This window comes from Excalfactoria chinensis, chromosome 4 (genome assembly GCF_039878825.1).
Source record: "Excalfactoria chinensis isolate bCotChi1 chromosome 4, bCotChi1.hap2, whole genome shotgun sequence".
NCBI classification, from domain to species: domain Eukaryota; kingdom Metazoa; phylum Chordata; class Aves; order Galliformes; family Phasianidae; genus Excalfactoria; species Excalfactoria chinensis.
Genome location: NC_092828.1, coordinates 60,085,292 through 60,157,380, shown reverse-complemented (window position 1 = coordinate 60,157,380; position 72,089 = coordinate 60,085,292).

The window sequence follows — 72,089 nt, the reverse complement described above, 5'->3', positions numbered from 1 at the left end:
TGTAATTTGATGCCGATAGCCCACAGAGAGTATTTGATTTATGGTTGCCTTTGTACTTGAAAAAAACAAAACCTATGAAAATACTAAGACATGTTAAATGTGGTTCCTTCATTTGTCATTGCTACAAGAAAAAGTATAAATAAATCCCTTTTGAGATAGCATCCATAGATGCTGTTTATCTGTGTAAAAATGTACACAGCTCATATCAGTAATTTCTTCCACTGAACTGCATCTAATACAAATGTTCATTTGAACCGTCACAAGGGGTTACTTCAAAACTGCATAAAATTCCACGTGCTAAGAAACAAGCAGTATAGTGAAAGTAAATGAACTGTTAAAATGCACAAAAAATCATTGCTTCAGGCGAAAAGGGAGATCACTGGGTAGATACTTGCAGGAAAGCACACTTTACGGTTCCACACTAGACAAACACTTTGATAGTCAAATGTCGAAAGCTAGCAGTTTCTCAATCAGACTTAAACAAGAATCCAAAGTCTGCATTCACACAGGAGAACATGCTTTATACCTACATCCCATCTATGATTTCTGCAGGTGATGAACAAACTGACCAACCAGACAACATCTGACTTTGCTGTGAAGTGGAAAGCATAGAAACATCACTAAGGAGATAATACAGATATATTTTCTCATTCCACTTAAAAATATCAAGTAGAATGAATATAAGAATATATAATTATATAAGAATGAATATAATTCAAGTAGAGAATATAAACACTTTTAGCATCACTTGCTCATGCTCAGAATTGTAGGGGAAAAACTTTGATCCTTTACAAACACAAAATATAAATCAAATGAGAATACTTAAGCCAAGCTCAAGAATGCAAAATGTAACCAGAATACTACAAAATGCAGTTAATTTCTGAAATAATTAGCCTTCTGGCATGGTGAGTGATTAAGAAAGATTGTACATCAGTGGATGCTGCTTAAAAAAAACCACACACCTTTTTAAACTATCATTAATTTTTCTTCTCACTGGTGACAGGTGACAGGATGAGGGGAAATGGCCTCAGGTTGTGCCAAGGTAAGTTTAGGTTAGACGTTAGGAAACACTTCTTTACGGAAAGGGCAGTTAAACACTGGAATAGGCTCCCTAGGGAGGTGGGATTACTGTCCCTGGATGTGTTTAAGAGACGCTTGGATGTGGTGCTCAGAGATAGGATTTAGTAGAGTATTGTTAGAGTTAGGGTACTATAGTTAGGCTGCGGTTGGACTTGATGATCTTTGAGGTCTTTTCCAACCTGAGTAATTCTATGATTCGATGATTCTATGATATATATAAGCAGAACTTATTTTCTACATTAAAAACATATGTATCTTGAATGCTTACATCAGGAACATTTTGTATCAAAAATATTTTTTATGAAAAATTATAATGAAGGATACCCTCAATCCTAGAGACTCATTCACTACCTGTTCAGAACACTGCCTTCAACACAAATTTCTTCAATTTGGTTCTGAGCTCTTCTTTGATTTTTGCATTGGAACATCTGTCTAACAATATTTTCTATTGGAAGAGTAATTCTAAATCTCAATCATGAAAGATCAGTGTAATTGCAATACATTTCAAAATCTGCTTTGTTTGCATAAAGCCAGTACTTATAAATCTTTTGGAACACCATATGAAATTATTTTAGTTGTTTGGAGGGATTCTCATGGATGTTGGCAGAATTTTCCATTGATACAGAGTTAGAAACCAGGTGAAAAAAGACACTACCTCCATCCATTTCGTAGTTGGATTGATGGAGGTTGTATCTATGTATTTACTGTAACGTGACGTTTTGTGGGAATGGAAATGAAGCCTAACATTGAACAGAATGTTTCTAATCCTTAAGCCCTAGTGTCTTAGTGGCTTGTTTGTCTGTTTTTGATTTATACCACAATTATTTTCTTTTTTGCTGCAGAACATATGCAATATTACATAGGACAAATGGACTAAAAGTTCTTTTGTTCTAAAATGTACTTATGAAACAGACACTTGTAATAATTTTGAAGAGCTTTGAACTGTATTCCATGGAAGCAAGCATGGGCTGAGTGATCTGTAAGAGCCATAGGTTTTATTGGCTGACTTGGGGTCTATGTAGAAACAGAGAACATGCAAAGAATTGTTATCCTCTCTCCTCCTTTTCAGTTTTTTCGCTTAACTTTTGCTATGCTCAGTGATGGCGCAAGAAGGCTCTCTCACAATCCCAAATAAGCAAAGAGATGAAGGAGAGTGAAAAAGTCTCTTTGGCTTTGCAATGATACAAAACCAAGCAGACAACACTAAAGAGAAAACAAGGACTATTCACTCAAGCATTCTGGATTCTGCAATGTAGAAGGGGGATCTTATTGTTCAAAGAGCACCTGACATGGTATACTTTCATAGTATCATAGTATCGTGTGAGTTGGAAGGGACCTTAGAGATCATCCAGTCCAACTCCCGGGATTCGAGCCCTCTAGTGTAGCAGAGCAGCAGTTCAACCACTTGTGCCACAGGGGGGATTCGAACCCCAGCCTCCAGTGTTGCAAGAGGCGGTTCTAACACCGTGCGCCACCGGGGACACACAAAACTTTCCTGTACCTTACTTACTTTCCTGCACCACCTACAGTATGTAAAAGTTCTTAGTACCCTTGGTAAGCATTAGTAAGCAAGCACATGAGGAAAGGCCAGATCCCGCCAATGGAATATAGCATGGAAAATTACTGCTACTCTCGCAGTAATATTTGGCTTCTGGGAAAATATTTTCTTTCTTTCTTTTCTCAAGCAGGTGATCACAGCTCTTCAAAGACAAAAAATAGGTTGAGAGTATTGCCAACTGCTAGAATCCAGCAGTCAGTGGCAGCTCAGATTCCCCTGAGTCATCAACAATTCAGCTCCTCAAACAATGCATAGGAATGAGAACAAGCTTTAATAACTTGTTTGGGTATTTACATTAGGCAGGAAATATCTTTTTAGTTGCTGACTGCAGTTGCCTTCATTTAAGTCTGAACAAAGCAGTAGGAAAAGAAAGGAGAAATCAAAAGATGTTCCTCTCTAGACAAAAAGTGAACAGGAGAACGAGAGCAGAAGAGAAACAAAACATAAAGCTGCATGCACAGCCTAGCTCCAGCTTACTCTGTTAGCTCATGAGGTTGCTAAGTCATGAATCAAGATCATCTCCATGTTCTCCAAGAATTTAAGAAACATATGTTTCAGTTGGTATCTAACAAACATTCCTCTACTGTTTCTCATTAAGTAATATGAGACAGTGGTGTCTTAAGAAGGAAGGTTGTCCTCATAACAGGTACATTTTGCTAAAGTCTATTTTAGATTGCTATTTCATTATGCTTTTTTTGTAGTCTGTAGTTTTATTTAACTATAGGAGGAGGTCACCTGGCTTTCTGTCTTCATTACTGACAGTAATAGGTATTCACTTTGTCAAAGAGTAAAACAATGTATGTGATGAACAATGAGTTTGTGCTAAAAATGCAACTCTCACTTGCTGTTGCTATATTATTACTTTCCTAAACTGCAAACATCATCAGTCATTGAAGACAAACTGCTGTGCTATGACAGAATATATACGCTTGCCTTACAGTCATGCTTTTCCTCTTTTATAATGGACATTGTTCATAATGGAAATAGTAAATCTTAATGACTGGTTTCAGAAAATTTGGCATCAGAAAAGTTCATATTTTATGCATTATTTTAATAGTCATTTTTCATGAAAAAAGGCATAGTAAATCAGACCTCAAGAAAACGGTTCACTCATATAGAGTTAGAAGCCATTTAAGTTGATTATTTTTATCATAAAATTTGACATCATATGTACTATGAGGCTGGTGAATTTGTCCATCATGAAATTATAGATTTGAAGTAGTACATACCTAGAAGTGGTTAAAACAAACCATTGTTAAATTGGCTTTACTTTACTAGTCCTTTCTTTTAATGTTGAAGGAAGAGAAATTCAGTCATGGAAATTAATATTCATTTGTATGTTGGCATTCTAGCCTTGTCACAATTTTCCTTTTCCATTTACTAGACCATCACACCACCGTGACTTTTTTTTTTTTTTTAAATGAAAAACAAAAATAAACACAGAAGCCCATAGCTTTTCTTGACCAGCTGACATTGAATTTGGGCATAGAACTGAAATGGTGTGATCATTTCTTCTCATAATTACTTTCTATGTGTATATACAATATAACATATAATTATTTTAGCCATGAAGTCAAACAGGAAACTCATACCTTTAGTAAAAGAAACAGTGCACATATTGCATGTTTGGCACCAGGAATGAGGCTATCTCAGCCCATCCTCCTGAAGATATTTTACTTTGCATCAAGCTTTAGATGACTGGTCTTCCAGGATCAACCTTGTCAAGATCTGTAGTAGAGTGCTCATCAGAGAAGGTAGAATATTGTTCCCGTCAAAAAAGCAAAACAAACAAAAAAAACCCCATATAGTATGCTTATAAATAATTTTCACACAATAACACTGAACAAGTCTTTCTGAATATTAGCTTAATTAGTATTTCTAAGAATGAAGAAAGCAACATAAGTACTAACAGAATTGATCTGTACATTTGAATGTATAGTTCAAAGCAACTCCATCTTCTTCCTACCTTCATTTCTTGCTTTTGAAAGTATCTGTTGTACATTCCTGATAGCAATGTCAAATTAATAAATTTAACTCTATATGATTATTGTATGATTATGGGTATAGATTGGTTTTTATACTATTCTGTGTCAGCATGGAAAATTAATTAATTGCAGAAAAGCAAGTGCATTGTTCTACTTAAGGCTATACTTACATCCCAATATTTTCAGTGTTACTTACATGGCAATTCTCACTGAACAGTTGATTTCTCGTTTTCTATTAGTCAAGAGAAGTATCTAGAAGATAAAAATGATCAAGAATGAACATAATAATGTTTAAAAGAGAAATGGCATCCAAAATAAAGTTTCACTTTGACAGTTTCACTGAATGTTTATTCTTTGAGACATATGTGAATTTAGTATAATCCAATTCAGTTAGCTACAGAATTTTTTCATGAAGTTATATTTAAATTGCAGTTAAAAATCGAGTCTATTGAGATAGCTTGAAAAAATTTAGCTACTGGATGCAAAATCACAAGAGGTTGTACATAAATAGAAAATATTAGAGTTATTATTCACTTCTTGAGTCAAAACAAAAGTTGTAACTCATGTGAGCAGTGATTATAGCCATGCTGAAGTGAAATGTGTACAAGAATAACCACTAAAAATCAATTTTATTGTCAGTCTTGTATATTATCATTCTAGATATCTAACCCTCTGTAACCAATTTGTGAAAGCAATTCCAATAACATGAACATGGATGAGAGTTACAAAATGAGTACTAAAATGCCTGATAAAAAATATTGAACACTATTTTCAACTTAGAAATCATATAAATATTTGTAATTCCTTTACCTCTTTTTGCCAGGTAAAATTGCAGACAAATCATTTAGAACCTGGTCATGAGATGTGGCTTCCAAACACATTTTTTAAACATTCACATTATTAGATATTTGCTGGTTAATAATATAAATTTGGCTCACTTAGAAAATGAAATCTGTTCTGGGATGAAATATGTATATATGTTCATCACTTCACTCTCTGAAACTGTCAGTTCTAGACCATTTGTTTATACACTTCTGTAAAATTTCATTGACCAAATTCTTTCCTGCTCCACTTCAATAAACTCCTACTAGATGGAATTTCTTTAGCCAAAATGAGCAGAATATATTTCTCTATGTTTTTTGCTTTGATTTGGTTTTCTTTAATGTAAGCATGTCTTTTATGTAATTATAAGTCAGTTAGAAGTTTGGATGAACACTATATAATACTTCTTGTAATTGTATGAGATGTGCATATGCAGTGGTCAGTTTTTTGTTCAAAACGTTTATGATCTTTCTTCAATCACAATTTTAAGAGCAAATTTCATTTCAAATAAAAATATGTATCAAACTACTATCATCAAACAACAAACATAATCACTACAAAGTTTTTCTTCCTTTTTTTTTTTTTTTTCTGAAAACGACCATTTAAATGCATTGCTGGCTCTTATTAGTGAATTGCTAATGCTAAATATGAAATATAACAAAAAGATGAAAAACATCAAAGCTTGTGTAGAATGATTTGCATTTTCATCAATGTATATGTACCTCCTGACTGACTTCTTAATTATATGACCTTTATTATCTTAAATGTCCCACAATACTATACATGAGTGAAAAGCTCTAGAAAACAAAAAATAATTTGAAAGAGAGCTCATGCAGCCCCTCCCTTTAATCATTGAATAAAACAGCAAAATAAACAGCAGGCAACAAAATCACTCACCGTCTTTATCACCAGAAGTGCAGAGGAACCCTGAGGGATTACTGGTGATAACCTCAGGCTTGGCAGAACAGCAGGGAACTTCACCCAGTTTGTTGTTCAGCAGGAAAACTGTGTTTTGTAGTTTGGCAACTACCTTGCATACCTTAGAGCAAACTCTTCCACATCAAAATATCTGCAAGTGCTAGAAATCAAAGAGCAGAGGCAGCTCAGCGCTAACTACACACACAAAAATCCAAACAGTTGGGCACCATCATTTCTTCATTGTTGCTTTTTTTTCATATAAACATCACCTATGTATATGTGCACACAGATAGATGTAGGATCACAGAACAACATTTCAGAAAGCACTTGGGTGATGTCCAGTGACATGCCTTTTCTGTGTAGAAACTGACATGAAATATGATCTGCTGACATGCTGAAGTTGCCTTTTGAAAAAAGAGAAGAACATTCTAAGTCAATAACCCCTCAGCTGAGGAACCCAAATATTTCATTTCTTCTTTTTGAAGAACCACAGATTAAAAAAAAAAAAAAAAAAGCAGCATCCTACCTCCCTTCGTAGCTGTTACTTAAGAACTAATTTCATAAGCCTTTGTTATCATTTTACTTGTTCAAAATGAAAAGAATGGCTTAAAGGAATGATATATGCATTTCACTTTAGAGATTGTAAGCAAGTGAATGATGCAAAAATGTTTTGTCTCTTAATTAAATCCTCTAAATTCAGCTTTACTGAGATAAATTATTCAAGGTGGAAAATAGTCCTAATAATTTTTCATTGAGTGGATCTGAATGTAGAGAGGATGCTAATGCTGTACCCCCCATATTATGGAAGATTATATATATATTTTTATATAAAACAAAATGATAACAAAGGTTGTCATAAATATATTCTTTAGCACCTGAAGAGCATGCCATATTTCTTATACAAATCCCTACAGTGAATTTTTCACAGGATAAGTGAGAGAAGAAAGGAAAAGGTAACCACTGACAAGTGGTATTTAACCAATGTTTAAAGACTCATGAAGATTTGAGAAAGTTTGCGTTTGTACCGCTTGCATTGACTCTGATTCTCAAACAGAAATTACTTTACATTCAAGTGGTTAAAAAGCCATATTTAAAACCACGCTGAAAGAATTTAATTTTTAGGCACTGTTTATAAATAGAGGAAATAAAGGTCAAATCCAGGGAAAACAAACTTCTTAAAAGAGTTTTCCAAGAAATATGATTTGTAGGTTTAAAAATAAAATGGAATAATTAAATATAAAAAATATAAGACCTAATAATGTATGACAAAATGAAGAAAATAGAAATACAAAAATTAGTGTAGGCATTCTACCTTAATTTCCAGTTCTCTTGCCATCACTGGACATAATGTTACCTTTAATTTTTCATTTTCTCACTTTAAATGTTTTTTGTTACCACTTTATGATTTAAACATGGAATTTTATGTTAAATTATCGTTTCATCTAAAAATTTTCGCAGCAAATTCCAAGGTAATACAAACTTCCAGAAATTTATGACAGCATATTTAAACATACCAGCAGCATAGGCTATACAGCCCTCTCTCTAGAAGCCTCTGTTCCACCATGCTGTGTATCATAACGTGAAGCCAAAGCCCATAAACTTAATGGAGAGGAAAGATGATCATGTGCTAAGCCTTTCCCCTTTCTCGGTATGTAACTATCAGCAGTTCTCATGTAAGAAGGAACTGGAGTCCATGCTGTAAGGTAAGCTTAGTTATACTATTATATGACATAGTTCCGTGAATAATTTATGTATCAGACACAGATCTTGGAGATGTTAATCTTTCATGGAGCAACATCCAGAGCCCAGACAGAGTCTGCAATCATTATATCACAATCCATATGGCACAGCTATCTTCCTGAAACCACAGTAAGCTAGGGAAGGAGTTGGCATTGTTGCCAATATTTTCCTGGCAAGGGAAGGTGAAGAGGGCAGAGAGCTGTATTTAGGCAAATGTTTTCCCCAGTTTTGGCTTAAGATCTGTGCAATCTGCTTGCTTCCTGAAGGTCTTTGTTCACAGTACATTTTAGATGCTGTGTTACCTATTCTCTTCCATCGCAATGAACCAAGTAGGTACAATACATCATAGAAGGGTAGTTAACATCAGCTGTCAGCTTCACACTGAATCAACAGAACTACAAAAATTTGGCATTAATGCTTTGCCTGGCCATAACACTTATTCTAGCTTTCTTGGACTTTCATCTAAAATGGAAATCAGATCTACAGCATTTTAATGAATAAGTAACACTTAAAAATGATTACTCCTCATTTTTTATTCTTGTTTTTTCTTCTTCTTCAGGACAGTTTTCATCAGCTAATAATTTCCATAAATTGAAATAATTTTCAAGGCTTGAGGAACAGTGGAAAACACAATATATGTTGTTGCTCAGTAAGGGAAGGATTTTCAGGTAGCAAGTAATCTAAAAATCAGTCATATTAAATTAGTGATGCTATATAATTATTACGTGGATATTTAATCATCATGTGAGTCATCTTCCCAGAAAATATTTTCCATGGTTACATGCCATGCAGAAAAAAGCATGTAATTAGTATGCAGTAAGGGCATGATTCCAAGCTGCAATGCTTTAATACTGCAAGAAAATATTTAGGGCCACTAGACTTCTGGCCTTGAAAAAGAAAAGAGAACAAATAAATCTTCAGTTATTCTTAATCATTAATTTCCTGGTTAAGAGACAATACTGAGTGTTTTCATGATACAAGGAGATTATAGCTGTAATAATTTAAATTAAAAATAAAAAATTATGACAGAGGTATTCAAAATTACTAAAATTATGCTACATTCTTTACTGCAAAAAATATTATGCAGAAGCAAGGAAAAGGCTTATGAGCTTTTTAGTGAGGAAAAGAAGTTCAAATATGAAAATACTTTAAATGAATAGAGAAAATAGTTTAATAGGGTGACAGAATAAATGTTCTAGCTTAATGAAGTACAACAAACTCGTAATCATCTTCTCTTACTTGCAAGAGCACCTTGATTTATGCTATCAAAACAGTGTAGTATTTTTGTACTCCAGTTCAGAAGCAGTGTCACAGGAAAGTGACTTTTATAAAGCAGGAACAAGAAAGGGGGAACAAGACACTATCCTTTTATTTAAATATCACTGTTCTATTCTTTAAACTTAAAAAGAACAAAAAACAAACAAAAAAAACCTCATCCTTTTTTACAGAAACACACATGTAGAGGGATAGACCTTGAAAAATATGCTCAATTGGGCATTATGAGAAATGAAACTGGAAGCTGTGTAATTAACACATGCTTAAATCAGACACCTTAGTGAAATCTGAGGACATCTTCTGGAACAGACATCAGCTAATCCTTACAAAGAACAGGTTGGTACAAGAGATCTAAAAATAACACTGCATTCTTGGTGTCAGTGATTATTTGGAAAAGCTATTAGAAAAATGTTCTAAATCTTGCAATTACAATTAATGAAGGAATAAATTTATTACAGTTTGTACCATTAACAGGATTATTCATGTCAGTCTTACGGGTTACAAGTTTGTCAATAGAGCGTGTCAACTACCAGTTGGGTTGGAAGTAAGTATATTAGTGTTCAGAAGAGTCTAGCAAACCTCTACTATTAAGTGTACTACCCTACACATCGAGACAATTTGCAGAAGTAACTTGAAAATATTTTATTCTTATAGGAGAGAAACATGCATATTTTTACCTACAAATAAAACTATATGCTTAGCAATAACTGATAAAGCAATAACAAACTCTCTGACTTCATTTTGTGGCAGGTGCTGATTTTGACGTTGTTGTTGATTATACATATAACTTTCAAGGTAAAAATTTACATATTTTCATAGCTTCTCTAAATTCCCAATGTAAGAATTGTCATGAGGGTCTGAAGCATATTACAGCTATTTGTTACTTGTACTATTTTTATAAGAGAAAAACCAAACAAAACAAAAAAACAGCAACAACAACAAAAAAACTTGTGTTAAGACAGTCCTTTCATTTACATGTAAAAAAAGAAAAACAAACAAACCACAGGAAAAAGGAAGTCAGTCATTTGTTAATTATTCAGGGTAAGGTGTTTATTGCAATTGTTCGGAGTCACAATGTTAATTTCCTCCAAACTGTTTCTATATCCATCCACCAATGATTTGACCCTGAATACCTGCAATAGTTTAACATTTCAAACACCTTTTTATAGATTTGCATTAATTTCATTGGGTTTTAACATAGCTCCAAATGATGGTTCAATTTTCCCATCCTCCTTTGGTATCTTCAAAGACCTAGGATTTACATTTTTAATGAAAAATACAGGAACATAACAAAAATGAAGTTTTTATTTTTTTCCTTAACTGTCCCAAGAACTGATCTAAATATGTATCTCTAGTTATTCATTGAGCATCTTGGAAAAGACAAATAAGTCTATTAACTTATAGAAAATCAGATATTCTTCCCTTTCTATCTTCAGAATCACATCGTTGAAAAACATCTCAAAGTTAGATGTAGGCTAGTAAGACTATACATAGTTTGATTTTGTTCACAGTGAAGAGGAATAAACAAGCAAGTAAAAAGGCTACCAGAGAAATTCTTGTTTACAAGGAAAGGAAAAAAATGTTGAAGTTAAAGCAATAGTCGTTAAAGAGAGACCAACTAATTCAGTAGTAACAAAAGTTATGACTAGAAAAAGGAAAAAGAAACCACACATATACACAGAAAAGAAAGACACCCTTACTCTCAGGTACAACTACTCAAAGAGTGGGAATGCACTTTTAAAATATTTATTTTGTATCTGGGGAATACTGCATCAAACAAAAACTGGTTCAATAGGACATATTTCCTCTCTACGAGAAATACTACACTGCCTTTTTTTCTTTCCAATTTTGTTATTGATTCAGAGACGATAATATCAAAAATAAAATTAAGTCTCATGTACTGAGAGGAAATTTTATGTAAGTGGATTGTAAAACTGATTGATTAAATCACTCATGCAAAATGAGAAAGATTCTATGCTCACCTGAATACAGGCAGACATCATCTACAGATCTGCTTGTATTTATTTTTACAGAGCTGTTGATAAATTCTGCTAGAACAAACAAGTCACTGCATTTAGTTACAGAATTTTAAAGCAGATATACTAATTTCAGACATGTCTTATCATGAACTCCTTTTTTTTTTTTTTTTTTTTTTTTTTTTTTTTTAACTTTCTAGAGTTCCATTAATTTATTATGTAGAATGTGATTTAAAACAGTATTGAAATATTTTCCTTTTCTTCAGTAATGTCTACTAAATACTGTTATTATATCACTACCTTCAAATTTGTGCTGAATCCTTCTGGAAAGACAAAACAAAAAATACCACTTCATACATGTCACTTGTAGTCAATCTGTGCCCTTTTTTGTGATTTGTAAATTACACAGAACCATGTCATAGCAATGAGTGTTTCAGGGACCCACAAGGATCAGTGAGTCCAACTTTTGGTTGGACAAAACTACTAAAAACTCAAACCTTATTTCTGAAAGCATTGTCCAAAGACTTCTTGATCTCCAACAGCTCTCAGTGCCATGACCACTGCATACCACCATGACTATGAAGAAAGTATCCAGTGTGACCTTCCCTTAACATTCAAGAACTGAAGAAAATAAAACGTAAAATAACAGGACTGGAATTACTGTTCTCCAGATAGATACAATATTAAACGAAAGAAAAAGTAGCGAAGCATAATAGCGTTCAAAAATGAACATTTTAGAGGGTGAAAGGAGCAGAATGTAGTTCAGCACTACAGTAATGTCAGAACATTTCATATGTATTATCTGCAATTTGTTAATTATTTGTAAATGCCATACTTTTAAAGCATATAAAATGAGCATATGAAAAACATGAATTTGAACAGCAAAATATTACATTCATTAATATTAAATTAATCAAAAACATATCTGAAACAACACTATTTAAAGTAGCCCAGCAACACTGAGATTAAATATATGAATCTTTTATATAATGAAAATATTTAAGTTGTAGTGTCTCTGAAGTATTTTGAAAAAACACATATTTGTAAAATTGTAATTGTCTCACTCACAAAAAGAATCATTAAAAAACCTTGAAGGAATACTTGGTAAATGACCCTACTTTAATGTTTAATGTTATAAATGAAGGATTTTTAAACTTCCTCTGTAGGCAGAGAGGCAGAAAAGACTGTAGAATAGCAAACGAACATTATCTCCTACCTAGCTTGCAACGTACTAAACAATATGACAGAAAGAGCATTCCACTTGGACATGTAAAAGGAAAAAATTGATAACACAATGGAAGGATGACCAACCATGCTTTTGTGTAAAGTAAGAAACTTCAAATATGCTTTTCAGAACAACTGGTCATACTGATGAAGCTTCATTTATAGATATTTGTCCATCTTGTAATGGAAGATTTTAAACCTCTGAACATATATGAAGTAGAACAATCCTGCAGGTCTATGAATTCTGACAAGATATTTGCATGGAAACACACAAAAGAGAAGAATCAGTGAAGGACAGTGAAACAGAAGAATATACAGAATTTTAGCAGCATATTTGAACATATTTGATAGAGAAGCAAAAGCTATTAGGGATAGAAAGGCAATTTCATCTCTGAAGATGCAAAATGATCATGGTTTGGCTCTGAGTTTACAAGTGTGAGCAAAGAAGAATATATCATCTTGAAATAGCGGTGTGAAATAAATAAGCAAGATTTATACACACAGATAATAGCAGACCAGTCAAAGATAAAACTGATATATTAGTCTTGGGTGACTAGGAAATACCCATGACCTTTCAGAGGGAGGTGGGAAAGAGGAGAAAGCACAAGTGTAAAGCTCAGGTTCTCTACTCTGACACTAAGTTTTGATTGCTTGATTACTATTGTGCCAACATTTCTGAAGTACATAACTTCACAAACTCTGTTATTGCAACTTTCCATACAACTTAATTACAGAAGGAGAAATAGTAAATTAAGACAGACATGACAAAATCTACTGACAGTAGCAAAAAACAAGTATCTGAAAACTTATTCCCCCACTTTTTTTTAGCCACACAGTATCACAGAATAATATATGTTGGAAAGAACCTCTGGAAATCTCTATTCCTTGAATAAGAATTCACTGCTTCACAACACAGCCATATTTCAGTGACATCTGGTAAGCTAGATAAATAAGGAAAATGAATTTTCTGCTTATCAGTGACAAATCTCCCTCTTTGGACTTTACATTAATAGCATCACTCCTAAGTAACTGAGTACCTAGAAGTCTCACAGAGACAGATGAGAGTATTTCTTACTAACTCCTTAGAAACTATGAAGCAGAAATCAGTTCCTCCCAGTGCACAAACACTACCCTCGTGCTAAGTGCCAAAAATCAAATATATGGTGTGAAATTCACACACATTCAGAGTGCCAGTACTGAGTTAAATTTAAGTAAATCTTGCTTAATTATTCAAAATAAAAATTTAAACAAGATGTTTAAGTCATGCCTGCTCCAAGTGCTGGACTTTGCAAAGGATTAATGCATCACTAGTAATATTGAAAGTGCTTCTGCAGTACTGACTCAACAAGCTCACTAATGATGCAGAAAAGCTACACTTGCCAAAAATTATACTGAGTACCTATTTCAAGGCATCTAATATGGATATATATACCCTGGCAGGCAGACACAAGCGCATTCTGCTAGCGTTCTAAATAAACCAGATGCCAGCCTTCTCAAAATCAAAAACAATTAGTCTCAGTTAGCACGACGTTGAGCTAAAGAGCTGAAAGTTGAGGCTAGAAGCAACTTTTAAGCATCTTAGCAGGAAAGTTTTTTTTAACCTGTCCCTGTTGCCAATCTTCTTCCTCTCATCTTTTTTTTTTTTTTTTTTTTTTTTTCTTTTTTTTTTTTTTTTCCTCTCTCTCTCTCTCCAAGAAAAGAGTTTGGATCCAGATTTCTAAATTGAAGTGATGTCCCTGCTCATTAGATTACAGGAATTCAATGAAAATGACATAGTCGTGACAGTTTAAATAAATATTTAAGTTCTTCAAGAGAGAATCACAGCCTTTTCCTCTCTGTTTTGTATGTTTACTGAGATCTATAAACATATTGTCTGATAATTAATTTTTCAAAGTTGTCTCTGGGGCCAAACAATGCAACAGAATCCATGTTTCCTCTATTAATCAACACAGATTAACTTGGAAGGAGTTAAAGATTAATCATTCTTCAAAATTATACAGGTCGACCAAAACTTGGTCATATGGTTCCTAACTCATTCTGCAAAATGTGACGTATCTGTTTACCAACATATATAAGAGACAAATGAAATGCTCAGAAGACAGACAAAATACAGGCAAATCTGAGGATAGCAGAGGTATCCATCTATGTTGTTTTTTCTTCTAATAAAATAACAAATAGAGTAAATAGCCTGAGCTCCCTGGTGGTAGTTATTCTTAGATGACAAATTATTTTCACAGGGGCAATTATGCACCAAACACCTGTTGTTTCACCCATTATATTATGATTTACTTGAGAGAACATGAAAACAGCTTGTGTGCTTCAGTACACAAACCACCCCTACTTGAAAAGAGGAAGAAAAATATTGCCTTATTCCTCTGAAGATTTTCACATTTCAAATATCCATGTAAACAAGACAAAGTAACTACTGGAGATTTTTTTCCAGTAAACCATTTCAAACATAGAGAATATACTGTAATATATAGATATATATATTACATATATAGAGATATACTGTAATTATTTCACTTAATCTATTACAAATGTATTCTCAGAACATAGATCTTACTCAATATCCAGATATTACTCAATGTCCCTAGCCAATCGTTCTATAGGTATTTTTGTTTTGGTTCTGATTTTTTTTAATTGCCCAGCTAAGTGTGCCAAAGGAGAAGATTCCTTTTAGATTTAAGGAAGTAGAATCTGGCTATTTATCTGAGGCACATTATTAGATCAATGGTACCTACTGCATCAGAGGAAAGGAAAAATTCATTCAGGACGTCAGACTGTTTAAGCATGGCTGTGGTCTGCAGGAACTCTAAATGGTGCCAGATAAAGTATAGTGCTTTACAAGAACAATTCATTTCTGTATGTTTTTAGTAACTATATATTCACAAAAAATATCAACCTTAGGCTTTCAATCTTGCAAAGCTTGTTATTATTCTGATTATTTTAATTCGGTGGGCTATAAAGATAAGATCAATTCACTAATACTGCAATTAACTCCATATGTGCTTTATTTAAAAGACAGGTACTCCCTTGCATTCAAGGAAGTGTGTGAACATAATGAGCAAAATAAACATAAGTATGAATAAGATTGGATGAAAAGTATTTCTATAACACTTTTTTTTTTAAAACAGCAAATGTCGTGGGTTAACCTAAAATACAAAACAAAAGGGAAAAATGCAAAAACAAAATGCAAAAAATACAAAACAAAAGGGAAAAAAATTGCAGAAAAAAAAAATACCCTCAACAACAACATATTTTCATCTTTCATTGTATCACAGATCCAGCATAAACCAGATAAACCAGTTGGATCTGTCTTAAGGCTTTAGAAAGTAAAAAATAAAATAAAATAAATTTAAAAATCCATTGTTCTCATCTAACTTAATAACTTTTATTTTTTCCTGTTTCAATGACAATAATTTCAGCACATCTGAGTTTTTCTCCTTGACTAATTTTGATTCATATGGTAAATTCTTTGTTTTTCGCAAATACTTCTGCTGTTTTAGATATGAATTCCCTCCAGGGAAAGGACTACTCTCAGGTGATTGTCATTTGTTTTGTGAGTCATTCTGGATGTGATGTCCTTCAAACCAAAGTAGATTAAAGAACATAAATTGATTGGAGCTTATTAACATGCATGTTGCCACTTGTCATCTATTTTGTTATCATAACTGCTCTAAAGAGTCCCCGGTTGTGGATTTTTTCAATGGTAGGCTTTCTTCCAGTTTAGTTTTTATTCTTTCTCTAGCTCAAAAATCTCATTTTTCATAAATTATTATATATATTATATAGTATATTATACATATATTTGAAAAAAGCATTACATAATAAAATCTTATTACTTAAATTTCTTGAGATTCTTTTACTGAGTTTATGACAGTATTTGCATTTTACCTTTTAATATCAATGGGTCATTTTCAATTACTGTTCTTCATCTGTATTTATTTGCTCCTTAGTTATTACTACTAGTAATACAGATTAAATATTCTGAGTACTCTTTTCCTTCCTGCTATTTTCTCTTCTTCTTTTGTTTTTTTTTTTGTTTTGTTTTGTTTTGTTTTTTAAAGTTCTAATTTTTCCATGCAACTTAAATCTATAATGAAAAACACTTTGATTTAAAATGATACAAATCTTAATCAGGGAGATAGGGAGGGTGGACACTATTACAAATTAGAGTGATGGGGAAGGGAAGACAGGCAATAGAAAAGATAGGAAAAGAAGCAAGAAGAAGATAGGAAAAAAGCAAGAACTGCATAGAGCTGGGATAGTCACCATCAGAATCCAACAGCAGCCCCATTGCAAGATGTTCTGGCAGTCCAAGGCAAAAGCACAGGGGGAGAGCAGAAGCAGCAGAGCCAGTCTTAGGCAGCAAGAAGGTGCAGGTACAGGGCAGGTCCAGGAAGAAGTCGCAGGGTAAGCCCGGGAGGAAGCAGCAGGTCTTCAGTGATGTAAATGTATGAATGAAAAACAAAATCTAATAATGCCAGGAGAACAGCAGTACTATAAAATCAGTATTGGATAAAAATGTAACTCAGAATTGCTTCTCTTTCATTAGTTTTAGTCTTGCAACCACAAGTCTCTTTTCGAGCAACTAATATCTATTAGAACTGGAGCAGAATGGAAGACAACAGAGTGAAGTTAAAAACAGGGAGGTAGAGAAAAGTAGTAAAGAACAGAGAAGGTGAATATTTTATCTAATTTAAAAACTTTCTATGTGAACTTTTCTTCCTTTCTGCCTCTAGAAAAAGGTTTGTGCATTTTTACTTTTTTCTGTCAGTTTGACTGTAGGCTATTCAATGGTGATTAATAAAATGCCACTATGTTGATGAAATTGATGTGAAGTACATCTTAGTGGGAGTAAATGAGTGTAACAGAAACAGAGATTGTTTTCAACTCTATATGTATTAAGATAATGTGAATCTCTTAATGATAGCTAATTACTAACACTTCTTAGTTATTATTACCTGTATAAGAAATTGTCTACTAGATCTGACAAATTAACTAGACATCATATCTGCCAAGGAAAGCTTTTGCATGTGAGTTTTATTCCACACAATCCAATTTAACTTTATCACAAACTGAATTATCAGTCCAGCTTTATCATAAGTAGTTACTAAGAAGAGCACAAGAAAACAGCCCTGGAAGCTGTGAAATGAAAGCCCTTGTTCTTTTAAAGTAGTCAGGTGTTCTGTACCTAGAACAAACTAATGATATTTTCGAGCTTTATTTAAAGTACAAATAAATCTACTTTCCAGGCTTAGAAAAATACTTCAGATCTTGTTTAGATGATCTCTAGTAAATAACTTAAGTATTTTCAAGCTGCACTTCTCATTCCCAACCTGACTAATGTTACCAAGCAAGAAAAATGTTAACTATTAAAAAAAAAGAAACTGATTAAAAAAAAGCAACACAGAGATATCATCATGCAACTTGATCATCATGCACCTGCATCATTCATTTCAGATACTTTTAAAGCGACCGTATTCAACCTTGCAAGTGCATAACATGGCAGTTAAGCACCACCAAAGGAAGAAAACCATCACAAGAAATAGTTTCAGAAATAAATCCCATTCCGGAAGATAAGAAATTCATACACCTTGTGAACTATAAATAAATATCTCTAGTTACCACATAAACATTTTTTTCTACCAACCAGATTTTGTGTACAGATTTGTCTTTACTATTAGAATGCTAAGTGATTTAAGTAGCACCATCCACTTTCCACACTTGGTGATAAAAGATTATTATCACAATCACTAACAAGAATTTTTATGTAAAAATTGCTGAATCTTCTGGAGCAGCTTGAATCATTATTCTCCTAAACTCCAGATGGCTACCTTCCCATTACTATATTTTTCTTTATCACTCTATTATGCTACAGCATGTACTGTCAGATAATAACTATTTACCTTTTTTCTTTTATTTTATTCCAACTTAGATTTGTGTGATTTCAACGATTTGTCCTTATAAAAACCTATACAAATGTCACATGAAGGAATAGTTATTATTCTCTCTAATGTAATCTAATTAAAAATAAACGAAAAGACTAATCATTGAGACTTTTTCTTTAAGAGTATAAACAAGATATCTTTTTAATTATACTTTCTCCATGCAAACAATAGCATGCTCTTCTGACATCTGTTTTCTCTGACCCTACTATTAACACATTGCCAAATAAAATTGTTCAAGGGGTGAAAGTGTGCTGTATATCTTATCAGATTATGTATTTTTTGGTTCAGAAACAAAGGCAACCACAGAAAGCATGCAGACTATACTGTTTTAGAGGAAGATAACCACATCCACCAACACCCATCTCCCATAAAGACAATTTACTCCATCAGTTAATGAGCTGCTATAGTTTATCTCCATTGTAAGGAATGGGGGCTACAAAGCATTTCTTTGGAAAAATAAATAAATAAATAAATAAACAAACTATAGAGGAAAATCTTGCAGTACTATGTAATAGCACCACCTGGTGACTTCTGTCTTGATAATAGAGAAAATATCTACATTTTTACCTGCATAAATGTCACTTTCTCAAGTGTTCATCCCAACGATCTTTGTTTTAATGAAAGCAGCTAATCTTCATTTATATTTTGTTGCCAAATATAAATAAGAAATTCAGAATATTGTTAAAATAAGGCAAGTGTTCAAAACAAAGGGTATACTCATCTCAGAAATCTCTACAAGCATGTGCCTAGGGACAACAAGACCTTTAGGAATAATATAGATACTTATGCTTAATGCTATGACATTTTCTTCACTTGATCTTTAAAAGGAATTCAGCTGATTTATCTGACATAAATTAAGTGCACTAAACAGGAGATCAGTAAATATAAATATATCAAGGCAATCACCAGGCTTCTCCTTATTCCCCTGTGTTACTTCAAGTGCCTGGAACTCTGGGATATGTCCTTGCAATGACTTAACTTGCAAACTGCATGTAGAATTTTAAGAAGGTTCAAATGAGAGGAAGACTTGATTTAGTGCACAAGAGCTTGGCCTTATGTCTAAAGAAATGAGATGTTATAGGTTAAGTTCAGCAAGATGAGTAGATTTAAAATGTCATTATAACTTATTTGTATTGCAGTAGCACCTTCACAGACAAGCCAAAGACCAGGACATATTGTACTAGGCTAGCAAAAACTATTAGTAAGAGACAAACTGTGTCCAAATTACCTTATTATGTAGAGCTTTAATGTATTTAAAATCCAGTCACATATACTTCCTATCTCCTGCAGATACATAGTATCAAATGTATTTGTAGAGCAATGTTTCTGCTTCTTTAAAATAAAACATCAAAAATCAAATTTAGTATCCATCTTTACTAGACCGTAATGTTGAAAATAAATTTATGTCATTAGTAAGAGGGATTTTCACTAAGTTCTGTGATATGCAGAAAAGAGGAGCAGAATTTCTAAATGACCTTGAACCTTTAGCTGCCAAAATACACAAAATATGCTTTAAAGTACAAATAATATTTGAAAGTACAAAGTGATGTATGAATATAATATCAAGATCATATCTGATTCAAATAACAGATACATTTGTTTTTCTTTATGTTAAGGAAGATTTATATTGGACAGAACATATTTCCAATTAGGCAAACCTGAAAATTCACTTTTAAAGCTTTGATAGTTTTCAGAAGCGAGCTATGATCCAAGATAAATTCTCTTTAAAACCCTGGAAAAGGAGTGGAAAGGGGAAAAAACAAACAAACAAAAAAAAAAACACAACACAAACTCAGGACAAAAGTCTAAGTTAATATTTTTGTGGGCAGCTTTTCTTTCTTTTTCTTTTCTTTTTTTCTTTTCTTTCCTTTTTTTTTTTTTTTTTTTTTTTTCCCCTGCTAATGCAGCTCTACAGAATGATTGTGCTTACAGAAATAAAAACTGAGTAAATAAAATACTGAATAAAGAAATTATGCTCAAATACTACAGAATATTAATACTGTAGAACCACAGAAAGGCTTCTCATGGAAGGGACCTTAGATAATCTCATCTAATTAAACCCCCCCTGCTGTAGCTTCATACCTTCAGGCATCCTGGGCTCCATCCAACCTGGCCTTGAGCACCTGCAAGGATGGGGAACCCACAGTTTCTCTGGGCAGCTGTGCCACTGTCTCAGTGCCCTCTGAGTTAAAAAATAAATAAATAAATAAATAATAATAAAAAAAAATCCACCTAATATCTATAGTGCATCTCCTCTCTCTTAGATTAAAGACACTCCCCCTTGTTTTATCACTGTCTGCCCATGTCTAAAATCAGTCTCCCTCCATTATCCCCCCCAAGTACTGGAAGGCTGAAATGAGATCTCCCTGGAGCCTTTCTTCCAAGTTGAACAAGCCTAGATCCCTCAACCTATCATCATAAGAGAAATATTACAGCTCTGTTTCTGTACTTCTTCTTTGTGATGTTTCTTAATGATGTATCAGACAGAAAAGGAAACATATCTCTAAATAGATTAAATACACAAACCCTGCTCTGAAAATCATGGTTCCTATTTTGTTATGTTGGCCTGTGACAGCCTTCCACTGACTTGTCAAAGGCAGATCTTTCATTAGCAATAACTAAAAAAAAAAAAAAAAAAAAAAAAAAAGGATGTGACAGATTTTTGAGGTTTGTAGAAAATAAACACATTTTCTGAAAATATTTATTTTTTAGTTTCTATTTCTAGCTTCCTTTAATCATGATCATCCTATACACAGGTTGAAGAGATTTAAGTCTTGTGTAGTGTAGTGTTTTACTCCGGTGTTGTTTCTTTGCTTGGTTAGTTGTGCTTTATGTTTCTACTTTAAATAATGAGTCCTGGTGTGGTATATTTTTACCTTTTTTTGTTGTTTTGTTGGGGTTTTTTTGTTTGTTTTGTTTTTTTCTTTTGTGTTTTTTTGCATGAGATAGAGAGCTTATATAAATAGAGCAACTAGAAATATGTAAGTTACTTATACATTTTTTCAAATAGTTACATACACTGCAGATATTCTAAAATGTATTCTTCCACAGCTCTATGTGTCCTGCTATAAGAATGCAGGTTTCTTCTTAACCCTGTGAAATTCTGGGCATCTTGATATGGTTATCTTGAATGTTACTCACTACACACATAGGCATCTGAATCATACCTTAATAAGGAGATGCAATTGACTTAAGGAGAATTACTACCAAAATTATTGTAAGTTATAATTTCTGAGACTGAACAGAAGTAGAACCATGAGTGTATCAGCTGCAGTAGCATGTCATGTTTCCATTAATGGGAACAGATCACCAACTGAGTAAGCTGTCACTGCTCCAATGAATTCAGTGAAACTTCAACACCTACCACTAAAAATCTGCCAGGAATGTCTACCGACTTATTATTTACTCTCTACAGAAATAAGAATTAGTGGAAAAAAAATAGCAACTCTCAGCTTGCGTGATTCTAACATTTGAAAAAAAATGAACAATTTTTTGCCTGCTTTTAGGCACAGTCTCTTGGTATATTTCATAACAGAGCTTTGAGGTGCATAGGAAAAATCAGCCTAAAAACATCTGGGATGCTATGAGATGAACACTAACAGCAGGAACGGCTTGTCATGTCAAAACATTAACAATCTATAACAACTCTTGTCAGAGTGAAGAAAATGAGAAATTTAACATGACAACCTTGAAAACAGAGGAACCTACATTACCTGCACTCTTTCCACAAACATGAGAAGTAGTAGCTACCATGGATGCAAATATGTACTTTAATCATGTAATTAATACTCATATTTCCAACTTACACTTTATAAATCCCTACTGTGAAAAAGCAAGGGATAAACTATTTACAGAAAACAGTATTCTACATCATTAAGTTCCATACTGACCACAAAACATGATGGAACACAGACCTAACAATTCTCTGTTCTTAAGGCGTTATTAGCATTGGCGCACAGCTAGTTTGGTTTGGGAACAGATTTTTTTCCTAAACCTTTCCTGCATCACAGTTAAGAATGGTCTGGCTTGGAAGTCATCATCTCTGAAGCTCCTGATTCTGCAGATAAATAACAGAACCCCATAATTGAAGGGGCTGGGAGGGACCTCTGGAGATCATTGAGTCCAACCACCCTTCTAAAGCAGGTCCTAAAGGAAAGCATCCAGGTGGCTTTTGAATATCTCACAAATGGAGATTCCTCAACATCTCTGAGAATTATTTTGTTTTCCACACTTTGTACCTATAGATGTTGCTTTCTCATATCAGTACAGACATCAACCTATTTTAGGGAACCTGCTTCAGTAACAGATACAACACTACCATTTTTTGAAGCAGTAAATATCTGGCTAAGTCAGATTCTAAGTGTAAACTAGAAACTAACCAAAGGAATATATATTTACACATATCTACCAATAGTACAAAATGGAGCATCCCCAGCTACTACTGTAACTAGTTTTGTAATATCCTCAATGACAGTTCTGTTCTCTTTTTCATATCCATTATTAATAAAGTAGCAAATCTGTGTGGCACAAGATACAAAAGCAAATGCTTTGCAGTAACCTGGAAGCAGACTGCTCCTCAGAATTCAGCCCAACTGGAAGGAGCTCTACATCTGTTAGTATGATAAAATGCCTTTTTATTCCCACCTTATCATTTTATGCTACATGAACCAGCTCAAACTAACTCATGACCCTGCAGAAAACTATATTCTTGTTAAATTCTAATGAACCTTTAAGTCTGAGATTATGCTTTTTTTTGTACAGTCCACCAATGATTTTTAATCACATGCAGTCCTCTAACTCAGTGTCACCTGCTTTCCTGAAGGAATGAACAGTATGCACTAAAATTATGCTACACACAGTGTGCTAGGAGTATCCTGTGGAACACAGCTTAGATAGTCACTTCTATACGATCAAGAGAAAAGACTGGGAAAAAAAGTGTAGAAGAGTCTAAGTGACTTTCACGACTGTATACTTTTTTCCATTAGCTGAGAACATGCTATATCCTCACAGTTTCACTAAAATTCTATTTTTTCCAGGAGGTGGGAGCATGGACTAAAGGGAGAAGAGCAGAGAAGGATTCTCTTGCCAGCTGATTTTCTTTGATAAAGTTAAGACTTTTTCTGAATGGAGAAGTTACTGAGAACTAAGGTGAGATTTTGGATTCCATTAAGCCTTCCTCACAGTCTTCCTAGTAAAATATTCTCTTAAATCACACATGGTTAAAATTACACGAAACAGCATTCTCAAAGGAAAACAATAAAAAAAATTATGGGTAGTAATGAGTATTTACTCACTAGGACAAATCCCAAAGTTAGGAACCATCATAGAACAAGTATCTAGCAAAACAGATAGAACTGCCAAGCTCTGAGCATACAACTAATTTGATATCATAAACGTAAGTGTATTCACAATTGAAATTCCTCAGAAAATAAACAGTTCAGATACTATGAAAATATACAGGATAGAAATACAAATATACAACAGTACTTCCTGTAACGCCTGAGTTTGGAAGAGATAGGAAAGCAAGAAACGGACAACTAGTGGGCTACTTGCGATATGAAAGAAAAATAAACTAGTTTTTGGGGACATCTCTAAATTAATGAAGTAAGCTTTTGTAGTTCACTTGAAATAAATAAATAAATATTTAGTTTCTTCTTCAAAACCATCTGCCATGTAATCAGATTCTGTGGTCATCACACACAGACTTCATAAAATCAAACTACAGATGGTGGTTTATTATAAAATAACATCGGAGGCTTAGAATAGATGATACATTCGGTCATTTTTTCACATAAACTCCCTGATTAAGTATGAAAAATGTGAACATTTGTTTATCTTGGAAAAACTGTTATTACTTGTCAAGCATGACCAATTATGTATTTCTAAACTGTTATCCATATAATTAAGAAAAACAGCCATCTGTAAAGTCAGAAGTTTGCATCTGTTTTTTGTGGATTTTGTTTGAGAATCTACCCCCACCCCAATTCATATATAAATATGATTTCTCTAATCTGATTAATTCATAAAACAGTAACAGAAAAAAAAAAAAAAAAAAAAAAAACCACAACAATGCACACAAAAATAAAACAACGCAAAAACAAACAAAAAAACCACAGAATAAGCTGACTGCAACAGGTCTATTGGAATTCCCTTAATTTTGTCTTTCCTATCTGTTTTTGTTACTTTCTGTCTTTTTTCAATTTATTCTTTTATTATTTTATTTAAGGCAGATGTCAGGTAGTAACAGGGAAGGAAAATATAAAGACTTCTAAAAATAAATATTTTTATTTTTCATCCTCTGCTGCACCTAAGAGATGTGTAAGACCTAGATTACAACACAGTAAAAATGAAAGCCTTTCTTATTTTACAGTTGCTTGATTATTTGAAATTCAATTAAGAGAGGAAAAAAAAAAAAAACAACAAACCACAAAAAACATCTATTTCTAAATTCTGTATTTCTAAGGCAAAACTCTGCCACAGAAATATAAAAGCGGCAGTTTAAGTCAATGTAACAAGTACCTGTAAGAGGGGGGGAGGGAAATCAATAAAAGCACATTTCAGCATTTTTAATGCAGCATTAGAAATTAGGTCTGGGAAAGGGATGTTCTCTGGAGGTGGTTTCAGTGACTCTGAAATTTACTTACAAAACTTAGAAATGTATCAAAGATGAAACACTTGAATACTAGGAAATTTGTATCTGAATCCGTAATAAATATTGATATTGAACAAAATTTGAAACTAATTCTGAATAGTTCAATACCTACCCCTATAATCATTGGCATTCTTTTTTAATCAGGTTAGAGGAAAACTTTGATTAGAAGTCTCTAGAAAAGAGTGGTTCTAGAGCAGTTGAGTAGGTCTGTGTTACAGTCATAGAACCAAAGTCATCTTTTTGCTCCCAGGTTGCTCACAACTATATTAACTCAAGTTCTTAACAGCTCCAATGATGGCGGTTCAATGGTGTCTTAAGCAATCTGTTCATGTGTTTGACAACTGTCCTGGCAAAATCAGACAAACAAATGCAAATGCATCAATCACAGAAAACACAATCAGCTTTTGTATCTCTTCCTAAGCTCCTGTACTGCAAAGTATCTGCATCGTTTCCAGTCTACCTCTGCAGTAGACAAAACCAAAGTCAGCTCGTGGGCTCTATCTTCCCTAGGCTGTACAAGCCTTGCTCATCCAGTTTCTCTTCATAGGACTAGCTGTTTACCTTTACCATGTCTCTAATAACTAAGCCACCCATCCTACTGACCAACTAGCCTACATTTCCCTCCACCTTTCTTTTGCTTTTAAGTGTACTAAATAGAGGCTTCTGCATCACACAAGGAGGCTAATATATGACACAGTCTCATGCCATTGTTCACATCCTTCCCTAGTTTCATGACTAGCAGACTTAGATTTTCCTAACTGTCCTTGCATTTCCAGACAATGCCTGCGTAGTCCTTCAGGGTAACCCCTCTTTGTTTTCACCTCCTATATACTTTCTTTTTGTTCTTCTCCTGTTTCCCTAGACATATATGATTCAGGTTATAAAATCATTTTTACCAAGCTATTTTCATTTTCTAGACAGTTGAAGCTCAGCAAGGTAGAACAGTCTAATTTAGCTTATTTAGGCTCTTTAGAAGTTCCACAGTTACACCTGGAAAAGTAGTATTTGCAGACATAGGTACAACTGAGTATAACACATGTTCTTACTACCAGTGTTTAGGATTGGAAGATAGTGATTTATTGTAATCCACTTTACAGAAATCTCCAAAAGTCAGCTGCTGAGAAGTAAAAAGGTTGTTAGAAATAGCAGCATTAAGTGAACTAGATATCAAATAATATATACCTACATAAGAAATTTTTCTGCAGAATTCTGAACAAGTTATTTCTAGTGTTAGAAGATTAGAAAGAATGATAAAAATAAAATAATCACAGGCAAAAATCCTAGCATGTTCAGAAATGATTTTGGTTTTTTTCATCAGAATTATGCAGTAACCCAGTAGCTGCAAGTTTACATAACATACCTCCTTAGGAGAGAGAAATACATCCACACATTGAATAGCATTGGAGAATAGTAAATTTTTGTCATACACTGTCAGAATTATTTAAAATAGTACTATTCTCTCTAGGATCTTTGGTATAGATTTGTATAGCATAAAGAAAGTCTCAAAATCTTATACTTAATTTCACAGACACTTCCTACAATACTATAGAAGTTTGAAGGGTGATGTGCTTTTAAATATCCCTCCCTGCTTGCTCAAGTACTTACTATGTATTAAAAGAGTTCATTAAACAATCCAGAGTAATGGCTTCAAGTTTAGTTGGTAGCTATTAGCAATAGTGTCTGTGAAACAGCTGCTTGATTTAATTGGGAAATGCTAGTTCCTTTCCTTTATAGGCAGAATTGGAACCTCACTGCTTGCCAACAAGCTAAAGATTGTACCAATTTTAGACCAGATGCTATTTAACCTGCCTTATCATTAAGAAGAAAAATCCCACCTCAAAGACTGCTTAGCATATACTTATAAAAAACTGCTGACACTTTCAGTAAAGAGAAACCACCCTGGAAGAGTTTTCTAACTTTGATTCACTTCCCCCAAAATTCATTATTTAGCTATATAAATAATGAAAATTCAGTTGAGTCAACAGTTGAAGAGGACAGTTTAAACAAGGCGAATCAATTATGAAGTATTAAGTACCAGATGTAAGGGGCAACTGATGCAATTGTATTACATGGTAAGACATACAACCCAAACTTCTTGGCAAGTTTACTACTGGTCTTTCTTCCATCCTGATTTTAAATATTTCTATAAATAAGTGGTCTGTATTTCTGTTTGATTTTTGTTGTTGTTTTTCCCTTTTTAGTGGAATTTCTTCTCTTTGTCCCTGCAGGGGAGTCTGTTATCATAGTCACTAAGTAAACTCTAATAACTAAATAGAAGAAATTTTTGTAAGTCCTGAGATTAAACAAGTATACATTTAAACAACAACTGTGATTTCAGAACACCAAGGAGAGGAAAAATATTTACAGCTGCTTTAGAAATATTAGCTTGTCATCAGTGAATGGTGATGTGGATAATTTCAAAGAGACATTCTTTTGAGAAAGAAAAACACGAAGAGCTTTAAAGTCAATTTTCAGTTATTCTAGTTACTTACAAATGTATGCTGTTCCATACAGTTATCAACTCTGCCTCCCAAGAAACAAAAATTAAGGTATATACTCCTAACTTGGCAGTGCTGGTATAGAGTAAGAATACAAGAACAAGGAGTTATGATATTTCTCCAGGTAAAACTAACAACCACAATGTCATGCAGCTTAGGAACTTCCTGAGACAAGAATTTTTGTATTCTGTACTATTTGTACCCATTCACTCTTGTCATAAAAAAGACACATACATACAATTAAAACCAGAAAATAACATTCACATATTCAGTTCATTGTTGCCACATCACATCTTACCCCAAGTTACCTAATACCTTTGTTATTTCAGACACTGCATCATTACTATACGCTGAGATGTTAGTTTTATGCTGTCTTTTTATGCCTGTGTAGAAGGAAAGCAGCTTGACCTTCTCTAGAGCAAGTATAGAAACTGTAAAAACTTACACAAGTATACTCTTATTAAAAAAGGAAGGTTCTTTTTTTGTTTGTTTTTATCTCCACAAGTTACTACATTGTAAACATCCTTCTTGAATTAGATTTAATATCATGTCTGTAAAGTCTTTCATTCATTTTTGAGATCAGTATTATAAACTACTTTGTACTGATACAGCTTTCAGCTTAGTGTGCCAGGATCAGAGCAGATAAGAAACTGCATATTTAAAATTAAAAAATGAAATACAGTGTTTTCCTGAAAACAGAATTGTCATGTAATTGAAGAATCAAATTTAATCTGTGGTTTCTAATTTTTGTATGGTTCCCAGACTTCCTTCTGACAAAAGAGAGAGCTGAATCTCCCTGCAGAGCTGGCTAAAATCTGAATATGTCAAGAAGACAACCAGGGACCATTTCATCTTCTTTTAAGCATCATTACACTCAAATGTACACAGAGGCATCTGTCTGTTATTCCTTTCAATACCACTACAGGCCTTAGACTAGAACTTTCAAGAACAGTGCTGTCTCCCCTGAGAACTATTATGTATTTCAAAATCTACAAAGCAAGACCTATGTCAGGGAAACAATATTTTCTTTGACAATAAAAGCTTTCTTTTCCCTCTGACACTTTAGACTATTTAGATGACATGCTACATATGCAACATTTTGTTGACATCATTATTATTACAATTAGATTTCATTTCCTTTTAATGATATTCTCAAAAGCCATACCTCTTTCTGTAGGAGTTTCAAACTGTTAAATACTCATGTGGACATTTACCGTGCTCCACAATAAGTTACAGATAGACTTCAAAAGCAGTTGTGATAATGTTTACTGTTAATTATTAGTAATCTAACAGATTCTAAATCAAGTGTAATTATTTGTTTAAAAAAAGAGTTTCAAAATAAAAGTTGTTTCTAATATCACTGCATTGATGGATTACAGAGCAGTTGCACCTTGCATTTTACACTAGCTTTCAATTCTAAATTAAAGCCTGCAGGGATCCATGAAAAATTGCAAGGGTTTTAATTTAAACTGTAATTCTACTGGACAATAAGGTCAATTATAAATAATTAATAATATTAATTAATAATAATTAATACATATGAAGAAATAACACAGGAAATCTCGTGTTCAGGAGATAGAAGACCAACAGAACACAGTGTATACAGGCCTACCACAAAGCAAGAGGTGACTGGAAATATAGAAGATCTGCAGTAGTAGCTATGTTTCTTACATAATGTCATTTCTAATCAGCAAGTAGTGTAAAAACCCCAGAAAAATACCTATCTTCTTCCTGTAGTTGCTCTTCATAAAAGGTCACAAATTATGTCCAGCTTCTTCTTATAAACCTTACTAACTTAACTGAAAGAAGTCTGAACTCCCAATTTAAAATTTTCAAACAGTTTAAGCTGCAGCAACGTGGGCTTCCAAACCAGCGCCCCATGACAGCCAGTTAGTCTCTTTCAACTTACTTTTTAATAAACATAGGAAGTTACATGCAAAAAGTTGAAAGATCATTAAGCCTGCAAAGTCAAGCACCGAAAAATAAAGAAATGCTAGAATTAACACTGACTGTGCATTTTTAATTCCCTATACCCCTGTGTGTATGCATTTTGATATAATTTTTAATTACTTAATTACATTTTGTGTAGGACAGACGGTGCTCCAGGGATGAATTAGGGCTGCATGTTGAATGAGGCTGTCATCATTGGGACTTTTGCCTTAGCTGATATATAAATTGGAAGGTGGCAATGGAATACACATTCCGTCATATCATAGCAGCACAAGTTTGACTAGAAATTTAGTATTCAGCCAGGTTACAACCATTCCATGATGCCAGTCACTATACTGCCATTGAGACTGAGTGTATAGCAATCTCTCACTGCAGTCTCATCTTCTTAATAAAGTGTATAAATAAATGAGATAAATGGATTAAAATACAATTAAAATAAAATAGGGAAAGACAATAGGTTGTAGACACACATTAAGCTATAAGGAACAATCATCATAATCAGACATGAAGAAAGTGATGCTTTTATTTTGCTTGGTTTTGTTTTATCCAATTTTTACTTGCAAGAAAATAGAAATCCATTCTGCTAGCACTGCTTTGTTCAAGTTTTTCTTAGTTGTTAGAAGACAGTGGATATTTTAATTTATTTATTTACTTATTTTGGAGGAGAGAAAACATTTATTTATGTAAAACAAGTCTGTAACTTAGTAGAAGAGCACAGCAGTAACTCAAAGAGCAAATTCCAGTTACTGTAACTAGTATTCTTAAATCAGAATCTTTGCAAAGGTCCTGACAAAATATTACCAGCTGAATTAATCTTGATGTTAAGGGGGGACCTCAAAAAGTTTCAGCATAAAACAAAGCCTATGGACTTCATTTTGCAAAATGGACTGAAAATCTGGCAATAACATTATAAAACTTTCCTATATTTAGAGCCAACATCTACCAGTTTGACAGAATCTTCAATACCACGCATGCAGATTAAAGCCAAAATGAAAAGAACTAATTGCAACATCCCAGACTGCCAAGCAAAGCAATAGTTAAAGCTGGAAATAAATTGTGTAATCTTATCTTTGAGTTATAAACAACTAAGAGAAGGCAGTATTTCCCAGAGTATTCCTGCAACTCCTGTTACATAACAAATTTCACTTTGAAATATGGTAGTACCTATCTTAACTGCCAAACATTCTTTTCTTCACTGGGATGGCCTACACAACAAGGAGGGGGAGAGCTGAAAGTTGCAACTTGATTCTTGGCTAGTGTGAAAAGAGGCACAAGCCGCTCCCTTAAACAAATAATTATTGGAGGTAGGGATGTATTTGTAATTTCTAACTTCCTTATTTTATTATAGTATGAGATAGCATAAGTCAAATTTGAGCTACATAAAACTAAAAGGTGGAAGTTTGATACCAGTATGACATTCAGACAAACCTATAGCAGTATAACTTGCTCTATATTGTTACATTTCTCCCACAAATAACCTTCAGCAAATTGTGTGCAGCTTCTTTGACACTTTCCATTTTGTTCAATTTTAACACATTATATGTCAATATAATCTTCTAATAGTTTTAAAACAGGTTTCTTTATGATAAGAAGCAAAGATCTGTATCACTAGTACTTTTTTTTTTTTTTTTTGACATGAGTTCTCTCCTTTTTTAAAGGTTACAATACTCTAAGATTCTGGAGAAATGAGTCATCTGAGTATTGATCGTAGAGATTTTCACAAAAGTTATGGAAGAATGTTCTCAGGTAAATTATACTCTGAGCAAAGTTCTTCAGGGTCAAGCATCTGAAATGGGGCCAAGCCTATGAAATGCAAACTTCTCTTGCAGAACTAATATTTGGCAGAAGTTGTGAGGAGGCTAAGAATCATTTTGATCTTCTATAAAGGGAAAAATCTAATAGTATACTTTTTTTTTTTTTCTCCTTACAAGAGTCTAATAGTATACTTTTTTTTTTCCTTACAAGATATGGAGTGCTACACTCAGTTCAAAAGGGCAGTAATGATACATACATATATATATTTAAATATTACTCATCATATTTAGAAAAAATAAGCAATCATGAATCTCCTTGATTAGCCTCCTAATTATGTTTTTCTTTTCTCCTTGAATAACTTACACAATGTTATTTTTAAGTGCATTTATTATTCCACAGTATTTATTCTTTGCTAACATCTCCATCAAGAGACTCCCCTTCCTGATTAGTAATTAAGAACTATATTCTCTTAATATATAGGTCTAGTAGCTGTATTTTTTTACTCCCCTTCCAGGACAAATTTTAACTTGAAGTACAAATGAATATATCTCAGTCATAAACTGGAGAAATGCATCAGCTGTAATTTTTGAAGATTGTTTTTTGTGGACCACTAATTAGTATGGAGCAGTACAGTTTTCCTCCTTTAAAACAATTATTCAAATTCATATTGAAATAGAAGAATGCAGCCATTATTGTCAAAGATTGCCATTCTTCCTATGGCAGACAAATGCATTAAGTAGGACAAAAACAAAAGGAGTGACACAAAATACTACACATCTTTAGTGATCAGTAGCCTGGTCAATAATGCTGAGACACTTAATTATTATTTAAAAACTAACCTAACTTTGAAGGCATTTGATAAAAGCTACTATCTGAGGGGATGCATAAAAATACAAGGGCGATTTATCTAGGAATCTATTTTTAGAAATGACAGCTCTTGAATCACAGAACTGTAGGGGTTGGAAGGGACCTCTAGAGATCATCAAGTCAAGCACCCCTGCAAAGCAGTCCCCTTGCAGCAGGCTGTGCAGCTAGGTGTCCAGGCAGGTCTCGAATATTTCCAAAGGAGAATCCACAGCCTCTCTGAGCAGCCTGTTCCAGGGCTCCATCACCCTCACTGTGAGGAAGTTTCTATTGCATACTTCCTATGTTCCAGTTTATGGCCATTTCCCCTTTTATTGTTACTGAGTTGTTGTTTTTGTTTGTTTTTTGTTGTTGTTGTTTGTTTGTTTTAACCATGGAGTTAATACATAAACAAGTATTTTAGTATTTTAAAACTACAAAGAAGCTAAACCAAGAGGTTTTTTTTTTGTTTGTTTTTGTTTGTTTTTGTTTGTTTTTGTTTTTTGGTTTTTTTTGGTTCATTGTGAATTTAAAAGTTCCTATGGATTTTTTTTTTTTTTTTTTTTTTTCCAGTTTAGAATGTAAGACAATAAAGGAAGCGTATTTCTTTCATGGAAATAAATATCGTGTTCAGTTTTGATTTGCTCTTGCCTTGAGATTTCTCTTTAGCAGATGGCACCAATAAAGTACATCAAAGAATAAGGAATCTCAAATTAAAAAATAAAATAACAATTTCAAAATTTCAGAACAAGAGGTTTAGCAAAATTGACTGATTTTTCTTTTTCTTCTCAAAACAATGCAAACAACAATTATATTGAGATGCAGATTTCATTTTTGCAGCAAGAAAAATAGGATTATATTTATACTTCTGCTACTAGTGTTACCTTCAGAATATTTATCTCCCTCAAATTTGTCCTTTCCATGACTCCTGAAGCTGCTACAACAAGAAACTGAAATTTTATTTCTTGAATTTTCATTTTTGTTTCCCTATCAAAATTAGTTTCCAGAATGGATTAAGAAACCTGCAGAGAATTAATAACCAAACAAGAGGAAGAGACGTGAGCCTTCCCCACAGAAAGTGGCAGAATGTAGAGCCCTTATCTTCTATACATAGCACACATGCAGCACACTGACATTGCCAGTCTCATTTCAAAATCAATAGATATATGCCTATATCATCAAGGACATGCACTGGAACCTCTTCCCTCCCCATATTAGTCCTCATCAAGCTGCTTATGGCTGCAAAGATGCCAATCAGTTACTGAAAGGGAAATTCACTGTGCCCATAATAGCTTCACTGGCTGAGTATGTCAATCAATACAGACATCTAGACGTGCATTGCACTTGACTCTGTCAATTTATGCTGATGCCTGGATGAAGCTCCCTGACCTAGTCTACAGGAAGAAATAGGGTGCCAAATACTAAATGTTAATTTAGTTAAACAAAGAAGCAGGAACAGAAAAGAGAAAGAACTGAGAGGAAATGGGAAGAGAGAAAGAGAACAGCAACTACTTCTGGACAGATAGTCTCACTGTGGAGGGATCCTAACTTTCCTCTGAAAGTCGGACTGTAAGAGAAAACATTGTGAATCACATCTCCTTGACCTAAATCAATCCTGACTTTTCCCAGGCTCTAAACATTGAAAAGATTGAAGGTGCGCAAGGCAAACTTTGCTTTTTACAGGTCTCTACACATGAGTTATTATATATTTGCCAACCCAGAATAGCCTTCATTTGCCACATCTAGGTACAGAGGCTAGATTTGTGCAAGTCCGTTCTCTCAACAAAGTATTTTGTTGATACATTTGCTATCCTCTGAGAAACAGCTGCTTCAGCTTCTTTTACTGACACATGAGCAATAGGTCAAGGGGCATTACTTGGTTTCTCACTCTAAAAGCCAGTAATGCACAGTCCCCATCTACAGTGCATGAAAAAGCTGCTCCTGAAGATTGCTAATTGCCCCCGTAGAACTCACAGCACCGAACAGTGAATGGGGAAAAAGATGTGGGCAAGGAACTGATAATCTACAGTAAGGCTATGACCTGGAATATTTAATCAGGATTTGTTTGAAGGAGAGTGAACTCAAACAAATTGAGACAGATGGAGTTTCAATCTATTTCATAAAATAAATATGTTTGAAAAGAAAAGAGGAGATGAAATATGCACAATATTTGACTGGCTTTGAATTGTCTTGTCTGAAGAATTAGACAAGAAAGAGCTTATTAGCAAAAGTGAAGAACTAAAACAAGTTCACAGGATTTGATCCTCACTGACACTATTGATCCACTCTAACCTTGAACAAGTGATTGTACTGTTCTATGTTCTAAAAGATGGCTACTATTAGGGCTATTGAACTTCTATGACACATTATTTTTCTGTTCTATGATTCTCAGAAAAGACCTTTTTCTTTCATTAATGTTTAAATTTTTTTTTTTTAAATTCAGTTTTTAAAATTTCTAAGAACCCTTTCCACATCAACAATTCTATTCTTATTGTACCTAACATCTAAACTCATTCTACTAGTTAAAAAACAAACAAACAAGCATAATAATAATAATAATAATAATATTTATATCATAATGGTATTTTGGCTGAGTACACCTGGAAAAGTTTAAAAGCTACATCCAGCTAATGGCTGATCAATAGCAGATTTCCCTAGGGCTCCATTTTAGGGCCAGATCTTTTTAAGGTTTTCATATATGACACTGATGTAGGACTAGGTCTTTCAAGTTTGTTGATGATACTAAACTGGAAGAAGCTGCGTATACCATCATTCAATTCGGAAGCCTTACAGAGAGATCTAGACAAATTAGAGCTGGGCAATCACTAACTAAATTTAACAAGAGAAAACACTGATTCTGTGCCTGGGAAGGGACAACCTAGAATCTATGTACAGACTGGGGGGTGAAATGCTGGAAAGCAGCCTTGCTGAAATAGGTTTGGGGTTCTTGGCTGACAGCAAATTGAATCTGAGTCAACAGTATTCCCAGGAAGCCAGGAAGATCATGCTGGGTTGCAATAAGCATGGCGCTTCTAGCAGGTCAAGGGAACTGATTGTCCTACCCTTAAATGCCTCGCCTTAGGTACTGTGCACAGTTTTGGGTACTACAGTGCTAAAAGAAGATAAAACAATTAGTGTCCAAAGGAGGGCTACAGAGGCTGTGCAGGATCTGGAGGGGAAGACATGTGAGGAGTGGTGAAGTGACTTGCTTTTTTCAGCCTACAGAAGAGGAGACTGAAGGGAGAGCTCATCACAGCCTGTGGTCTCCTCATGAGAGGAAGCAGAGTCAGGCAGTGATCTACTCTCTCTGGTGACAGCGATGGATCCCCGGGGAATGGCATGAAACTGCAACAGGGGAAGATCAGGTTGAATATCAGGAAGATGTTCTTTACCAGAGGGTAGTTGGGCACTGGAACAGGTTGCCCAGGGCAGTGGCCACGGCAGTGAGCTTGACAGAGTTCAAAAACCATTTGGACAATGTTCTCAGACATATGGTCTGATTTTTGGATGGTTCTGTCTGGAGCATGAAGTTGGACTTGATGACCCTTATACATCCCATCCAACTTGGAATTTCCTATGATTACATCACAGCTTTAGGATTATTCATTATTGGTATTCCAAATCATAACATCATGTAGCGCACTGGGAGTTAAAGAGTTAATGCTCCAGTTCCAAGAACTACATTCCCCAGAAGACTCTGCTGTTCTGTTATCATTCCTGCTCAGGGGGAACACATATAAAACCTCAGTAGGTCACCTGATGTCCCTCTCTTCAATCAGGTTCTCTTGCTGCTGCTCATCCCAACTATACAACATTAGTGCAAGGCCTTCAGCTTTTTTGGACATTCTCTCTTATTATATTTGATTTATTAGCTTCAATTCTAAATATATTGTATTATAGTGTGTTATTTTGCATTCTGATATCTTGTTTAGTAAACTAATTTGTTTCTCCTCAGACTGTTGTCACTGTTTTTAATTATTCGGGCTGCCATTTTGCCTTTCCAGTGGCTTGGATCTGCAGATCCTCCACCCTGCTAGTCATGGAACTGGGCTGAACAAGCCCATAAACTGTCTACAGATTATTAAGATAGCAAGGGCTTCAAAGTGATCCACAAACCTCATCTGACCCATAGAGATAGAAAATACTGCCCAAAATAGCAAAAATGTATGGTTCATCTACTAAAAAACAAACAAAACCAACAGTCCTGTCAGTGAAACAATTTCAATTTAATGACATGTATGAATCACAGAGTAAGCTATTTCATGACAACTGTGTACTTGTGGAAGTGACTGCGTAGTTATGGAAGGAGAAGGGGCCACTCATCATTGTTCAGCCTGAGCCAGTCATTCTTCTGGTTGATTTTTCCAGATTTTTTTTTATTATTATTATTTTTTTTTTTAAACACATTCAGATCCTCCAGCAGAACAGATCCTAGCTACCTAGCTACCTTGTGCTTTCTGTTGCTACACAGTCCATAAGGGGTAAAATGATGCTTTAAATACAGCTATGTTTTCTACTTTACCCATCTACTCTAAGGGCAGAATTTTTGTTCTTTATGGCAGATTTCCAGAGCCTTGGTGGTAAGGAAAATGCTGTTTACAGATTTATATTAGTAACAGAAAATTTAATTGGCAGTCTTTTGGTATGGCTGGTACATCATCTTTGTCTTCTTCACATATAATCCCTAGGCCTGAGAGAGAAGGTAAACCAATCATTTTCTGAAATTGTTTCTTCCCTGAATTCTTATATAAATTCTACAAAACATATTTATACAATTAGAGCAATTTTCATGAACAAATCCTTAGCTTCCTCACAAGTGCAGTACCTTCTAATTGTGTATTTGTATTGCCCATGCAATTCTTAACTAATCAGATTTCAACTAGATTAATCTCTTTCATACTTGCTAAGCTCAATAATTGTTTTTGCAAAAATCAATATACATTAATAGCAAAATAATTGGCTTATTAAATTAGAGTTACTTTCCCCTGTTTTGCTGAGTGTTTATATTGAAATGCCATTTTTCATCTCCTACAGGAAGTTTAAATTTGGAGATAAGGAAGCTAAAATAGGCCATTTTCCAGGTTATATATTATAAAATTATAAAATTTATATATTATAAAATCAGCAGGAGTTATTCACGTGCAAGAAATTAGCAGTAGGCCAGGTTATAAAACATTTGATCACACTTCTCAGATGTAAATCAGTTTATCTTCAGATCAGGAGCTGAACTCAGTGATCCTAGTGGGTCCCATCCAACTCAGGATATTCCATGATTCATTATCAGTTCTGAAATCACTGTTGTATTTAAGTCTGTTTAAGAAAAATCTTAGCTTTCAAAAATCTGAGTTCCTATAGATGTAAGGAACAAAATAAAAGTATTTTATCTTATTTCTCCTCTAAAGGAGTTGACCAGCCAGGAGGAGAAACACTTATTTAAAAACAAAACAAAAAAAACCAAAACAACAACAACAGAAAACAAAGCAAAACAAATGAAACAAACAAACAAACAAACAAACAAATCACTTTAACTTGGCTTCAGCAGCATAATAAATATCAAAAGATTAGGTCATGAGGCAAAAATCCACAGGAACTCGGATTTCCCAGTTAATTTGTTTGTGGAAGTATTCTGTCACGGGGTAGGGCATTTATTTATTTATTTTAACTTCTGGATCAACTTTATTCTACAAATACTTGAATATTAACTTCATGAATTTTACTACTGAAATCACATATCACATATGCAGTAGATGTGTTACAGAAGGAGAATTGTTACAGGGACCTATGCAAGCCCCAGGGGTTACTGCAACATGATGTATTGATGCAAGGTGATGCAGACAGTCAAATTTATCTATGGATTTGAAATGTGCTCATATGTACTCACTCTTTTTCCACAATGGAAGCAGTCAGAAACAGAAACTAGAAAACAGTATGTAGTTTATATGCTTTCCCCAGACTGCTTTGTGGAGCTGGTAGGTACACCTATCCTATGCTAACCACTTTTTCTGGCAGGAATAAGGTCCTGATCAATGCTTGTAAGGTGAAATAATAGAAAAAGGCTGGCAATAGATATCCAAAAGGTTATCTATAGGAAAAACTCACCAATATGGATGCCTTCCGTCTGGCTGGAAAATGCTGAGGCCGGCTACCCGATCTCCACAAAGGAACAAACTCAAAGAGATGCTGCCTTAGTGGTGGTCAGCCCTCAAATGAAGTCCAGGAGAGGTGGAGTCAAGCTCCACCCCTTCCAGGAGCACAGCTAAATTACCCTCACCTGTGCTCCCACAGCTGACCTGACACTTGCCTCAGCTTATTAATCAGAGGTTCAGGTTGTGATTACCAGTTTCCCATGCAATGCTGAATATGGGAAATGTACAATAATGTTAGAAATGAAAATGTTTCCTTAATTCCCTACCCCAGTTTCAATCGTATCTTCTTTTTCTCCAATCTTTACACAGATTCAACATTCAATGCTATTTTCCCTTAGATTTTATATATAAAAAAATCATAAATATTTTTCAAATTTGTTGTTGTTTCCATTTTTTACTTTATAGGAAGAATAGATATTCCAATGGAAATACGTAATTTAATTTTTGAAGTCATTTGATGCTCCATGTAAGTAACAAAGTTATTACCATAGAACAACCATTGGTTGTTCTTCCTCCTCCATTGCCTGTCTTCAGAGAGAAGATAGGCAAAGCCTTCCTCATGCTCAGCTCTTAAGCCTCATTTTCTGTTTTGGGCTTTTCGACCACTCTGTCAAGGTCTCCAATGCTTCTTTCCTTCTCCAATTAATATTCAGCACTCTCTCTCATTATTTCCCTGAATCTTCAGTATTTAATTTATTTAGAATTGGTACATAGTAAAAGATTTCAGACTCATCTACTCCCTACTTTATGAGAACAAGATTTATACCTTGAAAGGGCATACTAATTTAAAAATTTATGGAAGAGATAATTTCAGTATTTCTTGCTACTTTAAACAATCAATTTAAAAAACAAATGATAGTGGAAATGTATTTTAAAGTTTTACTGAAGGTAACATAAATTACTTTTGACCTGGAACTCACTGATTTTCAAAAGCCAGTTTTCCAACTGAACATTCAGGAAAGAGGAAGATTTTGTTTTCTGCAGCAAACGATCTATGGAAATCTTTCTAAAATATATTTAGACCTCATGTCTTCTTGTTCTATTTTAGGATGCCATGGAAGCGATTAATTAACCATGTACATGAAAACAAGTTTTGAGTACTAAGATTCCTTAATATTAATGAAAATGGAGCTGCAGAAGGCTTATAGGGAGCCAAGTTCAACGTTATAGGTGTTTTAACTGCACTTAATTAGAAGCGTTTTACATTGCATAGAAAACAGTTATTGCAAAACCTAATTCTCTGATCAGTATCATTGGCTTTCTGCTACTACATCTCTGTGAAAACAGTTTCTTTAAATACAATGAAACAAGCTGTCTTCCTGCCTTGTCTATTATTTGCATAGAAATACTTGGAATGTTATACATTCTGCTAAGTTTTTCAGTTGCATTTTGTCGATGGTTAATGCACTGTTTAGGCCTGGTTCAGTGACTAACAGGGCAGGGGGACACATGGACCCACACTCCGGCAGTGGGAGAAGGCAGGATAGGGAAAAAGGTGGGGAAATGGGCCTAAAAACAAAACAGCAACAATCTCAGGAGAAACAAACTAATTTACTACAAAAGATATTGGAATGCAAGATAATACAGTATAATACAATATAATACAACATATCCATGGTCCACAGAACTGGAGCATTAACTCTTTAACTCCCAGTGCACTACATGATGTTATGATGTGGAATACTGACAAGAAAAATGATAAGACTATGACACAGTGTTTTTCATAGGAAAGAGAAGTGCTCACTTTTCCAAGAGTTGTCATGATTTGATCAAGAGACAGTTAAAATTCGCACATCAAGCCACATGACAGGAAATAAAATAAAATAAAATAAAATAAAATAAAAATAAAAATAAAAAGGAGGTGTGTGATTAGCACACACTTACTATCACTTACTATTGGATTGAAGATGCTGAGAATTCGTCTTGCCTGTCCCTTGGTCAGGGATGTCATGCACCAAATATGGTTATCAGCTTCCCAAGCATTTCTACTAGCACAGAGTATTTCATAAGAAGGTGAGGGGCTGTAAACAAGAGAGTGTCCTTTGATCTATAGCTATTGTGAACCATTTACCTGGGCAAAACTTTGATTGCACCCATATATCCATATTTATTCTTTAATTCATTTTAGAATCTAAATTTCTGTAGTTACTCTGCTTGCTGAGGTGTTGTTCTATATCTCCTAAATAACCTAGACTAATAAGAAAAATAATTTACCCCTAGAAACTTGTGGATATCTGCATTCTCAAATGAGAGATTAACTTTGGTTTTGTGTTCCCTACCACAAGTCATTCATTTTCATAGTGAGCTATACATTTTCAACCCAGGTTTCCTTCAAAGGATGGCTTTGGGGCTCCTGTAGATGCTGGATTTAATTCCTTCTGGTAGCAAAACTCAGAAACCAACATGAATCTGACTGTCCCAACAAAGCAAATAGGCCAAGAAGGCTCAGTCAAGGCAAAGCTCACAGGAAAAACAAAGTAAGAGAAAATTAAATGTTACATGTTTTATATCTTTGAAGAAAACTGCAGGTGGAACAGTGCTGGAAATAGCTTGTTTTCCCAACTAAGCTTATTCAGGATAACTAGGACTTTTATTTTAATTCTAAAAATTCCAGAAAAGTTAAAATATAATGTCTCTGACTACTGGATACAACTTGAGGACATCATCCTTTCTATATTTGCATGTTCTACCTTTATTTCTTCACATATATATATTTTATCTGAGTTGCTGATTTACCTAACACTTATTTGAAGCACCTTAATATGCTTTCATAACAACAAGCCTAAATTTACAATCATTCCATTTAAATTGTTGAATCGGTTAATTAAACACTTCATATTAACAACAGTGCACAGATAATGCTATTCAATGTAGTGGGATTATTAAACATTAACAATTATATACAGTATACTTTCTAGCAACTCACTACAATAAAATATTACGAACTAATATAAATTTCTGTTAAAAAATCTTGATTATTTCAGTGATTATTCCTTGAATTAATGTAACTTGCATCAATTTTTTTTCTTCGTATTCTTGGTTTTACCCTTCTGACTGGTGTTAACTACTTGTTCCTTCTGTAGTTCCTAAGATGCATGTATTCAGTATTATTCAACTGCAACAACAGTAGTGACCAACTCAAAAGAAAACTCACTTACTTAGCCTAAGATGTTTTAGGTTATGATCAGTTATTTGTATTGGAGAGCTCACATTCACAGAAATACCCTCAGTGACTACTTTGTATATCCTTCATTAGCTCATTATATTCTGTACAGTTTTAAAAGCTATCGGTCATTGTCACAAAGGAAACAAACTTAATCTCAGAGCTATATGTCCATTATTGAAAAATAAACTAAAAAAACAGTGACAACATTGTCTTCCTTTCTTCAGAATTCAGTGATATCCCTGTACATCAGATAGAATGTGTCAAATTGCATTCAGGAGCTTGATGATAGAACATTTTAATAATAAAGCCAATTTTCAGATGTTTAGATTTCAATAGTAGCATTGCCAACATTGTACTACATTCTTCCACATGCAGTGAAGTTTTAAAATGCTTGGATTTCAAGCAAGAAATCCAAGTAGACACATTCTAAAAATAGTTATTTAAATTTACAGATTCCATTACTGAATTTTTTAATTTTTTTATTTTTTTAAATGAAAGCTATAAAATCATTTTCACGTCTGATCTCTCTTGGGACAGATGCTACCAGCTGAAACTCCTGGCAGAGCCAGCCCTCAAAACAGAAAACTACTATAACATATTATATAATTGGACTTCATAAATATATTCCTTTCATCCTTGTTTTCTAGATTGTTTAATTAGTAGCTAAAGATCCACTGCCTCGCAGATGAAAAAAGACAGAATCATTTATACAATAAGTAAGCACAGCGCTGTGTTACTCTGGATGTTATTAAAAGTTGACCCTCTTGTAAATTGAACGGGATGAGAGAGGTATATGGGTAAAATTATTTTCTGTTTTATAGTTACGATTAACTTCAGTATTGATTTTACACCAACCCTTGATATGACCAAATGCTTTTAAAATAATACATTACAGTTCAACCATAAAAGTGCATTCTCTCAAACAAAATAACATTTCAGTTTGAACAGGTGGACAACGCTTTCTTTTTTTTTATGTGGAACAAAAGAGAAACTTCAATTAACATGTTCAGAATTGCAGGCATCATCATGTAAAAGGAAGATTAAAGCTGTTTAGTTTTATCCCAAAAGGTATTCATTCTTCAGCAGCTCAGTACTCACTGGTATTTCAGAAACAAATTGTCCCACCTCAGTTTCAATGGAATGGCACCTTTCTATTCATATAGGAAAAGCAATCACTTCTTCCTACTCCTAAGGGTTTAAAAAAGAATAATCCAATTATCCAGAGTTATAGGGTAAGATGGTCTAGACACTTCATTCAACGTGAAACAAACAAGCAAAAATGAAAAGCACACAACTTTAAAATAAATAAATAAATAGAAAGGGGAACATGAGCATGAATCTGCAGTCATGCACAAACTAAAATCAAAACTGATTTACCTTTCCTCAGGGGATAAGAGAAACAAATGATTTATGTCTTGGATATTTTTCATGCAGTTGTTTGGAATAATTTGAACCTGTGAAGGTAGATTCAAAATTGGATTTCAAAATCCAGTGTATATCATTGTTTTCAATGACAGTTGGTATCTACTTCAAACATTTGTATATTGGGGGGCACAAGAACAACAACAGAGAAGCTAATAGGAAGACTAATTAACCTAAGAACTTTGCTAAATTCTTCCTAAGATCACCTCAACAACAGGACCTCCTGGCAATGAGAGTTTCTGGAAGAATTACTACCAGAAAATGCAGCAGCAAGTCCACAATATCATCCCAGTCCAAAAATCAAGGCCAGGAGGAGAGAGGCAAGGGATTATATATTTGTTTATTTGTATACACATGACCTGATATTGGCTACCACTGCAAAGTACTCAGTAATTTCTCAGCAAAGTTTATGAACTTGTTTTAGGTGCTACACTTATACAGACAACTATTTTGGTTCAAAAGCCATTTCATGTTGGTCTGTTATGTATAATAAAAATATACTCTTTTTCCTTAAAGTTTAATTTGCATTTCCAAGTAATCATGGAAGAGCATGGACAACAAAGTTAGAATTACATTTCTTAGCAACATATTTATTTCTCTAACATTCTTTAAACACAAAGGATGATTCTAAACTTCCCTCCCCAGAAATTTCTTAAAAAATTCAGAGGAAGGAGGCAGAGTAGACTGTGAAAATATTTGACCATTTTTGAAGTGTTGACAGGTTATTTATTTATTTTAGTGAAAAACAGTTAAGTTCCTTCTTCACTGTCTAACAGGTGAAATTCATCAGAAAAGATTTTTCACTTGCTGGCATTTTGACAAATAGCAATTTCAAGACCATTTATTAAAAAATTAAATTGAAAAAAATATATATCTTTCATGGGAATAACCACATTTCATTATTTATGTAAAACCAGCATTTTATAAATATGAAATTGCAATGATACATCATGTCTCAAACTTTTTATTCATCTGAAATGTCACTAATTATTATTAGCATTAGCTTCGATCTGTTTTGTTCCTAACAGGAAACAAAGTAATCACTGCTAGAAACTCCCACAGATAAATTCCAGTGGGGTTGAAAGTCAAGGCAGTCAATTGAAGTACTGGTGACTGGACAAGAGGCAATCTTATGCCCATTTTTAAGAATGGGAGAAAGGACAACTCAGGAACTACCTTACTTCTGCCAGGGAAGATACTGGAACAGATCCTCTTAAGAGCTACACTAAGACACATAGAAAGAGGGGAGGTGATACAGGATAACCAGCATGGCTTCATCAAGAACAAGTCTTGCCTAACCAAACTAAGGGCCTTCTACGATGGCATAACTGCATTAATAGACAAACAACGAGCCAGCGATGTCATCAATTGGGACTTCATTAAGGCCTTTGCCATGGTCTCCTACAACATTCTCTCCAAACTGGAAATATACAGATGTGACGGATAGACTGATTGATGATTGAGGATCTGGTGGCAAGACTACGCAGAGCGGTGGTCAATGGCTCAGTGTCCAGATGGAGATCAGTGACAGATGGTGTCCCACCAGGGTCGGTACTGGCACCATTGCTCTTTAATATCTTCATCAATTATATTGTCAGTGGGATCAAATGAACTCTCAGCAAGTCTGTGGATAACACCAAGCTGTGTGGTGTGGTCAAAACACTTGGGAGACGTAAAGTTTATCAGGATTTGTTGTGATAAGACAAGGGAAATGATTTCAAGCTAATAGACTGGAGATTTAGGCTGGATATAAAGGGAAGGTTTATTACAATAAGGGTAGTGAAGCACTGGGACAAGCTGCCCAGAGATGTAGTAGAAGACCCATCCTTGTAGACAGTCAAGATCAGTCTGGACCAGGTTCTGAGCAACACATTTGAGCTTTAGATGTCCCTGTTCTTTGCAGGCGAGTTGGACTAAATGATAGTTAAATGTTCCTTCCAATTCAAATAATTCTATGATTTTATGATTTGCCACAGTGGCTAGAATTTTCAGCCTTAGATCACAAAATCAGCTGAAGCAGGGGTAATTAACACAAGTGAATGATGGGTTAGTTTCTTAGTCATTTTCCTCTTCCATTTTCCAAATGTTTCTATGCAGCCAAGACTGAAGCAACATTTCTCGTTAACACTTTGTTACACAAGCTGTCTTTGCCAACATACACACTGGTCTGGATTTGCTACCAAAGCATGTCCCAGAGTAAGATAGATGAGTTGCCTGAATGCTCTTTTTTATTGAAGATGAGATTTAGGAATCTGTAAGCCAACTTTTCTATGTCAAGAAATGCTCAGAAATGTTTCAGTTTGAACAATGCGACTAATGGCCATGAACTGCCTACTCTTCTACCTGTGCCACTTGCAGCTCTTGAGCCAGCCAGTATTCATAGCTGAAACAATATTCTTTGTAGGCAAGGGTTAAACAGCATCTCACCTGTAATCAATACATTTTCTTCATCAAGGAAATGCAAACGTTTGCTCACTCTTTCCATCTGCATTATGTACCAACCCCTTATAATGATATATACATGCAGGAATAAGATGACATAAATTGAATAGGTCATTTCTGCTGTGCCAGAAAAGTGACTGTATTAGTAGGACAGGTGGTTATCTTCATTTTATTTCAGTGAAAAGATTATGAACAGGTCAAATATTCAGAGAATAAAATAACAGTTCTGCTTCCTGGCTGTAAATTAATCAGCTTGTATGTTCCTGCAGTAAAGCAGCTGGATGTACCACCTGGCCTGGTGTCTACAGCCCAGCACTGAGTTGTGAAGTGTAATAGGTATGTACCTCTCTAGAAACAGCAGACCCCAAATTCCAGAGTTATGCTATAATATTTAGACAATTAAAAGTTAGTTATAAATTGACTCCCTCGGAAGACCTATCAGTGTATTTTGCTGTTCAGTTATGTTATTATAAAACACTACTTGAAAATTATTCTTACATAATAAATAGTAGTAAGAATATAAATACATATCCTGGTACACAAAAATACCCAGAACACAATGATTAGTAGATTAAGAAAATAAGAAAAATAATAGATATGTTACATAGAAAAATAAAAATAAATGAGAATATACATAATAGTATTTATCAATTTCAGATTTCTACTTTAGCTGTTTTATAGCTAAATCCCAGGGACAATAAATGACATATTTAGAACCACTCAAAAATCTCATCTTTATCTTTCCTGAAAGGACAGTCAAGTCTCACATTAATTTACTTTTATTATTTTTACTATTTTTTTAAAATCTATAGTCATTCACTGTCTAATCCTATGACACTTCATTTTGTGATTCTAAATCTGAAAAATCAGAGTTCTAGTAACTTGAGAAAAACAGAAAAACAAATATCAGGGAGCAAATTTCCTAATCTTCACATTAGTTGAAGATAAATAAAACATTTTTTGTAGAAGCATTAATAATTGGTTCCTTTGAAGATAATAGCTGAAGAAAGACTCTTCCCTCCTCCCCTTCCCCTCACACCCCCCCTTCTTCTCTTCCATTTTCATCTGCTGAAATGAAAACACATGCTTTTATCCAGATCCAAAATGAATCCCAGCTGCTGGGAAACTCGGAATAGTTCCAAATTTTGCTCAGCTTCCTTAATTAAACTTGTTCAACCTAGAGAAGTATCCCAGTGGAAAACAGTTGTGGCTTTACTCAAGGTTAACATTCTTTTAACCTCTTTCAGAGCCAGTTATCTTGTTCTACTGGCCTCCACATTTTCAGCAAGGTCTTACTAGCACTGATGGATTACTCCAGCAAAATCTCTTCTAGTTAAAAGGTTTTGAAAGACACCCAAGGGGAGAAATAGCATTAAAGTAGAGATTTATCTATTTATTGCCAGGCAGGGACTCCCTCAGAAAGAAGTATATCAAAGGTAGTTCACACATTCTTACACATGACACATCACAATTTTTTTTTCATGGCACTTGAATCAAGACAAACAGTAGTTTGAAAATGAAAATCATATTAGGTAATTTATAGGTGATTGTCACTTCAGGATGCTTGCAGAAGAATGAAAAAGTTGAAATGTATATATGTGCCTGTAGCTACCACTATCTCAGGCAAAGCCTTTCTTTAGACTCTATTCAAGAAAAGCCTTAAATATACCTGTGGGAAAACACCACATTCTAACGCAAAATAGTACTACTGTAGAATGAAAAACAAAATAAAAATAAACTCCATATTGCTGTTAATCAAGATATAGTAATAATATAATTTATTTTTCTTAGTCTTAATGAAAATGGTGATGACTTGACAATCTGAATTTCAGTACATGCACCTAAACAGAGAACTTTTATTACTGTATAATTATTGAGAATTTGTAACAAAATATAACACAATTGGTAGATTTCAATTGATCAACACAGCATTTCTTAATAAGACTTTTCGTATGTGAGTCAAACTCCATGTGAAACTATGAAGTGTTCCCACTCATTTCAGTAAGAGATTAAATGGGTCCTTTATTACGGCTTTATCCTCTTATAGGGCTGTGAGCCCATACTGTACTAAAATAATCCATAAAACAGCCAAAGAATTTCTATAATTCACTTATTTTCTGTAATACATAAAGGTAATGTTCTTGAATGAAAATATAAACATGAAATATTTCTCCCCTCAGAGTTAATAATAAGAACTCTCTCTTGAAACTGGGCTGGACAAACTCGAGACAGAAATCAAAGAGATAGGTCTCCCATAGTTTACAAAGATCGTTAAAAATAGCATGCTGCCTGTAGCCAGTGTCATACAACTAACTGCTTTCAGTTCAATGAGCAGGTCAGTGGATGACTCAGGGACAGAGTCTGGTTTCTGTAACGATTTAGCTTATCAGCTCTGTCCCAGCTTCTACAGATAGGTCTGCTAAGCCTCAGTAGCAGCACATAAACAGTTTCAAACTAACACTATTTTCATCCAGATGGAGACCTAAGTTTTCAAATACATACACTTATTAAATCAAAAGAAAAAAAGTTTTCTCCTTAAGAAGGATGGATATTTCCAAATGTAGTAAAAAGCCTTCCTCTAACTAACACATTCATTTCTACTCTTTCTTGATGTTTACAAAACAACCAACTAAAGAAAAAAAATGTAAAACCAGGATCAGTTTCACAGACCTGTACAGATCATCTTACTAGTCCTGTTGATAATTTGAAGAAAGTTTTCAAATACCTAGTGTATAGTGGCCAAAGTATTGTGTGAATTAGAAAGAATTACTAAGTGCCTACTATAATAACTCCAAGCTGTCATGGATACCAATTCCTTATTCACCTCAGGATCTTGCGGATGTCACAACAATCTCATCAAATTGACAGAAAAATTCTATTGAGACTATCTATGCATTTCATTGTCATGATACAATGAAACAACACTTGTGATGGTCTACAGAGACCTGCTCTTACTTTTTAAGAAAACTGCAACAAAAATACTACTCACTTTATCATCAAAACTAGTTTAAAATTGTAGAAAAATGTGGGAACCCACAAAACAAAAAACAACTCTACAGCTATTTGCTATAATTAAGATAAATTTTTAGCTCTTTGATTTGTCAAGATAAATTCCCATCTTGATAGTGATAGTAAATATTTTTTGCTGTTCAGTATAAATAGAAAATATTTTTGTCCATAATGAACTAATAGTACTCATATTTTTACAGTGCCTTTTTGCTCAGTTTCAAAACATGAGGATAGACAAATAAGCAATTTGACATTGCAATGAAATATCCTGATTTTTTAAAAACTTCCTGGTTCAGGACTTTTTCCTATGTTTTTATGAGATTTCCCAGGAGCCTTTCCCAGAAATGACAAAATAATTTGAAGTATGGTATCATAGGATGTTTCAATAGAATATCATGTCACCATCTGATCACATGGTAAAAAAAACAAAGGCAAAGATCTGAAAGAAGGAATGTCATCATTAATCAGCAAAAACATCACACTTCTCAAGCGAGTTTCTTGGAAATAATACGTATATCAATCTGTATGGAGAAAGCTTACCTATAGAAATGTCAAGCTCTCTAGTAGTAGAAATCCTGGTGGCACTTGGTTCAGGCCAATGAAGCTCTCCTGAAATCTGATGTAGCAGAATTGCTCACAGCTGAGAAAAAAGATCTACATTAGGTCTCACTAAAAATTATGATAAAAATAAATAAATAAATTCTTTACCTACTATCTTCAGGAAAAGCAAGTCAACAGGGCTCCCACAACTGTTCCAGAAACTGTCAGATGTAAGAAAGAAGCAGATACTGCAGTTCCAGGAAGAATTAATAGTTAAATTCTGCAGTTGCTGAATTTTCCTTCATCTTGTCTGTCTTCATCTGTGCCCAGAACAAAAGGATTACTCAAAATGGCAAGTGTAAACAGTTTTTCCTTTATTTATGTTCACAGCAACATCACCTGAAAAGACCACAGGAAGAGAGAAACTGCAAACTGAAATATAGGAACAATGACCTTAATGCCAGAAAATTTTCTAGGAATTAGTGCCAGAGAGCCACTTCTAATAAAGTTAAAGCAAGTCCCAGTCCAATTAACTGTAATTTTTAGAGTTTAATGTAAATTTTTTGCATATATTTCAGCAATTTATTCTGTTTCTCCTGCATATAAATTCTTCAGACATTATCAGAATCAAAAATCTCAATGGTCCAATGCTCATGTGCCTTTTTACAAAGTAATTTAAAGGAACAGAACTTAAAGCCCACTACACTGAAATTAATGTAATTTAATCTCCTTCTCTGGAGATATTCAAGACCTGTCTTTATGTTTTCCTCTGCAGTCTACTACAGACAATTGGACTAGGTGATCCCTAGAGGTCCCTTCCAACCCTCATGATTCTGTGATTCTGTAATGCAAGAGAAAGACTTTTCATAAAAGCTCTTCTTGTGAGTGTGTGCCCATGTTTACATTTGGTTTGGGGATCAGTCTCAGTGGTCACAAAGCATTAAAAATATGCACATTTTCCCAATAAATAAATGTTTCCATCATGAAAGCAAAAGTATTCATAGAATTTGTATTTGCAATATTAGCAGGCTTATGTACTTATTTTAAAAATGATTGTTTTACTTAACACAACATTATGCCTGATGTCTGAGTGGATTTTTTTCCTCCAGCATTTAGAATGCATTAAATATTCAATAATAGACATATTAACAAAGACACAAGTTTACTAAAAAAGGTCAGAATCATAGAATCCTTAGAGTTGGATGAGACCTCTGAAGGCCATCTAGTACAACTCCCCTGCAATAAACAGGGACATTCCCAGATAGGTCAGGCTGCCCAAGACCGTATCCAAACTTGCCTTGAGATAGCATAGGAATAACATGAAAATCTAACAACAGATGATTTATCAAGATAACAGACTGTTGTTGCAAGAAAGTTTATCTATGGATAGTTCTGACAACCTGCTAATACTGTATCACTTAGTTTAATCAGAAAATTTGAAAAACAACTGCAACAAAATACATATATATAGTTAAATTCATCTTCTTTCTTTCTCTCATAAGGCAGATATTCTGTTCTTATTTCCTTTCTTTTTTAATTTCTGTCAAAACAAAAAAAGTGACCTAGGCACATCATTCTCATTGAAAATCTGCAAGAGATTTAATGCGACAAGTTTTCTGAGCTTCAAGGAAGAAATAGTTTTCAGAAATTCCTAACAATAGGACACAGTCCCTTCTGGAAGACCAGATAACTCAGTTCTTACCCTGAACAATATCAATATTCAGTGTTGCTAGTTTCTCAGTAAGTCTTTCAGCAGTTACTCAGATAGCTAAACACTGTGAGCCAGTGAGAAAAGGGCTACATTCATAAATTCAGAGGTGAGGTAATCCACTTAGACTGTCGAAGATTCCCTGTCTGGACTAACTATAGTCTGGCAGAATAAAGAATTGTCATTTGATTCTTCTGCATCATAGGAGACTGCTAAGACTAACAGGAAAACAATCTAAAGTGTGTCTGTTTTCTTCCTTTGAATGATTTCAGCATGGGAATATTTCAAGCTTTCAGAATCCAAAACATTTTATGGAGTAGAAAAATGTAAGTGCTTGTAAATTCGATGTGCCTTCACTTCATCCCCATTATTTATTTTAATTTCACCAATGGTGAGCAGATATATAGCATCAAAAACTGAGTTCTCAGCTACAAGTGCATATGAAGATTAATAACATGCATTTAACTTGTATGTTTGCTAGCAAAAAAACAGCATTTTTAAAATCCATACTGGAAACAAGAAAGGGGGAAGGAAAATACGATTGGTTTCATAATAAAATGGATTTAAGTTAAACTCATAAAAGCCTCATTTCTACTGACAATTTTTTGTACCATTTCAGAGATTATGGCTGAATGCAAGTTTTTATGCAGGATTATTTGTAAAGCTGACAATCTCACAAAACTAGTCTACTCAGAACTGTTAGCATTAAAAATAAGTACTCCACAAATACATCCAAATAAATATAAGTCAATCTTGTGGCAGAAAAGAAAAAAAAAAAGAAAATAAAAGAAAGAAAAAAAAAAGAGAGAAAGAAGAGAAAGAAAGAAAGAAAGAAAGAAAGAAAGAAAGAAAGAAAGAAAGAAAGAAAGAAAGAAAGAAGAAAAAAAAAAAAAAAAAAAAAAAAAAAAAAGAACTCCAAAATACAACAAGAAAGAAAATAGCAGGAAATTGCTTATATGGAAAGGGAAACAACCACTAAAGCCCACACAGTTCCCAGCCACACTTTCATATACAGTTTTGCACACCATAACCATAGAGTGGCTTGAGTTGGAAGGGATCTCGAGGATTAACATGCTCATCATCATCAACCCTCCTGCCACAGGTAGTCTTGCCAGCCACTAGATCAAGTACTAGATTAGATTGCCCAGGTCCCATTCAACCTGGCCTTAAACACCTCCAGGGACCGACCATCAAATCATCACCTCCATGCCCACTACACCATGACCCTCAGTGCTACATCTACCCTTTTCATGAACAGCATCAGGGACAGTGACTTCACCACTTCCATAAGCAGCATGTTCCAGTGCCTTGTCACTCATTCTGAGAAGAAATTTTTGTAATATTTAGTCTGAAACTCCCTTGGTGCAACTCATGTCCATGAGTCCAATGGACTCATGTCCATTACCTCTCCTATTAATAGTTATCATATCATAGTATCATAGTATCGTGCGAGTTGGAAGGGACCTTAGAGATCATCAAGTCCAACTCCCGGGTTTCGAGCCCCCTGTGTAGCGAAGCGGCACTTCTACCCCTGCGCCACAGGGTGAAGAGGCCAATGCTCATCTCACCACTAACCTCCTTCTAGGTAGTTGTAGAGAATGGCAAGATCTTCTCTGAGCCTCATCTTCTCCAGACTAAACAATCCAAGTACCTTCAGCTGCTCCTTGTATGACTTGTGTTCCAGACACTTCACCATCTTCCTTACCCTTTCCTGCACACACTCCAGGGCCTTATATATAGATAATGCTCTCAGTAATGCAAACAAAGTCAGGAAAGTGTTTTGGTCACCTTTTGGGGTTGATTTTAAACAATGACACATTGCATGTTTATTACAATCACGATACCATGAATTATCACAAAAAGGATCCATTCAAGGATCCACTTCGATCGGATTCATCAGTATCTTGATTCTGAATCTTTCATTTTATTAAGTAAATGGGAATTTATTTTACTGATTTCTAAAAACAGCATAGAAGGTCACTGGAAAAATAAACAAACAAACAAACAAATAAATAAAAGCCAATCTAAAAGGAAAATCCTGCTTCATATTCTATTAACAAAGAAAAAAAACAACTGATGCTTCCAGGAATAGGACAGTGCTTCAATAAGAGCTCCATTATTTTCACTAGCATGTAGCTTCAAGTCAGGCAACACCAAATCATCAACTGTCATGCTAAATCAACAGGTATAGATTAGATTCTTATTATACTACTGTTCTTTAGTTATTAGCACAATGATAGAATATATGTTAGTTGAAAAATATTTTGCCAGTTAAGTGTGTAGTTTTGTTTTTATGCTAATTGTATTGATGACCAAAAAAAGAGAGTAATAGCTTTTCAAAGGAGAAACAGGGGGTTGTTTCATAGCTAATGGTAATTAGAACTTTAGGAAATACTACTTTTTATTTCTACAATGTGATCCCATTTTTAGTTTTAAATGTATAACATAAATATATGCGGTATGTTTCGGCTATTTATATTCATTTTCTTTCAGTGGATGTGGTTGAATTACAGCATTTTTGGAAAATCACATTGTTTTGGTGTACTACTCATAGTTAAATATCAAAATTAGAAAATGAACTTTAGACACTGAGTATTGAAAATAACAATTTATTGACCTTAGTGCAAATGTACCAAGAGAGTAGTTTAATAACCCTCTGGCCATTAAACATGCAGGAAGTCAAACCACATGGATGACTGCTCAGACCTTTAAGTAAACAAAATATCTGAAAAATCCTGAAATGTTAAGAACTTGCCTGTTATATATTTTCTTTTGAATTTACAAGTTCCTGGAGGTATCAAGATGTATCACCTTTCCTCAAATGAGTCTATATGTCACTGGAAGAACTTTGGGAACCCTGCAACTTTAGTATAACCATTTTAAGATAAGAGTCAAGGGAGTCTACTACCTGTTATCAGTAGTAACTTGTGAATAGATTTATGGCATTGGCCTTATGAGAAATAATTGCACACTGGCAAATCAGTGATATGATTTTGCAAGGTGCTAAAGCTGTTGGCCCGAGACCAAAAATGCACTTCATTAGGTTCAGAGCTTAAAGCTGAAGGTATTTTGTTAGGCAAGCAGTTACTTAAAAGCTAGATTTTCCTAAAGATTTCTTGGCTTGATTCAAAGGTATTCAACTCCCAATTAGATATCAAAAGAAGATCATGTATTTAAAAAGCTGAGCAGCAGATCTACTAATAAATTCTCTTGAGGAAATTAAGTCTTGAAAAGGCCAGATCATTGAAACAAAGGCAGGATTTATAAAAACAAACAAAACAAAACAAAAACAAAAACAACAACAACAAACAACAAAACAAAACAAAAGGTTGTGAGATGACAAACAAAAATCATAAAAACTTCATAAACAAGGATCCATACACTTAGGTGTTTCTCTCCAAATTAAGGAGAGATAGAGGAAAAGAAAAGAAGGGCTTCTTGGAAAGCATCTTCTGTTACTTTCCAGAGTAACAGAATCCTGAAATCAGTATGCTTGTATAGTGTAGATCTGTATATCTAACTTCCTTTTTCAAACCGAGTATGTATTTCTAATATGGATATATCTTATTGATATATCTGAACATTTTTTTTCCTCTTTAACAGAATTAACTTTGATAGGCCAAGTAAATATATGAATAAAAAGTAATTATATCTCAAATTAAAAGAAAAAGCAAAAATGATGCTTTTATCATCAGCTGTGAGCAAAATTCAGCAAGACTGTTTTGCTACTCTAAACACTTGTACAGAATGTCTGAATAGACAGGAAAGCTCCCATAATTTCTCAGACTTTTTATGGTTCAGTATGTTCCAATAGTACTGTTCTAGTTGTTTAAAGAAGTAAACCGTGATTACATATGCTGTAATATTTAATCCCAAATTACGTCTACTTACAAATGAACCAAAGTTAATACATTTAGTGTTTTACATGAGCCAAAGCAGTGTCAAATCAATTTTGTCCCTTCTGATTTCTGCTTTTGACTGCAGAATTATTACAAACTGCCTTGAGGCATACCTTTCCTTTTAATAACATGCAGAAAATACAAACTTTCAAATGTAGTTATTGTTCAGTACTACATAGTGAAAAAGAAGAAATGTGTAGTTATTAAAATGTCAGACATTAAAGCATGCACAAATCATAAGAAAGCTCATAAATTCTGTGCATCACCCAAAGTTTACAAATTCAGGATGAGTTCCAAGAGACAGAACATCCAAATGTCAAGGACCTAACTGACAACCATCTGCATGTATAAACATGCACAAAACCAACAATAACAAAGGAAATCAAGGATGTCATCTAAAATAAAGTGCTATTCCAGGCATATCTCACAGCAGAAGCTCAGAATAGAAAAGAATATTAACTGTGGATATGGTACAAAAAGTAGTTCATTTGCCTGATAAGATTAAACAATTAAAATGGCTTAACTCTTCTAAAAGGAACATATTCGGCAAAGCTATTTGAACAGTATACTGATTAATAATAACATAAGGAATTTCTTACCTAAAGCAGAACATTTGAGCAGTACAGACATAAACACCCATACATTACCACATATAATGTGTGAAGGAATTAGCATTTAAGCAATCCTTTAAGTCAGCCTGAATAGTTTTGAATGAATTATCACTATTCAAAAATAAATAAAACTGACGGATTCTGACTCAAGGGCAGTGACAGAAAGAATATTTGTCATAAGGAAAACGAAACACAGTAATCAGTTTATGGGCTAAAAATTCACATCTACATATAAGAACTAACCCAGTTGGTTTACACTATCCCCAAAGATAATATTTATACATGAACTTTGAACAAAGTGATATCCCATAACATACATCTTTATATTTAGGTTTCAGCTGTCTGAACCAACATACACCATTTATTATTTCCAGTAGACATATAAAATTCATTATTTTGTGGAGGCAGCCACATATTCATACCTTATTTATATGCTTATAATCAGGATACAGAATAGTGAACACTCAAGTGGTTTTTAGTTTTCTCCACTTCTTCTGTATTTTAGATCAATACCAGTGCACTGTACAGGACCCACAGATACCAGTAAAGTACTCTTACATATGTTTAAAATATTTACGACTGTGGGGGACAATCTAATAAATAAATAAGAACAGCAAATTTTCACAATTTACCTTTACACATTCACTTATTTTAATGCAGGATTTATAGCGTAGACTCTATTAAAAACATTGCATTTTGAAAAACAATACAGATAAATGCTGGCCTAATGACAGGGCTGAAGAAAAATGTATGAAATACAGTGATGATGAAAAACCAGCATTCTTGGCTCACCTGGTTACTGATGTGCTTATTATTAGTAAATTATATAGGAGAGAAAAAAAAAATATATTGTTTCCACAATTTTATTTTCTAAAAAATGCTTTAGTTATAATTGGGTAGAAAGGAACTGGATGTGACAGTTGATGTAAAACTGAGCCCTATTCCCAGTATCTGAGCAAGAAGCAAGGAAAAAAAAAAAGGATATTGTTCAAATACTGCACAAGTCTTCATTATTTTGATGATAAACTTCATCAATAATTTTCTTTTTCTATGTATATTGTGAGATTTCCCCAAACATCATTCTAAACTGAATAGTAAACTTCCTTTTTCTTTTCTTTTAAAGCATTGCAGAAATTTCTTTTTCTCAGTTTTTCAACGGTTAATAAACTGCATGGTAAAGTCAAGATTCTTTTTTCTTTTTTTTTTCTAGTTTTTTTCAAGCTGAATAATTATGTGTTTATAACCATATGGAATTTAAAAATGCACATGTGGTTAGACTTCCACTCTTAATAAAGTTGTCAGCCTGTCTTGCAAAGGTCACATAGCCAATAAGAAACACCAGACAGCAGAGAAAGTCATTGCACACATCAGCCACGTCATCGAAATAATGATAAAAATCACAAAATGTTATATATATGCATATATGTATATATATATGTGTCTGTGTTATAACTATTATTCCGTTATTATTATTGAATGTTTTTAAGTTCAGCTGGTCTCCGTCTTGTTTTCTTCCTTACTACATTTTCATAGATGCAACTGAGTAAAAGCAAACCTTTATCTCTGTAATATTTTTCTGCTTCTTAGCAGAGAGATCAGATGTTATGCACAATATGCCCATAAAACATAAAAATAACAGCATAAAGTAGATTCAGAGTTTCAGTGACTGCCCATGGCATCTATTGGCAAACAATGCATATTTTCCAATTACCATGTTACATCTCTTTTTTTTTTTTTCTTTTTTTTCTGAATATACACTCATCAAAATCCCACAAAAATGATGTGCAGTTTGTTATTCAAAGAGATGACTTTCTGCATGACTTATATGGAGGAATATGTAAAAAAATCTGTCTAAATACAACTGAACACTGTGCAGAGTTTAAAAAAACAAAAAAACAAATAAATAAATAAATAAAATTAAAACCTTGCACTTTACCTTTTCAGTTTTATTTTAATACTACTTTTCATGCAGATAATGAAGGACATTAAAAGCTGTATTACATCTAATTACTGTAACATTCTGTTACCCTTGGAACTGTCATATTAAACTGAAAGCTTATACAAGAAAACTCAATTAAAATGGTTTGTCAGTTTAGTAAAGCAATCCCAATGACTTTTTTCCATGTCTGACACAAAAGTCTTGCCCCTTATGTATCTCTGTCAGCAGTGACAAACTTGTGAAAATACAGAGGCTGCAAAACCTTGACAGACAGTCCACTCCTCTAATTTAGGTACAACCTGGCATGCACTTTTCTATCCTTTCTACTATTTCATCCTTAAATAGGAGTATCTATAAGAGTATTAATTCACGAAGAAAGGCTGTAGAGGTAAACTGAAGAAAGATAATGGCAATCTTCAGTTAGAAAGGACAGAAGTCATATTATTCAGAGTAAATGAGCAGAAGAGAAAGAAGTAAAAATAACAAAGTGCAAATTTAGGCTGTACTTCACAAGCATCTTTTCCCAAACTAAGACATATTGAAATTTCTAATATCAACTCAGTTTATAATTTAATGTTGCTTTATTTCTCTGTGAGATAAGAACATAAATAAGTTAAATGAAGTGTTTCTGAATTATTTTTATTAACACTGAGTACAATGATTACCTGAAGCTTTCACACCCCTCTCCACACATATGTAGGTTAGCATACACATACAAAGATACAGTTAAGTAAAGTCTAAATGGATAACTGTAATTTTGTTTTTAATTACAGAAGACACAATGCTTCCATCAGTTTCTAATGGCTTTAGATAACCAGAATTCTTAAGAGTCAACCAGACTGAAAATTGTCAAAGGGACATACTGGGCAAGCTATATCACTTATTTTCTCTAATATGTATTTTCCCACAAAATACTAAATAATACAAAGACAAAAGCTTCTTTGTGTTCCCTATATTTTGTGTCTGATTTCCTTTCCACCATCTCTCCAACACTGTATTGGAATTCCTTCTTCTGCTTCTCCTTAACTTTCAGCTGTTATCAAAATGTTATTATCCTTCACTGATCCAGAAAATGAAGTTTGCATTAAATGAACTCTCATTTACCCCAACATTTCTTTGCTGAGAAGTTTCAAAACACAAAAGCGATTAATAAGAAGACATTTCTACATAACCTGCATGAGTATTGACTTGTCCTGACATCTCAGCATCCCCCTGGTGGGTAATCTTTAAATAAAATAATAATAAATTACAGTTTCCATAGACTTATTTCGCCCCTTAAAAGAATTTAAAAAAAAATTTAAAAAATCCTTATTCAGTTCTAAGCAGTACAGTAATTTGATAGTATCTGGTTTGTGACTATGTAACTTGGCCAACAGACTAAATGTGTATTTCCAAGTAGTTTTATCTCCAGAAAAAATGTAAATTAAAAATTAAATGTAAATTAAAACTCCTTACTTTGTACATTCACTTGAAATTGTGAAAAGCTGACTTGTAAGTGAAAGATGCCAGAATCAGTGCAAGAAGAATAAGTAAAATAACAGTTTCCACACAACAGCAACTGTTTGCAACACCCAGTGAGAATTAGACAGTATTCATTTGTCTTTTCTAACAACACAATTTCCTTAATTGGGCCAATATTTCTACCATTAGCATCCTAAACCATTCACAGGTTGAAGTATTTAGAGATGTTCACTTTGCTGAAAAAGAAAATGAGCTTTATTAGCTCACAGAACAAATAAACAAAACACAAAAACAATTCTATAAGGAGTTACAAACTCCGTATAAGTCTGTAAGCTTACAAGTGAATGCTATCATAGATACTAATCATACAAAGGAATGAGAGAAGAAATTTATCTTTTTTTTTTTTTTTTTTCCAATGATAGCTAGTGACAGTGCGGAGAGGGAAAAAAGAGATGTTAAGAGATACAAAAACATAAATGGAATAAAATAGGTGAAAAAATTTGAAGATCTTCAATAATAATGACGCACTAAGAGGGCTGCTCTGAAAGTAATGGCACACACCTTATTAAACTGGAAGCATGGCAGTGGAGGATGAATACTCCAGCCAGTATTCTATTATATTTTGTTGCTGTGCAACAGATGGCAGTTGAAAGACACTTTGACAAAATGGTGTCTGACATGGAAGTGAAATGAAACAAAGATGTGATATTGAATTCCTCCATGCGTAGAAAATGACACTCACTGACATTCATTCATGCTTCCTGAATGTTTATGGTTTAGATGTGGAAGTGAGTACAGTGAGATGGTAGGTGATGCATTTCAGCAGTGGCAACAGTAATGTGAAAGATAAGCCACATTTCAGGTGGACATGTATAGCTGTCACACCATGAAATAAAGTGTCTCAATCAGCCCATCCGCATCAATCAGCTAATGCTGGTGACCATGCTGAAAAATAATATTTTTTACTTTGAAATTATCATGCAATAATGCTCTAGGAAGAAATTGACTAAGACCAGAGAGAAATTATAATGTTTATTTCTCATTAATCTGACAGAGAAGTGGGATTATATATTACTTTAAAGTGTTATACAACATTTAGGTCTCCACAGACTTTAGCAGTAAGTACTGTATTAAGGAATGTGGGAGAATGCCATAATTAGAGTGAATACCTTGGGGTAGAGGCCATGCTTATGTAAACAGTTGAAGACATTCACAATGGCTCTAGTTTTGGACAGATATAATTAGGTCAGTATAGAACTGATGGAAACTATACTTAATTATGGCATTCGCATAAAATCTCCCTCAAGCAAGAATTGATTTAGGAGGAATTGCCTCTGTTCTGTCAGTCACTAAAAAGAGTTCAATCAATATTTAATTACATGATGTGGATTCAGATGAAACTTCATTCAGTATGTATCCTATCTACTAATATTTCATAATTAAAACACAAGCAACCAGCATTTATTCTATTCACAAATACTGTCCAATTCTACTGAATACTCAAATTTTGCTGAACCAACTGGCCCTCTTAAGAGTCTATAGCAGGAAATACAACATCAAATTATGATGACCACATGGGTAAATGATTTTTTAGAAAAAGACTATGCTAGAGATGTAATAAAGGGTGCTCCCAAAGTAATGCCTCCTATGTATTCCCATGTATACTACAACAGATGCAAAGAAAACTATAACACTATTTTCAAGAGCAAATTCTCATCTATAAATACCTTTTCAACATAGTCATCATCATTAGCTATGCAGTTTTGCAGCAATGAACAAGAGCTTGATGCAGCCCTTGTAAAAATCTGCACCTGCAGAGGTAAATCACTGCTGCTGTCACCACTGCTGAAACACACTCCCGTCACCTCACTGTGCTCACACCCACTGTTTGGCCTCCATAAATATTCAGTAATTTGCAGTGAATGTCAATGGCTTCAAGGTCTTCCAAATGGAAGAATTCAACAACACACCGTTGCTTCAGATACAGTTCCATGTTACATGCCAATTAGTCAGATTGCCTCTCTTCTACCATCTGTTTCATGGCAACAAAATGTAATGGAATATTAGTGGGAAGGTTCTATCTCTACTGCTATACAACCAACATCTGCCTTTGATGTTTTGGGCCAACATAACAAAATAGGAGGCATCTCTTTTGGAGCAGTCCTCAACTATTCAATTATTTAATAAAGTATCTCATGAATGAGATAGGAATTTTTAAAAGGCTGTGAAAATAAGAATAACACATTTTTCAACTTTAGTGCCTCTATCACATTGAGGAGTGCCCTCTAAGTTCTGACTTATTTGAAATAGTTCATCTAAATGTCAGACAGGTCATATATATATATATATATATATATATATATATATATATATATATATATATGTTCAAAACCATTATCATGCACTTAGTTGTTTCTAAGATCTTAACACTGATCATTGATGAAAATGCTTAATGGAAACTTTATTAAAGAACAATTCCAAGAGGCATCATTCCTGTACCAGTAATGAATTGCTCTTTAAAAAAATCACCAGGAAAAATGGTACAAATATTGACAATTCAGGTTTTGTATAACAGATAATGAAAACAAGTAAAACAAAAAAGCTAAAAGGACAATTACATGAAATGCACAAGACTTCCCTTGAAAAGTATTTTGAATATTAGGGCGGTATAAACTTTCCAAGGGAGACTTATATCAGGAGTAGGTACACTAATAAAAGTAAACAGTATCTACTGCACTCCATTTATCCACAGAGTGACTTATATCACAAGAAGTCAATTGTGCTCATAAAGCACTGCTTGCACTTGCTAAATTCACACTTCTAGTGGTAGGTGTTTGAGATTTTCAATGCAAAAATGGAGTGGAGGAAGCTATAGACTCTTTCTGTGGCTCTCTGCTATGTCCATATGATAATGTTTCATGTCTTGCTTCATGGTCAACATAGCATAACACGGACTATCAGGTTAGGCTTGTCTTCCAGAATGCTTCAAAAATTTTTCAAAGTATGACAACAAACTCAATGAAATCTGATGTTAAATAGAAATTTTAAGCATCTGTTGGACAATAGATTATTAGATTCAGACAAACAAAATAGAGAAAACAAAGATTCACAAAGCTGCCTCATAACCTATTTAAAATGTGAATTAGACTTGAATTTATTATAATCATGCAAAAGCCTCTTCACCTCAGCACTTCCACTCTCTACCTATTTCAACTAAGTGTCTATATACTACCATTCAAATAAAAATGAGAATTTTCATGCAAATGGATTATTATCTCATACAAGTAGAATAGAGTTTATCATATATCTTCTAACAGCATCTAAGTTTTACATTTTATTAAGTGAAATGCATTTGCTTTATGAAAAATGAATTTATGTATCTGTAGAAGGTTTGAAGTAACAACTTTTTTAATGGCAGTAAATCACTTAAATGAGATGAATATGTTTAATGAACTGCACTCATTTTCTGTTACAGTGTCTACTTAGCAGTTTTTTTGCTTTACTATCTTTAGCAGCTGAAACATAGAGCCAATTAATGAATGAAAAAGAACAGAATAAAAGCCCACTCACAGGTTTGCTAGAAATAAAATAAAAATCTACACTAGCTAATAGAATTTTCTTAATGGATCAGTTGCCTCTCATATTTATTTTCAGTTCTCAGGGATATTCCAGAATTCTCTGATTTGGTTATCAACCCAATAACCTTTTGAATTTAACTGAAAAACAAAACAAAACAAAACACATTTTTTGTACCTTCAGTTCTGTGATTGGATTAGCAATACAGTGGACATATGCTGCAAGATGAACAATAAAAAAGTGGATATTTTCTATTACATGTCCTATTACATTACTAAAAACATTATGTATAAATTCTGTATGTATTTATATAAATACATATCTTAAAGACAGATCTTAATCAACAAACATATCATAGAAGGAATCCTTTCAAATTTCAAACTAAGAAGCAGAAGATCTATCTTAAATTAATCTGTAAAACCAATGTAAATTAATTCAAGCTAGAAGGGCAATTCTGAACATCAAAACTGTCTTTTTACACTACCGCATCACAGGATAATTCGGGGTTGTTGGGCAATGATTAAGTGACAGAATTTTTCAGTTAATTAATTGTGTTGTTTTAAAAGGTTCACAAGGGCAGGAGAGATTAATTGATTTATTATTCAACAATGTTGCTATTGCTAATTAAATCTTTCATTAACATCCTATGAGAATTAGAGATATCCAACCCTTCTTCCTTTTATCTCCTATACTCATTGATAAAATAGTAGTATAAATTTATGTTTAAATTCCCCAGTTTCTAAGAGCTATAAGACCCTGACAGAATCTTTCTACTCTCTTTTTATTGTATAAAAACATGAAGATTATGAACACAATGGAACCAGTTACAGAAAGGTTACTCTTTCCTTGAAAGGAAAATAAATTTATATTTATGCAGGCATTTCCACTGACTTAACTGAGAGTTCTGAGATTTCTGGCAGGTGAATTCTCTTTAGTACTGATTTTTTGTACTGATATTCTCTTCTGCTCCCTGATTACTGTTGTCATCTGTTTCAGCTCACTAACTTAGTACACTGAATGTGAAAAACCATCTAAAGTTTGAAGAAATACAAGAAGTAAAGCAAATAATTCTGTTTGGAGACTATCAATAGGTTTGTATAGATCGATACTTTTAAAATTGATTTGAAAAGTAGTTTTTATTTATTATTATTATTATAATTATTTAACCAATTAATTAATTAATTAATTAATTACAAAAGCTCAGAGTCATTTAATTTGTTAACAATGCAGAAAAAATTTTACCTACATTTATTGAAGCTGACTGGCCATCTTCACACCAGAGGGTGGAACGAGAACATTTGGTCGCTTCTGTTTAGGATCCCAAGTTGTGTTGGGAATAGGTTTAGAGGAAACTTCTGGCTCACAGTGGTTCTGTAGATATTAGTAAGACTGAAGAAGCACCTTAAAAATAATATTATGTCCTTATTATTTGCTGCAGACAATCAAATCAGAAAATCTTAACTTTTACAAAATAAAATTCATATTTAAAATAAAGTTGTTGGTGGTGATGGTTGGTTTTTTGTTTTGTTTTTTTGGAGCTTCCACAAGTGCAGTGACTGTGGAAGAACAAGGGCTGGAAGGGCTGGTATGACATGCACAGAGGCCCATGGACTAAGACACTGATCCCCCTGAAATATATTCTTCATATTGGCTAGAAAGAACACAAGAAAACACATTTGAAAGGAAAAATAAAACTAAAAACTCCCAAACTGAGTAATTATGCAAACTTTGAACACCTCTTTTGATACATCTAAAAGTCAAAATATTTACTTTCCCCTAGTCCTTCTGCCATTATTCATAACACATTAACTTTAAGCAGACTCTTTCCTAAGTGATGTATCAGTACAATTGATTAATGTCATCTATTTCTTGTCCTCTAAGTTCTGCCTTCTTTTAATGTTTCTGTATCAGAGTATTAAAAAAAATAAAAAAATAAAAAAATAAAAAATTACATAGTCATTTTGAATAATTAAAGCAGTAATAATCATAACTAACATGATTTATCCTTACTTCTCATGTCTCTATTCTCTACATGCATCTTGGAAAGTATGAAATATTTTCATACTTATAGGAGAATGAAATCTCCTGGTAGGACCATTGAACAAGATAGAGCTACCCATCCCTTTTAGTACTGAAAAAGTCTGTGAGTGATAAGTAACTTCAAAAATAAGTAAAATACTGATTTCATTAGCTATATATGTGACTTTTTTCTTAATAGATTTAGAAAGACTATTTTATCAAGCTCAAAATAAGATGTTAGGAGACAGCTCATTAAAGCATTTTAAGTTCTAAACATAATGTTTCTTTTGGAAGGCTACTTACATATATTCCTTTCCCTATTCAATTCTAATGGAAGTACAATTTTAAGTGGAAAATATTCAGAATTTGTCTGACAAACACCAATATTGTTGTGGCTCAGTGTTAGAATTCAGAGGAACTCTTTTGTTTTCTTTCTCTCAAATGTCAGAGTCTTACTTGATTCTTGATTGTCTTCAAGCAGTAAATTAGTTTTGTCACTCAACTGTCACAAATTGGATTACTAACTTTTTTTTTTATTTTTAATTCTAAATCTCAGAACCTTCTGACTAAAATGGTGGAGAAAAGACAGAGTAACATCTTGGGGTTAGCTTTGGGCACAGAAATACAGTAAAACTGGAACTCTGAAATGATTTCCAGGGTTTCATTTAATATGCGTATCTGAACAATATTAAAGGATCAAAGCTCTGTCTATCATTCTGTTTTTAATATCTTTTTACCCCATTAAAGATTAAATACTTCATCATTCTCTGAATATATGAGCCACAATGAACTTTCTCATTAGCTGTATTAATAAAAGTCTTCTGAACTACTTGTTGAGCTACTTGATAAAACATATAAATTTCTTCAGAAAGCTACATGAAATTGATAAAAATATATAAAATATCCAAGTGAACATTAACACATTCAATTGTTATTAATTTTGAAAAGGTATCAGTTTAATTACTATTGTGTTACATTTGTTGCCAACCAAATCCTTTTTAAAAATATTTTTAAGTGATTTTCAGTCAGCTTCACTTCTTTCATATCTTCAAAAGGAAACAAAAGCAGCCCAGCTTAGCATATCTGTTGAGTACCATATACCTAAATTAATATATTATGAAAAATTTTCAGTTGTATGAATTTCATAACTCATATAAAATTCTGTAATAAGCAATCACTGTTTTGAAAGCTGACATTCTTTTTCCTAGAAGCTTAATGATACTTTTTATCAATTACATTCACATTTTTTGTTAATGTTAAAAGCAAATGAAGAGAAAACAGAGACAAACAAACAAACAAACAAAATACATATATACTGATTAAAAAAAATACTGATAGAAAAACCTGGTGGATGCTTACCCTTTATGATTACTTAGAAATGTGTAAAATTTCACAGGATACGAGTTTATCAAATCATAGAAACAAAATGCTGACTACTGTTACATTTTTTTAAATTATTATTATTTATTCACCTTAAGTAAGAAGTATGAATGGTTTTGTTCATTTCCTCCACCTACAAGTATACAGGCTTCGCTATTTCCCTAGGGCATATATATATATATGGGGGGAGGAGGGGCAGTTATGTAAGTATGTAATATTTAAGCTTTTGAATGAAAAAAGAAACAATTTAAAAAAGAAAAAGAAAAAAGAAATCAAGGAAGAGAGGGAAAACAGATGAAGGCCTCTTTCATAAACTCTTAGCATCCATGGCTCTGTTTAAATCTTCTTTTCTTCAGATTTCAAAAGTTTCTAACTAATTTGAAGGGGAACAGCCCCTTTGAATGCTTCAGTAGGGACCACATGGCAAGTAATTTGGAATTACTTAACTGGCAAATGACACAAGCATTAAAACCAGTAACCTGAGAGAGCTCCTAGTTATACTAGAACAAAACTTTATTGTGATTTCTGTTAATAACCTAGAATATTCTACTCTGAGTGTTACAAAAGTGGTTTATCCTTTTTGTTTACTGACAGGTTTATCACTTCCAAATGTGTACTCTCTCAGAGTAGTTACTATCTTAATTTTCTAAATTTAAAATAAATTGTGTTCTCTGATCAAGTATTTTCTTTTTGTTAAAGCTAGGAAATGCATAAGCATAGGAAGCAATGAGTTCACATTAAAAAAAAAAAAAAAAAAAAAAAAAAACAACTCTTAAATGTGCTGCTATTGATCTTTTGTATAGCTTACAAGAATAAATTATCTTTCAGGAACAAGAATGTCAGTTTGCAATAAAATACTCAAAAGAGGAGAAAAATCTTCCTAATCTTCCACGCAAAATCTGAATCTATTCTATTTATATCATTGGCACAATTGTCTTAAAAAGTATACAAAACAATTTCAATTCCTTACAGGGCACTCAGAAGAACTTCATGAATTTAGGCTGAACCAATTGCTATACATCTTTGGCTTCACCAACATAAACAAAAAATTTGACTGAAATGCTCTCCAGCATTTCAAAGTGCAGATATTCAGAGGAAAGTCATCAAGATCATTGGTTTTCACAGTATAAAATAGTCTGAATCTTATTCAATTAAATATTGGCTGTACCTCTGCAGTATATGACTTCCAACAGTTGACAACGTGGAACATGACTTTTGGATCTGAAAGAGCCCCTCACAGCATCAGAGGGAGACAGGTCACCCTATTCACGGAAAGAGTTCTCACCTGCTGAGCAATTGGTCATGAACTGCTTTCTGGAAAATTCACTTAAAGGCATCTGTAGTCATGAATAACTGCAAATTATGACACTTTAAGCTTCAAAATAGGCATTTGTTTTTGTCTAATTGCCACCTACCTGCCATGTGAAGAAATCACTGAGGTAACTGAGATCTATATCCTCCTAAAACTGCAGAATGGTTGTCAACGTTTGATGGGCTGGTTCAGTCTGGTTCCATCACGAGTGGAGCAGAGGGATTTTGCACACCTCCAGAAATGGGAAATAGGGGACCCCAAAATAATTAAAAACAGAGGCAACGATCTGAGGAGAAACAAGCTAATTTACTAAATATGGTATCAGAATGCAAGATAGCACACTATAATACACTATAATTAGAATTGAAGCTAATAAACCAAATACAATAAGAGAGTATCTGAAGGCTGTAGGCCTTAGAGCAATACTGAAGTGATGCGCGCAGTCAGGACTGGGAGCAGTGAGGAGAGGTAAAGAGCACCGAGGAGAAAAGCCCTATCAGGTGACCTTGCCAGGAGGTATATCTTCTCTCTGACTGCAAGCCCCCTGGGGAATGTAGTTCTTCTTCTCTTCTGGACAGGTACCTGGAACTGGAGCATTAACACTTTAAATCCCAGTGCCCTACATGTTTTTATGATGTGGAATACCAGCAATCAAAAATCATAAAAACATGAAAATGGTTGAGAATAAATGTGTCTTATGGAGGTGACCGGATGCAGCTCTTCAACCCCATACTCAAGCTGGGTTGCCCTGAACCAAAATAATTTTTCAAATATTAAAATATTTTTGACAAAATTGTCTACTCTGCCTCAGATTTTACATACACTTTTATAATTGCAGCACAACAGAAGAAGGGAAATAAGGTTTGAGGGTTTTTTGTTGTAGTTTTTGTTTTTAATTTTTTTCACTTAAGGGGAGCAAGAGGGGGAAATCAATGGCTTCTGTCTATCTTTTAACCTCAGTTTATTCAGGAATAGAGAAGAATCAAGTTCAAAACTAAAAGCTGTCTCTCACAAGTTCTGATTCCCTGACTTTTCACACTGTAAAACTTTCTCTCCAACATCCTTAGTTTCATGTTTGGAAGAGTTTTGGCAGAACAAATGTGAATACAAGTTTGGTTTTGGTAAAATTACTCAGGGTTCTTCTCACTTAACTATTCCCACTTGAAATTCACATGCAGATTTCTACTTCGGCACATTCTGTTGCTAATTTTAGCAATGTCACTAGCATTCAGCCTGAAGAAATTCAGGTAGAAAAGATATAACTTGTCATCTAAGCTTCTTTCTCTTTTATTTGTATAAAATCAGGTTCTTTTTTATTTAAAAAAAATAAAATCATTAAATCATGTAAAATCTTTTTGTTCATTTTAATATATATATATTTTAACAGAGTACATCATCTTTAAACATTAAAACTGTGCCACATAAGGCACATCTATAATTATCTCACTTTTGTCATGTACTATGTCTAGTAACATCCAGAAACCTTGTAACCTGCAGTACATCACATATTTAAAATGTGTGGAGACAAGAGCTGACATGAATTCAAAACGTAATTCAAAACTCTGCTTCCTATTATCCCTGTTCCATGCAGCAGTCTTAAAATAAATAAATAAATAAATAAATAAAACTGTTCATGAGACCAGCGCAGCAAGAACTTAAGTGATGACATCACAACCTTCATAGTTTTTATAAAAGTCTCCTTTACAACACTGCTTGCTTTAAGAAGCAAGTTTTTGATTCATATTTTCTGATTGTATTTTCTACATACTTTCATACAGGAGAAGCAGATAAACTGAAAGATGATTGTGACAATAAGTGCATCAAGGATTGACATAAATTTAAAATTGTTCTCTATCATGTAGGAAGATCTTTGCTGGAACTTCAAATGCTGTAAAAGTTATTGATAAAATATAATCCTAAGTGTGTTATAGATTCCAACAACAACAAAAAAATGCTGTTACAAAAAATAATAATAATTAAAAAATGAAAACAATACCTAGAAAATAGAAGAAATTGTCCACTTCCATGTAGATGTAAGAATAGAAGAAAAGTAGCTTTTCTTTTTCAAACGATAAAAATATAAGGATTCTCTAAGATCTTAAAAAGTGATAAATCAAAATCATTATGTTATATACTATGAAATAGAAATAAAATACACACTGATCACAGTGCATTTTCTAAAGTTATTCAGTCTGTGTTCAATCAATTTTACATACAAACAATGTTTTTTTTCAGATCTTGAGAATCCTCACAGAATAAAGATTATGTAAATAGGGAAAAGTATAAAAGCCTATCAGATCGCTCATTTTTTTAAGATTAGAGATTAAAAAAAATCTCAAGATTACAGAGCTGTTTTTCCTCCAGAGAAAAACAAGAAAAGAAACTTAGTGTTTGTTTCTCTCAAGATTTATCATCCACTGATATCACACAAGTAACAAAAACAGATAATTTGTTAATCTAATAAAACAATAAAGACAAAGTCCTTATCAGATTAGGAAATAGAAACAATTAGTAGATCAAGATACCCATGAGTGATAAATCGTTAGAAAGAACAGCATTGGTGGATTATTAGCTCTGTAAAGGAGCACTGGCTTCTATCAATCAAATGGCTCACCTCAATCTTAAAGAGAAAAATCACAATAGCAAAGAAAAAACACATACCTATGTAGTTCATAAAATCATATTTTCTGGCTTGTTCTTCATGCATGATTTTAAAGAAGTAACTGTTAGTTGCCGCTTTCCTTTTCACAGCTAAATCATCATGGACTCTGGGATTTCAAACTCATAAAGGATAGCTGATCAAAACCTTCCTGACTTAACATGCCTTAAAATCAATCTTGTCCAGCTGGTCTGTACAGCAGCAGAAAGTCAAACCTGAGGTTTCTCAGCTCAGGTCGCAGAGGAGATCATGGCTTTTGAATGGAGAGCATACACTCTTTTTATAATGCAAGCGTAGATAAAGCAGGTGAGAACAGGTTACATTCAGAGCATTAGTAGTTTCTACTGGCTTTGTAGTTCCAGTGGTTCAGAACATGTGGCTACATTTTCTTTTGAAACAGGGTCACTAAAAGTTTATCTACACATCAATGCATTGCATACTACAGTTACAGCCCGAACTTCTCTGCTTGAAATTTGTCAGCTGGTAAGTATCCAGTGTATCCAGTGCAAAGAGTATCTTGCGTTGGAACCCGACACTCTGAGAGAAAAAAAAAAAAAAAAAAAAAAAAAAAAAAAAGGGGGAAAAAAAAAAAAAAAAAAAAAAAAAAAAAAAAAAGGAATGAAGCTTTTTCAGTCTCAGAATTCTCCATGTCTTGTCATGGCCCCATACAGGCTTGCCCATTTCCCATAAATTTGCCTGAGATGTCATGTCGTTTAAGACAACAAACATGTTCATCTGTATTCAGGTTTTACTGTAAAATGGAAATAGAGTTTGCATAGCAATTATACCAGTCCTTACATTTGAGCCTTGTAAATGCACATTTTCATTGTGTTACTAATTTTTTATTCATTTCCAAGAATAAATGTTAGCAAAATTAAATTCTCATTCATCTTGTAATTTTTCAGAATAGCTTGATCTGCAAAAATAGCTGTGTCTTTGAGGCGGAGAATATATCATGCTCTGTAATTACTGGAGGGGTTAGCAATCTTCAATTTCATTTTTCCTATTATTGAATTTTCACATCAAAGGCAATATCAACATACATTACAATCACTCTGATGTATTATAGATCGTTAATTATCAAATTTTTTAGTATAAACTTTCTGTAACATCTGAAATAATAAATATTAGGTTTCACGTATCAACACTTGATCACAACGTTTCTGAGAATGTAAGTTCTTTAGGTTTACAGTGTCACAAAACATTAAAATCTGATCAAAAATGACAACTCCAAGACTTAAATAGTAATTCCACTAGGAAAAAAAATACCCTTTAAAAGTGTGCCATACAATGAAACAAAATTTTATTGACTAGAATAATAAGTAGTGATACATTTCCACACTTTATGCTCTCTTCTATTTATTAAATGTTACCATCCAAATGCTTGGCAATTTAGAAGTATTAAGAGCCATTGGAGTGTATAATTTTATTAAAAAATATTCTCCGTTTTATTAGGAAAGGATCTCAACATATTTTCACTTAGGAAATGCAAGAGGATTTAATGATGGCTCTGAGAAAAGTTTCAGTTTATACATTTTGTAACTCTTATTCTAGTATCCTTAAAAATTGTACTGAAAAGTATGATTCCTAGTTCTCATTTTTCATTGTCTGTCTCTCCTATGAGTTTCCACAGGCAGAGATGTACAGACTAATAAAACTTTTAAGTTTCCTTCTTCACAGAAAAATAAATGTCATGCTAAGACAATGTTTGTCAGTGTACAATGTAGAAGGGAAATCTGTTCAGTATTTGTAGGGGTAGATGTAACTGTGAGCAAGTCACCAAAATGCTTATCAGATTCTTTGGTAGACCTTATCACTGTGAAACCCTGGAAGACCAGTGTGTGAGACAAGAGCAAGCAGTGTCTGTTTGAGTCTAAGGGCAGATAGGAGGTTCCAATGATATGCATTGTTAATCCTGTTATTGTTAAGAAACCTTTCATCCTTTATCACTGTTGTTTGGGAGAAGCTGGGACCAATTAACTGATTAGAGGAACTGTTTAGGGAAGAGGAACGTCTTGCTTGTAAGTGGATGGTATATAAGATGTATGTTGAACACAATAAAGACAGACTACTCTAATGCAACAAGAAACTAAGAGAGCTCTCTAACCTGACTGAGTGCTGACAGTATTGTCTGAACTATGAAAATCACAAAACTTTAGGGGCTGGAAGGGGCCTCGAGAGATCACTATGTTCAACTTCCCTGCTAAAGGTTCCTTACAGCAGGTCACACAGACAGGCATTCAGGCAGGTCTTAAATATCCCCAAAGAAGGAGAAACCACAGCTTCTCTGGGAAGCCTGCTCCAGGGTTCTGCCATCCTTGCAGCAAATAAGTTCTTCCTTGTATCAGTATGAACCTTCCTGTGTTCTAGTTTCTGTTCAGTGTCACTTGTTCTATAAGTTAAACATGCCTGTAATTGCCAAAATTCAAGGTATGTTATAGTAGTATTATATTTCATAAGTCATTCTGAAAACTTCAAAAGGAATGATTAAGACTTTTTTTCTTTATGTGTTTTTGATGCACACACTACATTTGGATGCTTTTACTGTATAGTTCTTGTTTTCCTTATAA